General features: G+C 35.8%; 7 protein-coding genes, 1 non-coding gene and 1 pseudogene across 9 annotated transcripts; 3 read left to right on the forward strand and 6 right to left on the reverse strand.

Annotated features, from left to right (window-relative positions):
- The first annotated feature begins 3110 nt into the window (after positions 1 to 3110).
- On the forward strand, positions 3111 to 9571 carry LOC133869085 (isopentenyl phosphate kinase). Its single transcript, XM_062306057.1, has 12 exons — positions 3111 to 3253; positions 3922 to 4155; positions 4556 to 4653; positions 5307 to 5349; positions 6115 to 6176; positions 6312 to 6368; positions 7465 to 7500; positions 7584 to 7661; positions 8185 to 8251; positions 8357 to 8416; positions 9070 to 9173; positions 9253 to 9571. The coding sequence occupies exons 1-12, from the start codon at positions 3193 to 3195 to the stop codon at positions 9346 to 9348; spliced, it is 996 nt and encodes a 331-aa protein (XP_062162041.1). The 5' UTR covers positions 3111 to 3192; the 3' UTR covers positions 9349 to 9571.
- A 510-nt stretch (positions 9572 to 10081) lies between these two features.
- Positions 10082 to 12295, reverse strand: LOC133869100 (eukaryotic translation initiation factor 5A-4). The gene is made up of 5 exons (XM_062306072.1): positions 12042 to 12295; positions 11423 to 11545; positions 11252 to 11308; positions 11064 to 11138; positions 10082 to 10554 (listed from the first exon to the last, which is right to left on the reverse strand). Exons 1-5 carry the CDS (start codon positions 12162 to 12164, stop codon positions 10453 to 10455), a joined length of 480 nt encoding a protein of 159 aa, XP_062162056.1. The 5' UTR covers positions 12165 to 12295; the 3' UTR covers positions 10082 to 10452.
- A 2899-nt stretch (positions 12296 to 15194) lies between these two features.
- Positions 15195 to 23366, reverse strand: LOC133869091 (mitotic checkpoint protein BUB3.3). The gene is made up of 10 exons (XM_062306062.1): positions 22984 to 23366; positions 22741 to 22871; positions 21573 to 21655; positions 19143 to 19394; positions 18783 to 18855; positions 17916 to 17996; positions 17764 to 17845; positions 16891 to 16991; positions 15986 to 16097; positions 15195 to 15665 (listed from the first exon to the last, which is right to left on the reverse strand). Exons 1-9 carry the CDS (start codon positions 23086 to 23088, stop codon positions 16013 to 16015), a joined length of 993 nt encoding a protein of 330 aa, XP_062162046.1. The 5' UTR covers positions 23089 to 23366; the 3' UTR covers positions 15195 to 15665; positions 15986 to 16012.
- A 64-nt stretch (positions 23367 to 23430) lies between these two features.
- Positions 23431 to 23502, forward strand: TRNAW-CCA (transfer RNA tryptophan (anticodon CCA)). The gene has a single exon. It is a non-coding gene; the product is annotated as a tRNA-Trp (tRNA).
- A 5489-nt stretch (positions 23503 to 28991) lies between these two features.
- On the reverse strand, positions 28992 to 31118 carry LOC133869109 (cell division topological specificity factor homolog, chloroplastic). Its single transcript, XM_062306079.1, has 2 exons — positions 30886 to 31118; positions 28992 to 29798 (listed from the first exon to the last, which is right to left on the reverse strand). The coding sequence occupies exons 1-2, from the start codon at positions 30970 to 30972 to the stop codon at positions 29196 to 29198; spliced, it is 690 nt and encodes a 229-aa protein (XP_062162063.1). The 5' UTR covers positions 30973 to 31118; the 3' UTR covers positions 28992 to 29195.
- A 1257-nt stretch (positions 31119 to 32375) lies between these two features.
- On the forward strand, positions 32376 to 38874 carry LOC133869114 (protein RETARDED ROOT GROWTH, mitochondrial). 2 transcript variants are annotated; one of them, XM_062306082.1, is made up of 7 exons: positions 32376 to 32787; positions 35022 to 35133; positions 35971 to 36130; positions 36420 to 36568; positions 37298 to 37449; positions 38277 to 38391; positions 38658 to 38874. In XM_062306082.1, the coding sequence occupies exons 1-7, from the start codon at positions 32495 to 32497 to the stop codon at positions 38793 to 38795; spliced, it is 1119 nt and encodes a 372-aa protein (XP_062162066.1). In that variant the 5' UTR covers positions 32376 to 32494; the 3' UTR covers positions 38796 to 38874. The 2 variants fall into 2 exon arrangements, with proteins under 2 accessions (XP_062162066.1, XP_062162069.1); XM_062306085.1 differs by having other exon boundaries at positions 32648 to 32787; positions 35005 to 35133.
- Positions 38875 to 39472: 598 nt separating this feature from the next.
- Positions 39473 to 42205, reverse strand: LOC133869124 (uncharacterized protein At5g01610). Its single transcript, XM_062306091.1, has 3 exons — positions 41971 to 42205; positions 40890 to 40944; positions 39473 to 40105 (listed from the first exon to the last, which is right to left on the reverse strand). The coding sequence occupies exons 1-3, from the start codon at positions 42070 to 42072 to the stop codon at positions 39726 to 39728; spliced, it is 537 nt and encodes a 178-aa protein (XP_062162075.1). The 5' UTR covers positions 42073 to 42205; the 3' UTR covers positions 39473 to 39725.
- Positions 42206 to 47316: 5111 nt separating this feature from the next.
- LOC133858493 (chorismate mutase 3, chloroplastic) lies at positions 47317 to 50727 on the reverse strand. Its single transcript, XM_062293969.1, has 6 exons — positions 50269 to 50727; positions 49477 to 49699; positions 49291 to 49377; positions 48615 to 48758; positions 47870 to 47962; positions 47317 to 47758 (listed from the first exon to the last, which is right to left on the reverse strand). The coding sequence occupies exons 1-6, from the start codon at positions 50454 to 50456 to the stop codon at positions 47522 to 47524; spliced, it is 972 nt and encodes a 323-aa protein (XP_062149953.1). The 5' UTR covers positions 50457 to 50727; the 3' UTR covers positions 47317 to 47521.
- Positions 50728 to 65849: 15122 nt separating this feature from the next.
- The window catches only part of LOC133863664 (xylan glycosyltransferase MUCI21-like), a 7773-nt pseudogene continuing 3417 nt past the window's right edge, over positions 65850 to 70205 (reverse strand).

Below are 70205 nucleotides of genomic sequence, written 5' to 3' on the forward strand. Positions count from 1 at the left end.
AGTCCTCACCACAAAAGGGTGCAAATGGAGGACTTCATATCTCTCGCGGCACTCCCAACGTACCAGATTGAGTAAGCGTCCGTTGAAATCTCGTTCATCTTTCTCATGATGTTTCCTTGCCATTCTGTAGTCCAAAATATAGATTAGAGGAACCCAAACGAAAATATTGTTAACAGTTAACATATTTCAACTAAAGAAAATCACACATTCACTATAATCAAATAATGAATAATTAACAATTTATAAACCACCAAACATAAAGGCAAATTATTTAAGAACCTGCACGCTTATTGCAAATTATTTCCAAAATTAAGCAAAAGAAATCACATGTATTAAATATCTACATTTTCTAAATTTAATTCAAGAGAACAATTGCATAATATTGTAATGCACAGATTTGTGTAAAACAAAAAGATCCGGATAAAGACAAAAAATAAAAATAAAAAATTATCCATTTTAGTAATTTTTTATCTATCCAACAATACTTAATCCATATAAATTAAAACATGTTAAAATCTTTATTCCCGTAAGAGTAGTTTAAATTGAAAATAAATATAAAGAAAAAAATGGGAAGAAGAAAACCTAGTTAGACTCTGATTATTAACGAACATGAATCTATGATATTGTTGGTGTTATACCTATTACATTAAAAAAACAATTAAAACCCACATATATATAAATATAAAAGAACCTTCGGAAAATGAAAATACAAAGAAAAATAAATACAAAATAAGACAGTCTTTCGATCTGGATTTGCATAAATTGCATTGTGATCAAAGCTTGAAAGGAAGCATCGGATTGAAAATCAATGAATTTAAAAAAAAAAAACAAATTACAAAATCAAGCTTGGATCACAACAATGTGTAATTCTGATTACAATATTGAATTCAACAATAAAAAGTTTAAATGCATAGAGAGCCATAAATAGGAAATGTAAATTTATCTTGAAATTGATATAAAGTTTGTTATTAAGTAGAGACCGGCCACTACAACTTTGCAGAAGAAGAAGCCCAAAGGTCCTTGGAAAAAAAGAAGAAGAAAGAGACGCTTGACATTTGGCACCATGAAATAACGTATGGCATTTGGCATTTGCTTTTACAATTTAAAAAAAAAAAATAAAGACATTTCCAAAAATGAATGCCTAAAAATCTATGTAAATCATACCAATTTGTAAAAATTCCATAAAATATTCAAATGAATTAAAATATAAGACCTTTGATTTTAGTTTAATTTATATAAATTAAAACACGTAAAATCATACTTCCCATAAGAGTAGTTTAACATGAAACGATGTATAGGGGGAAGAAAAACAAAAAAAAAAGCAAGAAGAAAACTTGGAAATCAAGTGCATCACATAAAGGGAAAATAAAAAAAATTATCATAAAACATTCAAATGAATTAAAACATATGACCCTTAATTTCAGTTTAATTAATATAAATTAAAACATGTTAACATTATTGCTCACATAGGTGTAGTTTTAAATTAAATGAATAGAAAGAATAAAACCTAGATTATAATTATCAAATATTAATAGGCAATTAGTTTGAATATTTGATATTGTTACTGTGATACATATTATATTTGAATATAAATAAAACCAATATAATTTCGAACATTTAAAAAATAAAAAGCAAAATAAACAAAGTATTTTTTTTGATTGATACAAAATAAAATAAAATAAAATAAAATAAAATATTTCACTTAACATCTCCTTTTGTGTTTGAAAAGTATTTATGTTCCTTTGCTGCATAATAATGAAATAATTTTTTTTTTCCTTCTTTTGCTTTTAAAAGTATAAAAAGTACTTACAAAAAATGCCTAAAAATTTGACAAATCACACAAATGAAAAAAAGAAGAAGACAACATTTCAAATAAAGAACACCCCAACCAAATATTTTACAAACAAAATGAAAGACATATTCATGTTCATAAGAGGGAATACCTTCTTTGAACATGATTTCACCGGAAAAAGGCCGAAAGTTTTTGGTTCGTTGAATTGTTTTTTGCCATAAGAAGCAAATTTTGACGAGAACTACCCTTCAAATAAATCTGATGCAAATAGTGCAACGGTTGTTTGCAGCATGCCTCTTCAAATCCTTAAATATGTCTTCTCTCAATCAATAGGTTGTTCCTATCCCAAACATTGTATTGCAGCTAGCGGGTTTTTTTTTTTTTTTTTAACTAGAAAACTAACTTCAAAGTTTCACTTAAGGCACATTTCACAAACTTAAAATTACACATGTTAATAGAATATAGTGCCACATGTCATGAATTTAGTTGTTTTTACACATGCCACATGTCAATATTATGCATTCCTATGAATGATTCCTCTCTCTCTCTCTCTCTCTCTCTCTCTCTCTCTATATATATATATATATATATATATATATATATATATATGAATATATGATAGTAAATAGGCAGACACTACAAACAGTTTTTTATTGTTTTCTCTCTATTCATTTCCTTATTTCACACACTCTTGCCCTCTTTTTTTCACTCTCTTCCACACAAAATAATATTTAAAGAAAATAAATAGTAGAATAGAAAATCTGTTGAAGAGAGTATATAAAAAAAGTAGGTAAAATAGAGAGTTATACTTTTTCAATAACTACTTATAGGGGATGATGTGATGATTTGTTTACATCGTGTTTTGTGGTTTGAAAATGCGACATTTAAAAACACAATTAAGTATTTGATTAAATTACGATTTGGCCTTTAAACTCGTAGTTTAACTTTTAAAATTGATGGTTTTTAAAAACACACTTTCTTACTTGAGATTTGAAAAACATAGATTTTTTTATTTTTCACGTTTTCAAATATAAATTCTTTAAAAAAGTACTCCCAAACGACATACTTTCTCTAATTTTGTTTAAAAACATAGTTTTAACCAATTGCTAAGCTAAAGAACTCAAAAGATGCAAAACTTAGGTAATAAAATTGGTTATTTTTAAAAAATATAGATAACTTTTTGACAAGGCTGCAAACATCATGCAGTAAGATTAAAATAATAATAATAATAATAATAATAATAATTATTATTATTATTATTATTATTATTATTTTAAAAAAAAACACCTTTGAGTTAAGGAGAGTTCTATTATTCCCTTCCCGTAGTGGAGTCAATACTGGGTTCATTTAGTACGAAAAGATTTGGGCAAAGCAACAAGGAGGATCTCAGAACCAATTCAATGGAGGAGGAGAAGCAAGAAAAGCACCAAACCAAACCAATCCGTTGCATCGTAAAACTGGGTACGTTATTTAATTTAATTACCTAAGTTTAATTAATTTAATTACTAAGATGATGAAAATTAAATTACCAAACCTCATCACTGTAGTAATTTAATTTTCTTCATAATGTTAACAGAATCTAAATCACTTCTAATATACTTGGATTAATCTTTTAGCCTTTAACTTAATCGTTTATTGGCTTTACCAAGAAACCCAAAAAAACTGGCTCGAGCAAATAATGTTTATACAAGTCCACTGGCATTACTAGATTAGTGGGTGTTCGTTGAAATTTCGTTTCTCCCATGTTTAAATTAATCCCTGCTTGAATACCGAGAAAGTTAGAGCCTTTGATGTACAATGAGCAAATTGATGATATTATGGATTATTCGATTACATTGCTTGGGTTAATATGCTCAAGAAGGTAGATGAACGTTACAACATATTCCCAAGATTCTCGGGGGATTACATTTGCCATTGCTTGCATGTCTGGTGGAGATTCTGATTCATCTTCCTTAACTGGAGTGGTTTCCTATCCTTAACAGAAATCTTATGAAAAATGGTTTTGAGCAATTTATACTTTGTAGTTAATAATGTAGGAGGATAAACAAAAGCAATATGCAAGGAATTCTTATATACCGTTTTTTTTTTGTCGGTGCAAACTAGTAAGAAGTGTGTTTTGTGTTGTGAAGGAGGTGCGGCAATTACATGCAAAAATGAACTTGAGAAGATAAATGAAGAAAACCTTGGCATAGTGTCATCTCAGCTGAGGCAGGCAATGATGTTGGGGCAGTCTCCTTCTACGAAGGTTCTTGGGATGGATTGGAGCAAGAGACATGGGGAATCGGAGGTTTCATGTTGTGTAGATGATTTCGGATATGATGCAGTTATAGATTCTAGTCATTTTATTGTTGTTCATGGAGCAGGTTAGTTGCATAGCTCCATTCATGAATTGGAACTACTTCTTGATCATAAGCATTGAAGACAGACTGAATTTAACTGTGGTTATCACTTGTCAGCATATCGTGCTAATCATGTTGCTTATTTACGCAAATGGATGCTAAAGTTTTGGTTCGATAAAAATTGAGAATAATGCTTTTAAGCATACAGAACACGGCAGATTGGTAAAAAGAAACTTTCAGTTGCTATAATGACGTAACAAATATATCATATCATGGCCTTATTCACTTTATTCTACAGGACAAGGTCCCTGTATTATTTCAGGAGTTGATGCTTTGAAGTAGTTTTTGCCGTTATTGTCTTCTAAAGATATGTGGAAGTTTATTTTTTTTATTTTATTTTTATAATGTACGATGGTTGCTGTAGGTTCTTTTGGGCACTTTCAGGCTAGTAAATCTGGGGTTCATAAAGGAGGATTGGACCAACCTCTTGTCAAGGCTGGTTTTGTTGCTACACGAATATCTGTAAGATAAACTGCTTTTTGTATGTTGTTATTTCTTGATGTTTTCAGCTTTTGATTTCAACAACTGGGTAGAACCTTTTTGCACTTTAAAGTTTAAGCTGGATAAGTTTGTGAAGATGGACTGTAAATATTGTTAGCATGGTAAAAGTAAGTAAAACAGAATTGGGCAATCAAGTATAACATCAAGAAAGTATTATCACTTTCAAAGTTGAATTATTGTACTCATGTACCCTTCCTTGTATAAAACAGAACCGTTTCATCAGATTGAGGTTTTTGTTAACCATGTTTTAGACGCCATACTATCAGGTGTGATGTTATATGTGGAGTTGTCCGAGTCCTTGATTAATTATGCTATTGTAATTGCAGTTCAACATTAGGGAGGAAAGAAGAAAAGAAAAAAAAAATTGATTATCCTTTTGAAGTATGAGGCCATTTTCATGTTCAAGCTGCCAGAGTTTTTTGAGTCCTTTTCGTTTTTATTTTTATTTTATTTTTATCTTGACCTTCTTTTGTTTTGGGAATTACTTCGGAAGGTTTATTTGAGCCAAATCTCAGATACTAAGAAGATATAGGCTGAAAAAAAAAATTCACCTTCTTTGTCAATCTACATTCATTTCGTTTTCTCTGTTTTGTTTCCTGTTTTCTGTTCTTCAGGTCGCGACTCTCAATCTTGAAATTGTTAGAGCACTAGCCAGAGGTACTGATCTAGCTGTTGCAATTGAACTTTTATTCATATTTTCGCTTAACCTTGTATCTTATATTTTGCATATCTTCTCCCCCCGTCAAGTCTAGTCTGCTATGCAAGTCAATCTTGTGTCTCAAAATGTGCACAGAATTCCATATATTTGTTTTTATATGAACACTTTGCTCTCAACACACTAATCATAACCAAGTTTGCCATTTGACGAGTATGTCACTGGTTTCTATATAGTTATTATTACAGCATCATTGAGGTTGAGTATTTGCCAACTTGCCATATTTTGTTTGTCCCATTGTTTGTAAGACTCTCTCTAGCAATCTTTTCTTCTTGCTCAATATTGTATTTTGAATTAATATAATGTAGTAAACTGTATATTGACAGGGAATACAAATTTGTCAAATTCAGCCATTATATTATTTGAAATATGCAATTTCTCTGGAACTCTTTGTGGCATTGTTCGTCATTTTAATACAACAGACTAAAAGTTCCAGAATTTGAGATGAAAATTGCTCTTCCTTCAACAACTTATAACCACGTTTTTTTCTTTTTTCCTTATATGAGCAACAGAGCAAGAAATTAAAATTTGCATTAGATTTCTATCTGACTATTGTGAATTTAGAATTATATGAGCCTTGTGTTACTCTTCACCAAGTGCTTATTTATCTGCTTAGACAGCCCAATTTCTGCTGCATATGCCTCTGAGAAATAGAAATGGGAAGTGGAGAAAATTACCCTTAGCAAAGTTTCATCTTTTCTTTGCAGAGGGTATTCCTTCGGTTGGAATGTCTCCATTTTCTTGTGGATGGTCAACCTGTCAGAGAAATGTTAGAAGCCTCCAGAAAGACTATTTGTTTCATCATATGCACCAATAATGGGAGACTTGTTCTTTATTTATGCATTCTTTCTTTTTTGGAGATGTTGTCTCCTCTTCCTAACTTTGGACTCTTATATATTGACAGATAGCCTCAGCTGATATTTCCATGGTGGCTAAGGCTATTGACTCTGGTTTCATACCTGTAAGTTTGATTTAATAAATTTATAATATAACACTTTGAAGCTTGAAACTACATGAAATCATGTTGTTTTGAGCGTTGTCATGTCTACGTAAAGTGAATGGCCACCTGTATTGTGTAGTTACTAACTAGAGTTATTACCACACATTGAGTGCTTCACCTTGGTTGTCAGGTAAATAACCATCTTAAATGCGAGGTATACTTAAAAGCTTGAAACACTAAATGGGAATTTTCTGATTATAATAAGGTTATGAAAACTTGGTTATTTAGTAAGTGAAAAACTATTCCATTAGTAGCTCTGCATGGAGAAAGATAAATGGACGAGGATTGCTGAAATTGCAAAATCATATAATTTTGAGTTAAAAGGAGGAGGCCCATGTCATACTGAGAGGATTGTCCTTCAGCAACCAGCAGAAAAAGTTTTAGCTACTAAAAATGTTCATGACTTGATAAAGTGCCAAATACTATGTATGAATTCCAGTGCAGAGAGAGTTTTAAGGTTGCCATTGGAAGTTACTGCCTAGAGCGACGGTAAAATTCCTCAGCTGTCAAGCACAAGTGCACAGTTTCTTTTTTTTAGATGGAAACTTCATATAAAAATGCTGAAAATTTATCTGGACCTCCACTTCATAAGCCCTCTTTGGTGAGGTCAACACTGGGCAATGGCCTTTTTTCTGGCTGCTGTTATTAGCGTGTTGGATTTTTGTAGCCTCTTTATGCCCCCTGGTTTGAACATAAAATATTCTATTAGAAGTTCAAAACATACCTATACTCTTATGTAGAACTCCAGGGATGAACTAACTTAGAACTTCAAATCGGTCTATGTATACTCAAGATTTTCTACACATTGATGTTTGAATGACATTAGTTATATCAGTCTCATTGGATTAAAGAAGAATCTTAAACGGTTTAATGTAATTTATGAATCTCAAAATAAAGGGGGTGTTAAATCTTATGATTGTATATCCTACTGTTATGAAAAAGAAATATGAATAATTTGGTCTACGATTTCATATTTTCTTTAGCATTATTATTTGTTGCTTTGTGGATACATTTGTTTGAATTTATCGCTTGGTGCTTATTCTTATTTGCCATCTAGGTACTGCATGGCGATGCAGTGTTCGATGGATTACAGGTTTGGGTCCATGTGAGACATGTTTATCGGCTTTCTTAGTTGGTAATTGGTATTCGCATCATTTATTTACTTTTTAAAATCAGGGTTGCACCATATTGAGTGGAGATGTTATCATACGTCATCTTGCAGAGCAATTAAAGCCTGAATATGTTGTCTTTCTTGTATCCAGCCCACGGAATATATCCTTTTCATTCTAACTTTGCTGTACACATAAGATTCTTTTATACAGTCTATGCATAATCGGATCTAGATGGCTTAGAGATTGGTCTTCAGTCTATAGTTCTTTTTACCTGGTAAATGTTTTTATCTTTTTTTTAATGAATGTTGAAAATAAATGACTCTTGTGGCCTTTTTTTCTATCTTGGCACATCTTGTCTCGTAATCAGTGGAAGCAGCTTCAGCTTCTTGTCACTTAAACATGCTGGGAAACCATTTTGGGTGAAAACATGGTTTTTGAGGATAGAGACTAAATAATTTGGTTCCTTAACAATCCTAATTGTTTGAATTATTTATTACGTACTATTATGCACACAAATGTACTTTCTCATCATGCATCAAGATTGGTATGCAAAGTTAGTTTTGCCCAATTTTTGTATTTGACATATCTTACACTTAGATTACCTGTCTCTGTCTGATATTGTACTAAGTGGCATTCTATACTGTTATCCTAACATGGATTGAAAGACAGATGTTTTGGGGGTATATGACCGTCCACCAGTGGAACCTAATGCTGTACTCTTAAGGGAGATCGGTGAGCACTTGTTATAAACCCTTGAACTTATATGCGGATGATATCTCAACTGGTTCAGTTGGTCTGCTGACTTGATGGGCTTGACAAATTTTTCTATTAAAACAGCTGTGTGCAAAGATGGGAATTGGTCTGTTGTGAAACCAGTGCTTCAGAACATGAACAAAGGTTAGTGAGGGGAAATTGAGATTTTTTTATCAAGCTTACATGGCAATATAAAGAAGTCCATTGTTTCCTGGAGACAATTTGATGGACATTAGCTTTTTTCATAACATTTGTTTTTAGTATGAGCATTCAGGATATTCATGGATATATATTCTTTCATCTAGAGTAGGGCTGCATCAACCATGAAGGCACTGTTCTAAAGAACAGATTTTTTTTTTCCCCTTCAAATGCAACATAAAATTAGATGAATCAAATTGATTTCATTGCAAGACCATACTTCCACAGTGTTTTCAGTTCCTGGCAGTATCTGATTGTACTTGAAAGTGTACCGAATATGAATCTATGGAACAAAAGTTGAACTATAGCTTAAGAAACTAGTTGCTTCTACATGCCTTTTAGTCTGCCTATACATTCAAAAATGGATGTATACAAATTTGGACATTTTTTGAATCTTCCATGTGCCTTTTTGTTGAGACCATGATGGATTTAGATATGCTAGTATTAAGAAAAGCTAAGCATGTTGTAAAGTTGCTCCTTTTTGTTTAACTTACAACCTCAAAACATATGATTCAACTTGATGAGACACAAGAATGTGTATCTGCAATTTTAGACCCTAGTACCAAATTAATAGTGTTTTTTCCATATCCTGTCAACAGTTGAAACAACTGTAGCAGCTCATGATACAACTGGGGGCATGTTGACCAAAATAACAGAAGCTGCAATGATTGCAAGACTTGGAATTGATGTTTACATTGTGAAAGTAGCAACCTTTTCTTACATTCTAGTCTTTCAATTCATTTTCTGAGACCTTGTAGTATTAAAATATAAGCTGGATGCAGGCAGCCACAAGCCACTCGCTGAGGGCCTTAAGTGGGGAACTTAGAAGCAACATTCCTGATGATTGGCTTGGGACAGTCATCCGATTCGTGGGCTAAGTCTGGCAACTACAACTACATTGTAAAATGTTTGTGACAATCTGATCGGCCATTCTTCGAATATCATGTACAATAAAGGAGGGTATTACCTGGTGGAATTATTATCAGAATATCAGGACCCACAAACTGATTGACATCTTGTAACTTTCACTTTTTCTTTGCCCCAATCTAATTCATGGTTCAATGCACCCATTCCAGAATATGCACATACAAATCAAGGTCCTGGGGAGGTGTTTTTTGTTTTTGTTTGTTAATGTTTTTTATTTGAGAATAGAAAACAAAAGAGATATGAAGAAAATTTTAACAAACAGTGCCCAAATGTTCCAAGAAAATGTGACACTACACTACCCTGGCACCTGCCAGTGATTTAGAAAAAAAAAAAATTGATTACTTAACAACAAAACATACCAGACGTCAATGGAGTAAAACCTGAGCTAAATACAGACAATTTCAAAACACAAAACAGGTTGACAAACTGAACATACAGAACTGAGATTTGAAATAATAGCTAAATAAAAAACGTATCATATAGGGATTACACAAATTTGTGCCACTGATTCTTAGGGAAATAAAGGCCACCCGAAAGCTTACGGTACACTATCATTCCACTCTAGCAAATTTCAAATTCGTTAGGAAAATTTCTTGGAATTGGTGAAACTCTTCCATTCATGTACTTCCGCACTCATAAGTAAACACAAGTATAAACCCAAATGCAATCAAGAGAAAACCACAATAATGAGAACCTGAATAACTTTAAATTGAAACAACATGAGGTGCCAAGAAGTGTATATACAGTCTTTGATGGCGGATATAACTTAACATCTCAACACCACGAACCATTTCTAACTTCTCAACACCATGAACCCAGAAATGGTTCAGTACTGATCAAACAGAACAAAAAATATTGCTTATAAAAAGGTAATTAGCAATGGCAAAGTCTAGCAATAAGTGGAAGCCACATTTCAACAAGAATGTTTCAGAACTTAGTGGCCCTAGTTTTCAAACTCACATAAAACCACTTAAGGACATTACTATTATCTGCTAAATAGTAATGTCTCAGTTTAAAGTTCCAGTCTTGAAGTATTCCCCACACATGGAGGAAAACTACTTGGGGCCAATGTCCTTGAGAGCACAGATCTGCTCCTCTCCCATAGCAGACATCACTGACACAACCAGATCTTTTCCCTCAGCAAATCCATCCTTGATCTGCATAATAAATTTCAAATGAATAAGACAACAATTAATAATCCATCAGGAAACAGGGACACCAACAACATGAAACATACTTCAGTGAGAATACTATAAACTGCCTAACAATTGCCTAGTAACAAAAACTTTTTTAATCGGCAGGATTCTAATAAAAGTTTAAGTTGCCCAGATCCTCCTGTTACAGAAGAGCAGATAAGAAACATATTTGGCCAAATATGAAACAATTAAATCTGAAGCAACCCAGCACTAAATCCCCCAACCAAAAACCCATCGATAGTAACCACATATTATATTCGAAGAAAGAAAATTAGCATTGCATCGCCAGATCATAGACATCGGACAGATCATTAAACATAATTCCAGCAAAAACTGATAAATACATTCAGATGTTCAAACAAATAAAGCTGGAAGAGAATATAAAGGTTCAAATTTCAAAGAAATAGCTACAAGAAATGGGAGAAAAAAAAATGCTGTACTCTTTCAGAGAGAAAAACCAAGTCACTAACCTGCGAGAGCATACTTTCATCGGTTGGAAGCCTCAGGTCATCCTTAGTACTACCATTATCAGTCAGCAGACTCACCTGAAGCATTTAACGAAATATTTCATTTTTTTAAGTTCGCTTAAACCCAAGTAAGTATTACAAAAAACAAAGAAAAGAAGAAGAAAGTAATCAAAGTGAAAGCTTGATCATACAAATCCATCCTCAGAAATATCAATCAGCTGATAGTCAGTACGGTTGACATGGGGAACCTGTAATTCAATGATTTACATGTTTATATCTTTGAAACACCACATATCATGCAACCCAACAGCAATACCATAGATCTGATCGAATAAATCAACAAAGAACTAAAGAGCTCTCACATCACAGTTGTGGGACGAGGGAACAATATCCTCAAGCTTCTTGGCAGTGAAAATGTCAATTGCAACAAAGTGACACTTAGCATGTCCATGCTTCCCAGTTTTGGAAGTTGAAACCTCCACAACCTGCAATGAAGACAAAAGATTAGTATAGAATTTATTAGAACAAAGTAATCATTGAAAATAACGTTGAAAAAAGACAGACTTTACAGAACGTTGAATACATGTTAACAGAAAACGAAACAAACTTTTTTTTTCTTTCCTGCTCCGTAGATCAGAAATTCGAGGACTTTCGAACAATTTTCTGAAATTTAAGCTTCCATAGAACCAGCAAGCTCACAAAATCAAACTGATAACAGGTCATTCTCACGATTTCCATGAAATCAGAAACAGACAATTGAAAAAAAGAAAAAAGAAAAACCCGCAGATGATTCAATAACATCGAATCGAGCCAAACTAGGAAGATCAGATATCTATTTTCAGACCCCATCCGGTATTTGCCAAAAAAAAAAAACGTGAACAAAAATCATGTGACACATAATCGAGAACAAATCAAACAGATGAACCAAAAGAGGTGGAAGATGTACAAGAGTTGTAGATCTAAGAAGATAGGTATTGTTACCTTGCAGGGCCTGCCTTTGATGACAATGTAACCGTTCTTACGGATGGTACCGGCCTGCTGAGGATAGGTCTTCGAAGCTCCGGCATCGGCCTTCGACTCGAAGTGGTGCTCCTCGTCCGACATCGTTTCGAATCAGAGATGAGGGAAGAGAGAGGTTTAGCAGAGAAATTAGGGAAAGAGAGAAGAAAAGAAAGAGAATTTAAAATCTATCTCATCGCGGATGAGATGGAATATAATTTAAAGAAAGAGAATTTAGTTTTTTTTTAATTTTTATTTATTTATTTATTTAAAATAAGTTTTGTGTGGGATTGCGTTACGAGGACGCTTGGATACGCACGTGGGCTGTCCGCTGGGCCTACTACTTAATAGAAGAGAGAGGGCCGAAGAGGGTCTGAGGCTCTGAGCACAAGACAGAGAAAAGGACAGAGGCCTTATTTGCAACCCGCCTTATCTGCAAAGGAAAAAAAGAATTTTAATAAAAAATGTGTTCTGATGACACTTTTGCCTGTGTATCAGTTCCTCATTGCCTTTGCATTTGTGGTAGCTATTCATACTGATGATTAAAAATAAGAATTTGGTTTAACATTTTATTGGTTTTCACAACTACGTGAATTTTAATATATTTAACCACTCACAATAGTACGGGACTTTGTAGTATAGTACTAAGGAGGGTATCGTACCACAAGGATTGGAAAGGTTGTTTTAAGTTATGAAATACTTAAGACGTTACTTAATTTAATTAGAAAAAAGATGAATTGTTTTGTTTTATCACTAAGCTAAACAAGTAAAAATAGAGAGTTTAAGAACAAGGAAAATATAGGGCATTGATTTCACTCAATCCTCATACACATGGCATACTATATTCCTCCCGAATTTCCTTCACAAGTGTAATACGAGCGCGTAATGATTGTCAATCACACGACGACCTCAACATGAATTTACTTTAGTTAAAGACAATGATAATCCATCTATTTATACAAAAGTCATTCAACTAATAACTAGGGAGTCTAGGGTTGAATGATTTATGCTTCCTAGTATGGACTATAAGGCCTATTAATAAGCATACACATCTATGGAAAAAGCATAAACCATCTTAGTTTAACACATAATCTCCACATAAACTTATATTAGAATGGAAAAAAAAAAAACATTTAAGCAATAATTAAACTAAAAAGAGTGTGGAGTAATATGTGTTTCCTAGCATGAGTTATCAAATTCACATAAATTGTGTCATAAATACCATTACACACCCATCTTAGGCTATGTAATCATTACACTTGTATGGAAATCCAAGAACAACAGAATCAACCCATGACACTTAGAAAGAGTTTATCAACACCCTACAATTAAATTAGCTACTCATGGAGTTATGGGATTCTCTTATAGAAGAAGAAGAAGAACCCATTCCTCTAAGAGATATAAAAACTATAACCACCACTAACAAGAGGTACAACAACTAACTTTAGTAAATGAATCTAACTTAACACATAAAAATACTCAAAAACAAGCTTTAAAGGAAATAAAATCTAAGAAGAATACTAAAGAACAAGCTATGAGCTCTGGAATCTAAGGATTCTAGAGTTATATTCAACATAAAATAACACAAACAAGAGAAAGAAGAAAGAAAGAAGTGCTGGAAAGTGTAAAGAATATTTGCATTAACTAAATTTCAAGTTTACTTTACTAAAAACGAATTTAGAATAAGTTATAACATTAACATACCTTGAAGCTAAGCTCTCTGGAAAACATGAAGGAAATGGTGCATCACATGAAGCACAAAAAAGACTAAAAGGAAAAATAATAACTAAAACTCTCTACTGCTTTCACTCTCACGTCCATCCTCTATTTATGGAGGATTTGGTACAAAAAACTAAGCTCAAACAATCACTCTCAGCCGCACAAAATGATGGTGACAACTTCTGATTAGAATCGCACAACTTGAGGATGAATTTGAGCCACACAAAAAGCTGCCGACATCTGAAGATCTTTCTGAAATATCCGAAGTCGATCGATCGATTTATTTTGCCTTAAAGATTTCGATCGATCGAATGTAGACGATCGATTTTTCACTCAAGGAAATTTTGATCGATCGAATATACTTGATCGATTTTCCTCTTCTAGGCAGGAGCACTTGAACTTCACATGTCTTCATTAGGCTTAACTTATTGATTTTTTTCTTGTTTTCAATTAAGACCTAAAAAAGAGATGAAACACTAAAACATAAACACATTATTTAATAACACAAACTAGGGTTTAATATATGTAAATTAAGGTGCTTTAAATGTAAACATTCAACGCTTATCGATTTGTTTAAAATCTCACAACAACTTCCTCATTGCCTTTGCATTTGTTGAAGCATTTAATGGCTTTTTTTTTTTATTTATTTAATGTCAATTTTTATGGGAAAATTTGCCTATTATGTTTTCATGGTCCTATTTCAAGTCAAATGAGGACTCATATTTTTGGGAACAGAGTTCATCTAAATTAGGTCGGAAGAGTTTGGTCTATAAAATTGCTGTGCTTTTTTTAATAGCAATAAAAGAAATTTTTTATTTAAAAACCATGTACTTCTTATATTCTATTAAAAAATATGTATTTCTAACATGTTAAGAAATATATGACAATTTTATAAATCCAGATTGAAAAAAACTCAATAGAAAAACTGTTGGTATTTGCACCCTTTGTTCTACTCTAATATTTTATTTTATTTTTCCTGAAAGTCCGATCCAAGGAGCAGAATAATCAACGATCGGCTCCATTTTTACTCCCGTTTATGTTTTGTGATTGGGTTGATTACGATTGCTTCTTCTATATATAATAGCCAAGGAGGCAGCTCTCACTGTCGAAAGCTTAGGATGCTCTACTCAGACATAATTCTAATCAATGCTCTATGGAAGACCTTATGTCTAGGGTCCCAGCTTTCTTTTTGTCTCCTGGGCAATCAAAAGTATTTTTTCACATGTAGGGACCCTGCAAGATTATCAACCTAGTCCTTGGAAAACTCTAACCAGCGAAGAACCGCTTTAAAACGGAAGAAGCAGCAATGTCTACTTCATTTTTCAAAAATTATATTTCTTGTTCATTTGAAGAACCGTAGGACTCCATAGTAATGTAATTTGAGAAATCCTAGACCTCCCAATCAAATGCCAAATGTTTGAGAATATTATATTTCTGACCTTTTATTAATGAACATAGAGTGCGGTTTACAAAAAGAATTGAAATAAAAATAAACATGTTTGTCCTTGAAACTCCTAATAGTATATAACTCTATTCCTAATAACATTCTTAATAATAAATAGTTCTAATTCTAATAAGATAATAGTCCTATGTCCATGCAACTTCTTCCTTCTTATCTCTACATTCCTCAGGTTTGCAGCTTCACACGCGGCTCATGCTTCTTACATCCACGTAGGTCCGTAACACAATTACAATGAGATTAGTGGCAGATACAATATTTCCTCGCCCTCGGTTAAGAGAGTGCCTTGCTGTTTTTCAAGAGGGAGCCATCAACAGACTAAGATATTGTTTCACTTTTTCATGCAAAATAGGGAGCAGTTGGATTGGAGCGCAAAAGGTCTCAAGTACAGTGTCCAAAATATCTGAAGTGCCTCTAGTGTGGCCCATCTGAAATTTCAAACAAATAAAGGGATAATGTAAATGAACTAATGGGTTACAGGACATGTTTTTTCCTTTTCTTTTTTGGAGGAGAGGCTTTGCCCATTCAAAGACTACATAATTTTCTTAAATCATGGTTTTAAAATGCAAAATAATTAAACAGTGAATCAGGCTTCAGTCTAAACAGAGTAACATATGTTGCAGGATCTTGATGTAGGAAATAACGAGACGATTAAATAAGATGGCCAGCAAGCTAAAGAGCATCTTTTACATATGCAAACAAGTAGTTGTAAAGTCGATGATATCAGAATATTTTTATCGGTCATTACCTTCATTGCACAGCATATCATGGACAGTCAATTCCTACTAGAACTTCCAGCAGACACTGATCTTATGTAGCTGTCATCAACTTCGTGTATGAATATTTGAGGAGGCTCTTCTCTGTTACAGGCAAAGTGCACATGGAAAATATTAATCCCTTAAGCCTAGGTCACAAGACAATGTTTTCATGTTGACTACTCTTGCATATTCCTAATATACTTGTCAGTTAGATCATGTAACCATGCAATTGTAGAATATTGTAATAAGGTGTAAATGAAAGAGAGTATAGTGGAAGAGGAGGAAGGAAAGACACAAGAATTTTTGGGTCGTTCAGCGTTAGAGGCCTATGTCTACCACTAGGAAATTTTCCTGGGTGCTAAATTTTGCTCTTATTGTCTTGGATTTCTTTACAATACAGATGACTCCTTTTTATAGGAGAAATGTTGTAGGTGGAGTGAATACAAATAAGGTAATCAAATTATTTGATTACCATCAAACAACTATGGTAAATACATTGATAAGGAAAATATCAAACCGAATATGGCAATCCTATATTCTAACAGCAATCAATATGCCATTACAAGTGGTACATTGCATCAGACACTCCCACACAGTCCTTTACCATCCCCTTCTCTGCATATCCCTATTTTTTCATAACCTTTTTCACTCTTCGTTCACTTCTATACAACTCAAAATTTACAACTTGACATTTTCTTCTGCTAAGTGCTCCAAGATTTGTTAAGAATGACAAGAAATCAACAAACACACAAAACCTAGTATTTCAAGCAACAGAATAAATACCTACCTCAGAAACGACAAAAAAAAGATACCGATACATTGGTATGTGCCAAGTTTTCGGAAAGATAATGTAGAACAAAAATAAAAGGCAGATGTTATCAAAAGAATAACTAACATTTCTTTAGCTTCTTGGTAAGTGTAGCTTGATGCAACAGCCAAAAGTTGTCCCTCGTGGTTGTATGATAAAGATGCTACACTATTTGGGTACCTAGGCAACTGAAAGTGAAAAAGGATTAGAGCAATATAAGATTTTTGACAACAAAATATATATTAAATGATTGCAAGTATATCAAGGTTAAAGGAGGCATATCAAGATTGCTTAGAAACCGGCATCTTTCACATATTCAGGTAAGAGAGGCGGAGAGTACTCATTAAAAATGAGAATATATACCTACCTCCCTATTTGTGACCTAAAGGCATAATGATATTGAACTTGTAAGAAGATTATATTTGAAACTTGTCATCTAGAGTGGGTCTCACGATGGGATTCATCCAATTGTTTTGTTACCATTAACTTATTGGGCATTACCCATCAAAGTATGCGATGAGAATGCATCACTTCATATGCAAATTCTCCAACAATTACATTAACGGTGTTAAAATATCAATTAAATTATTAAATTTACAATTTCCTGTTAGCTTAAGCTTTTGAAATAAATGGTGATTTAACATGATATCAAAGTAGATATATTGAACTCGGACCCTAACTCAACAGTTTATCTCTAATTCCAATTAAAAATTTCACATGTTAGGCCTCACTTATTGAAGAAGGATTTGAGCTCACACATGAATATGATAGTTAAAATATTAATTAAATTATTAAATTCACCACTTCCTGACAGCTTAAGATTTTTAGATAAATGGTAATTTTAGTTTTGGGATAAGCGATGATTTAACAAATACTACTAAAAGATTTAAAAAATATTAACTACATTCACATCAAGTCGCAATATATGGAAAGATCTACTAGAATTGAAGGAAATAATACCTCAAAAAGTCTTCTCCTGCTTCTAGCATCCCATGCGCTAACATAACCCTCGTTATCACCCGTAACAAAGGCACCACGGATGCTAAAACAAAAATATAAAATCAGTGAATTTGTAGACTTAGTTAGTAAGCTACAGATAGGAATACACATACAGAGGATTGAAAACGATGTCGTTCACTGATACTAGATGATATCTTCCATCCTTTGACTTTGGATGACAACGGAACGTGTATCTGTAATAGAATTTGATACATCACTTTGTCAGTAAGTTCGACGCCAAAAATATACTACACGCCCAAAATGCTTTTCTGAAAACAAATCATTTGTATGTTCAGGAGCTTTAAGACATAAATTCTGAGATCTGAAAGCAAGCCCATACAATGACAATTAGATATTAAGTCCGTGGAATCTAAAGCATGTATATAATTCTGAATTTCAACAAGCCAACAAAATTATGCTTCAATAGAAAGCCAACAATACACAAGAAATAAAACATGGAAGTCAGAGACTGTTCATCATATTGGGCCTTGAGTAATTCAGATAGTATAAATATTCTGCATCCTTTCTTTCCAGCAACTTCTAAGCAGTGGAACAGAGTACCAGAAATTTCAGCTTGAATTTAAATCGCAACATCACTTAAAATTCTATGTAGTGATCTGACCATCATGTTTATCAAGTTTTGCATGAGCAACTCAGATGGAAACCTAATGATCATCTTAGTCCCTCACATTTTGCAGAAGTGATACCAACACTTGTTATGGTATGATCTCAAGGCTACAGAATCATAAAATCAAAGAAAGAGAAACTTGAGCAAAAAATTGCACGCTTAAAGGAGACCGTGTTCTAAGTTTCAGACTTCTAGCAAGCTAAGAAAGTTCATCATTTGCTCTCAGGAACAAATAATAAATAAATAAAATAAAAATATAGTTCTTCCCATTATTATTTTTTTTTTTTAAAAAAAAAAAAAGTATATGACTTAAGGAACTTAAGCACTATAATCACTATAATCTAAAACTAACCTAATGTCATTTGGATTGGATGGATGGGAAATCTCCACCGCCACTCGTCCATCTACTGATCCAGCTGCATATCCTGCAAGAAACAAATCTTACTTTAGAGACATCTAATAGGTTTTCAATAATTTAATATGGTTGCAACACGAATCTAGAAGGAAATCCAAAAAACTTTTCTTACACATTGTAAACCCCTAGGCTTTAATTTTAAAAATGGATATAAAAGTGGAAATATTCAGTTAATTGAGATAAATATGCCAATATTTGGTTTTTTTGATACTGACATTGCTTTTCACTGAGGTCGTCTCCAACCACAATAACAACTACATGGATTACAACACACAAAGCTGATTACTGTAATAATACCTTCAGAATAAGGGATTGAGCTGACACATCTAATTCGATTATCCGAGTGTGATTCTCTTGATTGAACTGATTTGTCTAAATTACGCAAGTCATACATATATATTGATGCTCCAATGACTACCATCAAATTAAACCCAAAGAGCGACATGGACTCCACCTCTGCACCAAGATTTTTCCAGTACGCAAGAGCCTTCGCCATGCGCATGTCCCAGAATAGTATCTTCTTGTCCAAACCAGCAGAAATTACTTGACCTACAACAACCCAAAGAAGAATCCACTTTGGTTCAGAAACACAATGGGGGTGCAGAACTAAAAATACTACAGGCTTTTTCATGTCCCACAACCAACCCACCAATTACCTTACACCTGTTGTCCTCCATATTCCAATAAATGGAATTAAGCATGGGCTGAGCTATCCCAAAAACAAAGCACCATTTACAATCACAATTAAGGAAGGTTACAAATTAAGTATTCTAAAGTTCTTAACTAATGCTTTTGGAAGTTTTATCCAAAAAAGCTGGCTATTCAAATCAAGTCAACATGTACATCACTAGACAATACAATCACAGTGCTCAGACTTTCATCAATTGCTGATCAGGAATCATAACTTGATAAGTTCCACCTTGCATTCCCTCTATAGCAGCAAGGGATTCGTTAGAATTTGCTAAAAGTAAAAAATTTAGTCTCTTCCATTGCATGGAAATCAGTCCTAGCGGAGGGGCACTCTGTTAGAATAAAAAATATGGGAGCAAAGGTCTAAGAACATAACCCTTAACTGCTATATAGGTCATTAAGTTTGATAAGTAAAAGAGAGGGGATATGACATAACAGGCCATCATATACTGTTGTCTCACATGTACAACATTCATAGTGGTGGAGAACCTACAACTAAACAGGCCCCACATATATTGTTAAAAACCTGACCTAAGTACTTTGATCAGCTAAACAAATGCTATTCACCATTCCAAATAGTTGTACTGTCATGTTTTAATTAAACCGTCATTGCCAACTTTTTTTAGCCATCATGCTGGGAATAGAGGAAGTTAAAATCTATCATAGTCTGTTAAATTTCCTGATTACCAGCAAAGTAAACAATTTACAGTGCCCTGACCAAGAATATTTCTTTCTTTCATTTGAAAATTCAAATTCTTGATCCACACATATATGTAATCCAATTGCAGCATCAGCCATGCCTCACAAAGATCGATCCAGACACAAAATAAAGTTAACCCCATTGAGCTGGCAGAAGGATTTGATAATTATTAAACATATTGGTATGGTTTGTCCAGATTTGGAGTAAGGGGCAAGCCTCATTTAAAGCAACCATCCTTTCTCACCAGAACTGCATAATTTAAAGCCTAGATGGAAACAAATACTAAAGCCACAAGGCAAATGAATTGGAGTGGGGAACAAGAATATTCAACAACAGCATACACCAAATTGCAGCTTCTTTATAAGCGACGAATTCATAAGATGCTAGCAGCCAAAAATTTAAAGTACAAGTTCATATATTAAAGTGTAACTTTTCAAGTTGGATTTTTATTAAACTTCTAGTTCCAGAAAGCCTTCTGGAAGCAAATGTACAAGAATACATAACCAAAACAAAGAAATTGCTAAGGTAGAAAAAATGTACATAGATTGGAGAATTTGACCTTGATTTGGCCCTAGCATATGGAAGACAAAGCAAACTGAAATGTAACCAAAACTTGAAGCACACTCTAAACCACTCTTCTCAAAGTGTTAGCCATCTCTAAGGATAATACCAACATAGCAAACTGCTTGCCTGCAGCCCATAGGTTGTAACAAAACTAAAAAACTCCTTTTCATGTCAGAAAGACAAGTTAGAATAACAACTGTGACCCAGCACTACATGTGTCTTTCAATTTCTTGCCCATGGACATCATGTAAATAGCAAATGGGAGAAGATGATAATTGAGACTGATACCAATAGAAGAAATCAACTTTACCTAGTAGAATCTATCAAAAAAAAAAAAACTTTACCTAGTAAAAGATAAACAATGTAAGTAAAAGGCTTTAGACCTAACAAACACAAAATTTCCACACCAGATGGATAAAAATTAAATCCATAAAAATATAGCATCACCATGACTTGCTTCCATTTATGGCCTTAGAACCTACCCAGTAACTAAGCATCTGCTATATAGTATAAATTTACTAATCCACTCAATCATGATCTAATGACACCTCATGTCATACGTAAATACGAAGAAAAAGCATGTAAACAAATGTCTTCTAGATACTAGATAAGGAAAATTACATATTCAACAATAGATAATCTCCTCATTAAATGGTGAAAAAATAAAATTCCCAAGATCGTCGGCAAACTAGAACAGCAACTTAAAAATAAGTATAAGTTCAAAAATTGCATATCAGTACAACTTCATAAATGAGGTGCTAATAATAGCTTACATGTTTCATCTGAATATCCAATGCTCGTTGCTATATCATCGTGATTTCCAATTGTATCATTAATTCCCGAATGTAAGTCATACCTAAAAAAAAATTGTACCAAAACAAGTCAACACGTAATGTAAGATTATAGAGAGAGAATATGTTGCATGCACTCTAAACCAACCACATAACTGACAAACATAAACAACAAATGTTGAACAGAATTCCCTTTGGGAAGCCCATCAGTCAACATGAAACAATAAGAAAATATAGAATTCTGCAAATGACTCACAATAATATGTATAGTAAGTAGGAATGTTCAACTAGGCAATACAGATGAGACATGTGCAAGAAAGTCTGTATATAATTTACTTGAACAACAGGGTTACACTAAAATATACTTGGCAGTCACAAGAATAAATTGCATGCTCCCACCACCTCTCTTGTTTCCACTCTCTCCGGTAACATCTGAGGAGTGGAATGCCAATAAACTCACTCATCCCAGGTTAAATCTAACTTAAGGGTCCCGTATGCAATTTCTTAGGGTTAGCTACAAAAAGATTTTCCAATTAGCTCTATCCAGGGTCATGGATTTGAACAGGTAATATGATATCATGTGTTTTCCTCACAGTCACCACCCTAATCCACATTTGTTTGCCCCTGAACTTGTAATGCTTCTACCTTCTTTACCCTGAAATACTCACTTATTTGACATATATATGAAGTTTCCTACGCAAGGAAAGGAACACAACAGACATTAGGACCCTATAAACAGCACCCCCTTTATATTCTATTACGGTATTACCCTACAAAGACTATCAATAATGTATTAATATTTTTCCACATGAGTACAAAAAGTGCGACAAAAATCAAAGCCAGCCCCAAAGGTGAACACTTTCTCTTTATAAAGTTACAAAGCTACACAACCTACTATCCCAATATATGTGCCCTAACTTGTAACATAAACCAAATGTAAATCGTATCAAAAATAAAAAACAAATACTATAAATAAAGTCCCCAAACTAGCTATGGTGTCTATCCCCAAAAGGGCCAGTATTAATAAATGCAGTGTATTTATGATATTGTGCAGATAACATATATGAACATAACCAAACCTAGCGTGCAACAATTACTGACATAAATGCGAAACTAAGGAAAGCGCCGGTTGGGGTTGAGTTCCATTGACCTTGTAACGGAGCCATCAGAGGCAGCGGTGAAAGCAACAGATTCGTTCTGGAGACAACAATCGAGAAGCGCGGCTTCAGACGGAGCTTCGAACCTAAGCGCAGAACCATCCACATCGTACAACCGAAGACTCTGCGCAGAGAGATCGCCAGTTACTTCAGAAGCGAACAACACAGAATTAGAAGCCCCAAAATTTAGCGTAAAAAATGAAATCAAAACAAAAATAAAATAAAATAAAACTCACGGAGTCCCAAGAAGAAATAAGGAGATTGTTAGACTGCGGAGCGAATCGGATTCTGGAAATGGCGTCTCGGATAGGGTTTTCGAGCTCCAAACAAGTTCCATTCATTTTGAGAGCACCAGGGGAACCGAAATGTGGAAGTGGAATCTCAGCCGTTGATCAGGAAGAGTACGAAAATGAAGTAGAGCCGATGTTACTGTCCATAGAAATTTGAGCTTTTCAGAGAGATTTGGTCACAATTCTCAAAGAGCCCTAACTTTGCCCTAGAGAAGGATGGAAGCCGGAAGGTACCTGCGAGGGACTGAGGGAGGATGAATGACCCACCAAAAGTTCCCGCTCACTCTGGAATATCAAAAAAGATCAAACTGAGTTTTAACTTGCGAAATTCGCGCTCCTTTTATGTTAGTGGTATAGTATGAAAATATATGGTTCGGTGTAATTATAACAATTGGATCTGTGGCGCAATGGTAGCGCGTCTGACTCCAGATCAGAAGGTTGCGTGTTCGATTCACGTCAGGTTCACTTTTTCCTTCAAAATTGGAAAAAATGCAAAATCAGTTTATAAATACTTTGATTCATGTTTTTTTTTTTTTTTTTTTTTTTAAAGGTTCTTGTTTAATAAGGTTCTTTTTTTCTTTTCTTTATTTTTTTTTCTCTCTCTCAATTTTTTTTTTTTAAAAAAAAATAGAGAAACTTCACAAAAGGGTATCAAACTATAACGCTTTTTCAATTAAGGGTACCGATATAGCAAAACGTTCAATTGAGTGTATACATTTATCAAAACCATTCAATGTCGAGTATTCTGTCAGCCTCCGTTCTAAATCGATGACGGAATACCCATCATGTGCGACCCACGTGATTTTTTAGGTAAATCTTCCCTTTATGCCCCTCAACTCCCTCTTCTCTCTCAAAACTTCTCATTCGGAACCCGAAACCGACTCGGCCCCCTTCAAGTCCCTAATATCGCATCTGATTTCATCGTCCAACTCGCTGTCCCTAAAGCTCGCCCACCTTCTCCAGTCCTCTTCCCATGCGTCCCTTACGTCAGCCAAAACACAATGAAGATGACTTTTGAGACATTTACTGCGCATGCATGCTCATGATCCTAAGCTACTGCATATCCCATAGCTTCGGTCGTGTCGAGAACTGCCTTCAAGGCGATGACTCCAGATCAGAAGGTTGCGTGTTCGATTCACGTTAGGTTCACTTTTTCCTTAAAAATTGGAAAAAATGCAAAATCAGTTTATAAACACTTTGATTCATGTTTTTTTCTTTTTTTTCTTTTTTTCTTTTTTTTTTTATTTTTTTTTATTTTAAGGTTCTTGTTTAATAAGGTTCTTTTTTTCTTTTCTTTATTTTTTTTCTCTCTCTCAATTTTATTTTTTTTTTTAAAAAATAGAGAAACTTCACAAAAGGGTATCAAACTATAACGCTTTTTCAATTAAGGGTACCGATATAGCAAAACGTTCAATTGAGTGTATACATTTATCAAAACCATTTAATGTCGAGTATTCTGTCAGCCTCCGTTCTAAATCGATGACGGAATACCCATCATGTGCGACCCACGTGATTTTTTAAGTAAATCTTCCCTTTATGCCCCTCAACTCCCTCTTCTCTCTCAAAACTTCTCATTCGGAACCCGAAACCGACTCGGCCCCCTTCGAGTCCCTAATATCGCATCTGATTTCATCGTCCAACTCGCTGTCCCTAAAGCTCGCCCACCTTCTCCTGTCCTCTTCCCATGCGTCCCTTACGTCAGCCAAAACACAATGAAGATGACTTTTGAGACATTTACTGCGCATGCATGCTCATGATCCTAAGCTACTGCATATCCCATAGCTTCGGTCGTGTCGAGAACTGCCTTCAAGGCGATGACTCCAGATCAGAAGGTTGCGTGTTCGATTCACGTTAGGTTCACTTTTTCCTTAAAAATTGGAAAAAATGCAAAATCAGTTTATAAACACTTTGATTCATGATTTTTTCTTTTTTCTTTTTCTTTTTCTTTTTTTAAGGTTCTTGTTTAATAAGGTTCTTTTTTTCTTTTCTTTATTTTTTTTTCTCTCTCAATTTTTTTTTTTTAAAAAAAAAATAGAGAAACTTCACAAAAGGGTATCAAACTATAACGCTTTTTCAATTAAGGGTACCGATATAGCAAAACGTTCAATTGAGTGTATACATTTATCAAAACCATTCAATGTCGAGTATTCTGTCAGCCTCCGTTCTAAATCGATGACGGAATACCCATCATGTGCGACCCACGTGATTTTTTAAGTAAATCTTCCCTTTATGCCCCTCAACTCCCTCTTATCTCTCAAAACTTCTCATTCGGAACCCGAAACCGACTCGGCCCCCTTCGAGTCCCTAATATCGCATCTGATTTCATCGTCCAACTCGCTGTCCCTAAAGCTCGCCCACCTTCTCCAGTCCTCTTCCCATGCGTCCCTTACGTCAGCCAAAACACAATGAAGATGACTTTTGAGACATTTACTGCGCATGCATGCTAATGATCCTAAGCTACTGAATATCCCATAGCTTCGGTCGTGTCGAGAACTGCCTTCAAGGCGATGGAATCAGGGGAATGATTTCCTTGCATCAACTTCCACTACTATTTTTAACTCAAAGTAGTCGACCGTGTAAAGAAGGAGAAACTACTGTTTTGGGAGTCAAGGTTACAGTGAATAAAAGACAGTAAGATACGCAAGTCGACAATTGACAAAACTGATCCTGAACGTATTGAAAGATGCCCAGCAGAGACTAACCTGATTCAAGACTGATCCAAAGAGCTTCAATAGAGGAACTGATGCTAAAACAGAGGTATTGATGCAGACCAAGAAGGACTTTGTACCTTATCTCATCTACCGAAAAAAAAAAAAAAACAACCATCAACCCACATATCATTCTTAAACCTTTTATAAAAAACCTCCATATCATCACTGCCCTCTTTATTTGTATCATCACTATCACTTCTACCAAAAATTTTAAAACTGACAATATTGATTCACGTCCATCACATATTCTTTGTTTTACTCTGTTTTTTAAGGTTAAAACAGAGGAAGCTTATTAATAGTCTTGGACATTGTTGCCGTCATCTCTTAGTGTATCGGGACCATCCATCTCATGAGCTTTTGGACTAGAGAGACCAATGGAGATAGGCTGCTTGTTCTGGCCAACTATGGGGAGAGGCTCCGTCAGTCGCCTCCCGTCTCGAGGTGGTGAAAACACCACTGACAGGTAGTAGTCCATTCCATGTATATATATGGGATCAAAGCTTGTAATAAATTATATTTAAAGTATAATATTGATTAAAGGAATAGCAGGTAGATAGATTACTTGAAATCAATGGGGAGATACACAAAATCATAAGAGGACAAAGGCTGGTCATCGCAATCAGTTGTCCAGCATCTTCGGTGCTATGTACAAAGCCATCCTTCACGTCGTCATCGTTGGGTGGAGTCGAGTCCCACTAGTCGAGTGCCATGATCGAGTACTTCTGCCATGGACGGCCCAAGGGCGTATTCGAATCTCAATAGGTAGAATTGTGCCGGAGATGGTGCACGGTGTTTTATTAATAAGCATGCTATTAATACGGTGTCGTCGAGAGCATTTTATAAGTTTTGTCATTTACGTGTATTTTAGCATTTTCTTAAGAGGCATAACAGAAAAACGCCCTTAAAAATCACGTGGAAGTCACATGACTTCACTTCCGTCATCGATTTAAAACGGAGGCTGACGGAATACCCGACATTGCATGGTTTTGATAAATGTATACACTCAATTGAACGTTTTGCTACATCGATACCCTTAATTGAAAAAACGCTATAGTTTGATACCATTTTATGAAGTTTTCCCCAAAAAAATTATTGTTCAATAAGGTTCTTTTTTTCTTTTTCTTTTTTTATTTATTTTTTATTTTTTCTCTCTCTCAAATGGGTATTCTGTTCCATTATCGACACATGCAAAGAGCTTTCACATAGAGAGAGAGCGCGCTTAAGAATACAGTGTTTTAAACTCAAGCAAAAATGCTAAAATGGGGCAATGTGTTTAAATCTAAACTCTTAGACCTCGTTTGATTCACAAAATAGACACCTAAAATAGAATGACTATTCCATATATTTTTTGGTGTTTGGTGTCTGACGATGACCTGGTGCTGACTTGATGGTAGTCTAGTGGTAGCTCAGGGTGACTCGACAGAGGTCTAAAGTGGCTCAGAAGTGGTCCAACGGTGGTTTGGGGTGGTTCGATGGTAGTTCAGTGCTAGCTTGGTGGTGATCAAGTGGTTTGAGAAAAAACTAAAACTCGAAAAATAATTTACGAAATTTAAAAGTATAAATCATTTTCTGAAACTAAAAAAGCTTTTTTCATCAAACCAAAAATATTTTTAGTTTGACTACTATTTTTTATCACACCAAATTCCAAAAAAATACTTTCTAAAAAATATTTTATGCCGAAATAAACAAAACTTGCCTTTTGAGAACACCGAAATCCAAACCTTCGAAGGACTGAAAAGTAAAATACCCGAAAACGTGCATACAAAAAATCTGATGGAAGAGCATTCCTAGTAGCCTCATCAAAATAACTTGGGAAAAGTACACATAACCCTCTCAAATTACCATTCAATTGTCAATCTACCCCCTAAACTACTAATTGTATCAATGTCCCCCCTAAACTACCAAAAAATGTCAATGTCCTCCCTAAGACCAACAAAAAGACAAAAAGGACCCTAATTTTTTTTGAATAAGACAAAAATGTCCTAATAAATTCAAAAAATTAAAACTAAAACTAAAAAACTTAAAAAAAATAAAAAACTAAAAAAAAAAATTTTTAAAAAATTAAATCGAAATGATTTTTTTTTTCAAAAAAAAAAAACAAATTTTTTATTTTTGTTTTAAAAAAAAGCCAAAAACAAACTGAAATTTATTTATTTATTTAAAAAAAAGAATGAAAAAAAGAACCATTTTTTAGTAAATTAAAAAACGAAAAAAGAACAATTTTTTTAAAACAAAAAAAAAACTGAAATTTATTATTATTATTTTTTTAAAATAAAACAAATGAAAAAAAAAACCAGTTTTTATTAAATTAAAAAACGAAAATTTTTAAAGAAAAAAAAACGAAAAAAACTAAAATTAACTGAAATTTATTTATTTTTTTTTTTAAAAAATAAAACAAATGAAAATAAAACCTGTTTTTATTAAATTAAAAAAAAAACGAAAAAGAACAATTTTTTTAAAAAGAAAGAAAAAAGCTGAAAATTATTATTTTTTTTAAAAAAAAATTATTATCATTATTTTTTTGGAATAAATTTTTGTTATTTTATATTTTTTTAATATTTTTTGTTATTTTTATTTTATTTTAATAATTTTATGAAGGACATTTTTGTCATTAGGGGGATATTGACATTTTTTGATAGTTTAAGGGGAAAAATTGACACAATTGGTAGTTTGGGGGGTACATTGACAATGGTATGATAGTTTGAGAGGGTTATGTGTACTTTTCCCAAATAACTTTTTAGCTATTTTGGTGAGCCAATTTGCTGAAAATACTAAAAAATTACTCCCAGCAGCCTCACCATTTTAACAAAAAAGTTTTGATGAGTGAAATTACTCATCAATTTTGATAAGTAATATTCACTCACCAACTCACTCACCAAATTTTGTTTCACATTTCTCTCTCACATGATCAGCACATTTTTGTTATTTTTTCTCTCATTTTCTTCTCCCATCTCCCATCTCTCTCACACGATAATTCCTTATTTCATGGATATGAAGGATTCTTTGTAAAAATATTAAGTAGAGAAATAATAAAAAAATCTGAAAAATTATTATTTAAATGGAATAGTAAATATTGACTAGTTAAAATGGTGAGGTTGTTGGGAGAATTTAAATAAAGTGGCTCACCAAAATAGAAAAAAGTAATTTTTAACTATTTTGGTGAGTAAAATTTAGTGAGGCTACTAGGAATGCTCTAATTGAGACAAGCAAATACACGCATGCACATGCACCCATAAAAGAAAATGAAAATCTAACATGAATATGCCATAACAGATCCACACGAAATAGAGTCATCGAGTCAAACATCAAATTAAGCTACAAACTGAAAAGCAGCAAAACTTTCAAATCTCAGCTAAAGGAAGTCGCCATATATATACAGAAGACCGAAGTAGGCTCACTAGCTATGGATCCACAGATGAACTTATTTATTTTTGCGCCCGGAAATCATCAGGACCTTTCATCTGGAATGAAGAAATCAAACCTGACATCAACAGAACCTGACCTCTCTCCGGTGTCTTTGTACTCGATATTTGTTATTGCCCCAACCTCGTCCAGTTCTTGATATTCTGGTTTCACCCGTCGTACAGGCACTGTGACAGAATAAATGGTTCCAAGGTCTGAATCAGTAGAGACACTAAGCTGAACTTTATCCTGTGATTCTATCTCCACGAAATCTGATAGAGCCTGCACAATATTGTTGACAATCTTCCGTTTGGCCTCATCATTCACTGCACATCGATCAGAGAAGAGAATCATCTTCAAGCGCTGCTTGGCAACCCTAGCATTAGAGCTCTTTCTAGATGTTTGTGATGGGAACATTATCTTCCAAGCCAAGTTTAAACGCTCGAAGAAGCTCATGTTAATGGCATCAAGGAGGAAGCTCTCCGATTCTTCGCTGATGGACCTTGGCAACGGCTTATAATCTCCAGTGATACCAGCAACGTGCTTGGCATTACTACGCGTACTGCGGTTATCAAGTACCACACTGGACCATTTGGGTGTGATTTCAGATATGTTGGATCCTCCGTTCAGGAAACCAGAGAACTCTACCTATAAAACAGCAAAAATTTGAAGGTTTAAAAGCAGGTGGGCAAGTCAAGGTCTTTGCATATATTTATAAACCCTCTAAAAGCATGCATAATATCTTAACATGCCCATGTTGCAACACAAAACGTCCTGTATACTTTCAACCCCTCACCCCATCATTTGTTCGTCGAATGATGACTGCTCGTAAATTGCAAAATGAGGATGCTTCAAACAGAAGGAATAAACACTAATGCATTTTGATGACTATTAGATGGGAAACCAAACCTCAATCTTCAGGATAAACAGGACAGCACACCCCTTCCCTTGTTACAATGGGATCAACTCATGAGAAGAAAGCATGTATCACTGCAGACTCCAGGCATCTAGACAACTAACACAGTTGTTCCCAATACTATTGAATGAACACAAACAAGATCAAACTGATAATTCTGATAAAAATCCTAATCAAATACTATTGTTCTCACCATGACAATCACAATATTCACCAAGTCGAAAATTCCCCATAGTGTATTCTCAATATAAGACCGCAATTAGCAAAAGTCTGATAGAATACTATCTGAGCAAACTCTTAGTCATTTTGAATACTTTTCACAGGTGGGTATGCAATTATTCGGCAACTACAGTGAGCAAGCAACCAATTCCATGGTAAATATTCAATTTGAATTGGTGTATAACACATGACAAGATAAAAGACCCTGACTTTACCACCAACTAAACTATACCACATTCCTTTCAGTTACCAGTAGAAACCAGACCCCTATGCTTTCGACATGCGAATTATCATATGAAACCAAAAAAAAAAAAAAAAAGAAGAAAAAAAGAACCCATTAAATCCCTACTTGATTGCTATGTTTGGTAGCTGAGAAATCCCGGGAAAATAAAAGAAAACGCGGAATCTCACAATTACCACTCCAACCTCACCCAGTTACCAGATTCCACGTTTCCCTCTCTTCCTTCGGGATTTGAGGGCAATTAAACAAATAATAACAAAATATGAAACGAATAGCGTGAAAGTCAGATGGAATCGGAGACAAGCGGAGTAAAATGCAAGAGAATTAGCACTGAGGAACAAAAGGGCGAGAGCTCAGACCTTGGAAGGGCGCAGAGAGCTTCGAAGAGGGTGCAAGTGGTAGGAACCCAGCGTTGCAGAGACCCTCAGATCCCCAGAAATCGCCATTTCCTGAGGCTTACGATTTCTCTCCTCTCTCGGATTTGTGGCGCTCGCTCTCACTTCACTTTAGAGTCTTTTCTGGGGGCCGGCTTTCAGGCGATAGGCACAGTTAGGACGTAGCTGACATTTGCCAACCTGGGAAACGACGCCGTCCCGTACCTGCCCTTTGACGGAATATTTTGCTTATTTATGTCCAACAAAAACGACGATTAGAGTTTTCTTACGAGTTTTTAGTTTGAATAATAATAGGAATCGATTTTATTGATGCGATATAATGGCGAAATAAAATTTTAATTTTTTGTGAAATAAAATTAAGAAAGTTGTTTGGTAATAACTAATAATTTTGAAAAGTGGTTGATTTTTATTATTATTATTTTTTAAGAAAAATAAAAATAAGGGAGAGATGACATTTATCCTCATCTATCTTATTTTTAAATCTATAATTAAATTTATAAGACTCAATATAGGTCTTACAAATGTAATTGCGTATTTAAAACTTAGTTGTATGGAGATGAATAATAATTTAAGAAGATGGATTTATATCATTTTCTTTTATTCATTTGGTGGATCGGGGTTCCATGCAACTTTTATAAAACATGTGTTTGCAAAACCTTCAAATATAAGCATTGAAAACAAAAGAAATGTAACAACCTTTTTTCTTTTTCTTTTTTCTTTTTTTTGGAAGTAGTATAACAAAAGTTAAGGTTCTAACTTGTTGGCCTATTTAAAATTGACAAGACTGATTGGACTCTTTTTAAAAGTGATTGGACTCTTTTTAAAATAGGGTTTGAAGTGATCTAACCACCCTAAATAACTGGTTAAGGTGGTCTAACCACCTCAATAATAGGTTTAGAGGCAATCGAACTATCCTCAACTTGTTATGAGCATGGTTGGACCATCCCAAACTATCTTTGAAGTGGTGGACATGTTCGACCACCCAAACAAATTATTTTTTTGAAAAAATAAAATAAAATAAATAAGGAATCAACAGACTACCATAAGCTTTTTATAGGATGGTGACTATCCCAATCAAGCCCTTTTGAGGTTGGCCAATTACCCACTCAAAAGGTAGAGGGGGTAAACAAACCAATCCAATCGCTTACTTAGATCACTTGTAAAGCATGTTTTAGGTGTGATCGGACTATTCCTTAATTTCTTTAATTTTTTTTTTCCTTTTATGATATATATATATATATCATATATAATCAAAGTCGTTCATTGTAAATAAGCACCAAATTATTGAACGGCCCAGATTTAAATAATTTTTTTTGTTTGAAAGATAAATGTTTGTTTAATTCAACTTTTTAGAGGGTACTTTAATGTGAAACTAATAAATAAAATATTAATAAATAAATAAAGGAGGTAAGCATAGAAGAAAATGAGATAAAAACACACAAAAAAGAAAAAAGAAAAAAGAAAAAAGAAATGCAGCACAGTAACACAAAAGGTTTCCCCTGAACCCGGGAGATTCAGAAACACACAGTAATCAGCAATCAAACTACCGAAAACGGTTTCAAACTTTCAGTGAATGGGGAGATGGAGAGCTGGTTCCCTTCTCCTCAATCACGTAGCCACTGCTTCCAAGTCTCTTAACCCTAACTTTTCTCGTCCTCTCAGACCTCTCCATACTTCGCTTCCCTCATGCCCCACCATTCATCTCCTCAGTTTAAGACCCTTCTCTGCAATCCCATCCCGGGTCTCGGTCGATTTCAACGAATTAGATTCTGGTCCTCTGAGTTTCGATAACAGGAATGAATTCCTGGCCAAGGAAGACGAAGAAACTGGAAAGATTCCCGTCAAAGCCTACTTTCTCTGCACCAGGTTGGCCAGTAGGATTCCTTTTTCTTCTTTTTTTACGGGGTTTATCTATGTGGGTCTTTCTCCATTTGTGTTCTGATAGGAACCCACGATAATTAGAACAGAATTAAAGATATTTGATAGATAATGAACTCCTTTCGGGTAGGAGAGACCACAAATGAATCCACTTAGGGCTGGATACAAACCACAAATGACAAAATGCCAATACAATAATCAATAATCTATTCTCCACATTCTAGAACTCATCTTATACTAGAGCTACGTAACTGAGAATAAAACTACCCACTAACATGTTAAACTACCCACTAACATATTAAACTACCCATGCACTAAATAACTACCCATGAATAACTGCAGTACACCACTACCCATGTCTAGATAGTCCTTCACGTGGCCATGAACTGCAGTTGTCCAACACCCACGTCTAGAGTCCTCCACGTTTCCATCAATTGCCCCGCCTGGAAGAAGAACCTTGTCCTCAAGGTTCATGTGGAGAAATTGATGAGAGGTTCAAGCTCCGCGCTTACCACCCACAATTTTTGTGTCCCCATTTTCGAACTCAAACCTTTCCTCCATTGCAGAAACCTCAATAGAGAGTGCTTGAGGTGTTTGGCAACGATGTCCCGGTGTGAATTTTTCATTGCAACCGAAACACAGGCCCTTCTCCCTTCTTTTCTGCATCTCTTCCCATGACAGTTTCTTGGCAGCACCCGATGAATATGGGCGTGTAGTATGTGTTGAGTACCCGGCTGAATTTGTCGACATAGTTGGCCCTTCACTGCTTGCAATCTTCCGGTCTCTAGAGAGATTATCATCTCTCATGCGTGCTAGCTCAATGGCATCACGGAGGGTCTTCGGTTTGAACATTTGCACAGCAGATACAATATCCTGTTGCAGCCCTCCAAGGAATGTTCCCACGAGTGCCTTTTGTGGCCACCCATCCACCCGGTTTGCCAAACGCTCAAATTCTTGTTGATAATCCCGCAATGTCCCTTCTTGTTGGATTCTTGAAAGTGCCTCGTCATAATCTTCGACTTCGGTAGGACCGAATCGAATCAGCAACTCCCGTTCGAAGGCGTCCCATGTGATGGGTACTTGTTCTTCCTTGTACAACTTTTGAACCCATTGCCACCATTGATTGGCTTCACTTTCGAGATGAAAGGCTGCCAGGGATACCTTTTGCTCCTCCGGTATTTGCTTATAATTGAAGTACTGAACTACCCGGTTCAGCCACACGTTGGGGTTGTCTCCCGAGTACCGAGGAAACTCCAACTTAGTGAAATTACTCGATCCTTTAGAACTATTCGAGTGCCCGGAAGAATGATTTCCGTTTCCTTTGTCTGCAGATGATTCACCATGTTCAAAACCCTTGAAGAAGAGTTCCTTAAGCTCCGCAAAGCTGGACTGTGATTCTGCATTCATCTTCTGCATTACTTCTTTCAAATCCTGAATTTCTAATTCCAATTTCTCAATGCGATCCTTGTTGGTAGCCATGCTTTGAATTTTGAACCTGGCTCTGATACCAAGTTGATAGGAACCCACGATAATTAGAACAGAATTAAAGATATTTGATAGATAATGAACTCCTTTCGGGTAGGAGAGACCACAAATGAATCCACTTAGGGCTGGATACAAACCACAAATGACAAAATGCCAATACAATAATCAATAATCTATTCTCCACATTCTAGAACTCATCTTATACTAGAGCTACGTAACTGAGAATAAAACTACCCACTAACATGTTAAACTACCCACTAACATATTAAACTACCCATGCACTAAATAACTACCCATGAATAACTGCAGTACACCACTACCCATGTCTAGATAGTCCTTCACGTGGCCATGAACTGCAGTTGTCCAACACCCACGTCTAGAGTCCTCCACGTTTCCATCATGTTCCTCTGCAGCTAAGATGTTGCTGAATGGCTTGTGTTTGGGAGTTCGGATGTTGGGTTTTACAAAATCATAGCACCTGGGGTTGTGTGTTTTGATTTTATTTTGCTTAGGTTTGGCTTAATTTTCTGCTGGAATTGGTGCATGCTGTATTCTAGCATTGGTAGTAAAGAATGTGAGAAATGTGAATTTCCTGTATCTAAAGGTCATAGTTGTTGACCCCCCCCCCCCCCCCCCCCCACCCCCCCCCCCCCCCCCCCCCCCCTTTTTTTTTTTTGAAATTGTGTTCTTGTTTTGTATGATATGATTTGGTTTTCTCAGATTCATGGTTTTGGCAGTATCAATTTGAAGAGCATGCAGGCCGAGAATTTAAGCAACGTAGTTCCTCCTTCCTCTCGCTCATCAAATTATATTGCCCTCAGATATTGTGATTTCCCTTCAGAAAATACTGTAAGATGATCAAGGAACGATTGGATCCTTTTACTTGTTTCAAGTTCTTACTATTTTTTTTTAGAAACTAGAATCCACGTACTTCCCATCATTCTGCCACATGATACCTGCATAATTTTGTTTGGATCATTCAGATTGGGTTTACGTAGGCAATGCATCCACTTTTCTTCTTTTAGGCATTCATACGAGGTTATGATTATTTAATTACAACAATCTTAAAACAAAATATTTGAGGTTGTTCTCCCACCAGTATTTCTGGCCACGCTACCCAATCTTATTTTGCATCTAGCAATTTTGAATATTTTATCTTAAAGAAGTACAAAGTTGATGTTGCATGATGTATTAGGGGATTGGATGTTTAACTTAGCAGTATTTGTTCTTTTGAATGGTTCATCCGATGGTAAAATGAAACAAGTGCAAACCATTCCTCAGGCTAACCTATGAAGCTGTGTTTGCAATTGTTATGTATGGTGTTAAGTGTTTATATTGAAATTTGATAACTCAGATTGAGTTATTCCCATGAGTTAAATTTGTTGGGCTAGGAGGCTGGCTCTTGGCTTAGGTTGTGAAGAGGTGGGGTAGGTTTTAGGTTCATTTCAATCACAGAAGAAAAGAGAATCTCCTTGTGTGTGTGTGGGGGGGGGGGGGGGGGGGGGGGGGGGGTGTTGATGCATCAAATATGAGGTATGTGTGGTGGTGCCCAGTAAGGATATTTCAACTTGACTTGTACATGCGGTCTTACATGGACTTTAATAAGAGAATCTTCCAAAAATCTAACTACAATTGGTAATACGATTGGTTAACATATCTTTGGATAACACGAGACTTTTTATGTAGGGCCTTGGAGTCAAGGGGAACCTGAGCAGCTGTCGTTACATGGTTGTGTTCCAGTATGGATCTGCTGTTCTATTTAATATCGAGGATCATGAAGTTGAAACTTACCTGGACACAGTTAGAAGACATGCTTCCGGGTTGCTTCAAGAGATGAGGAAAGACGGTAAATTTCCTTAAGAATGGTTTAAGTTTTTAACCTATGAAACTTTTATGTAAAAGGGTGCTGTATTTGTTTTCATGTATTTGGTTCTCAATGCCTGTGCTGCATGATAAGAAGTATGGATAGTTTTGTAGCTATATAATCATATTAGTTGCTTTCCTGTAGTTTGTGTTTTCCATTAGCCTCATTGCAACGATTTCCCCTGAATATTTCCTCCATAGATTTGACAAATACATTTCTGATTATTATGTGAATAACTTTCTGTTTGGCTGTCTCTGTGTCTTTGTACTAGATTATGCTGTAAAGGAGAAGCCACTGTTGGTTGAGGATATGCAGGGAGGGCCGGACTACATTGTTCTCAAGACGCTGGACACTGATGGCATCCGCATTATTGGAAGTGTGCTTGGCCAAAGCATTGCTTTAGATTATTTTGTTTCACAGGTAATTTTGGTGCAGCATTTCACAGCTATATTTCTTTATATATGGGTAAATTACATTTTTCCTCTGCTATCATTTACTCTCACAAACTTTAACTCATTTTGGGCCAAAGTTTCAGTTTTAATTTGTTCCTGCTGTCCAAGTCAATCGTTAAGTCAGACGGAAAAAAGCATGTGAATTAAAGTTGCCCCCGGTTTGTTTAAAGCCAAGTTTTCATATCATGGGTAATTTTGATATTTCACATGGTTTTCTGTCTAGCTCAACATTTGATTTGGACAAAAGGGGCAAAGTGAAACTAAAATTGCAAAATGGGGGCCGAGTTGTAATGAGTTAAAATTTGTGGAGGTAAGTGGTATTGGAGTGATAATTTGTGGGGGCAAAGGTGTAATTTAATCTTTATATATTCTGAAAGGTTTTTTTTGGAGAACTTATCAAAAAAGAAAAAAAAAAAGGTCTTTTTTGGAGAAGAAAGCACCGGCTTGCTTGTTTTCTAGCTTTTTGGCCACTTTTGGTGCATTCCAGATTCTCTAGGCTCGAACTATTCTTACATAAGCATTCAAGATGCTTATTGATTTTCATTATGTTATGGAAACATGGCTACTGTTGCTTGAAACAGCATACCAATTGGCAAGAAAGTCTTGATCGAAATTAATTTTAAATTACGGCAAAACATTTGGCATGGAAGTTTGATGGAAACTGATTTTAAATTTCAATGACCTCTCTCTCTCTCAGATTGATGGTATGCTTCAAGAATTTGCAGACATAAATCGTGGAATGGAGAAAACTGGAACTTTTACAATGGATAAGAAGAAGCTCCTTCAACTTGTCGGGAAGGCTAATTCAAATCTAGCTGATGTAATTCTCAAAGTTGGTCTTTTTGAGAGGTAACTATATTGTGATTGCTTTTATTGTTTCATATAATGCTTCAGACATATGGCTGGTTATCTCTGTGCATACAATTAGTGGTAGAAATTCCTTTTGCGTACTGCTGGATGATGTCACTTTTTACTATTTTAGGGATTGACTGCATTGATAGGTAATGGCTCTAGTTTGCTCTGTCACTCTTGCACTTTAAGCTCACATTTTGAATTTACTTTAAGCAAACAGAATTTACATGTCAATGAAACCCATTGCTTGCATCAAATTTTGTGCGTAAATGTATCTGTGAATTATTCCAAAATTAAAATCAAAGGTTGGATAAATTTGGAGTATAATATATCAATATCACAAGTGCTTTTCAGATGAATTTATACTAGAATGCAAGTTCTTTGCTCAAGTTGAGCCTGGTCTAGCCAGTCTTATTGCACTAAACATGCTTGCCTTAAGCCTTGAGTTTGGCTCATCAAGCTTGAATAAAGCTCTTTATGCTCATTCATGTTGCCTTCGGGCTTGGGTTGGTTTTATCAAGCTTGAACAAAGCTGTTTTTGCTCATTATGGTTCTTGACTCTGAAAGTTGTTAGAACTTCTTCCCTGGCTTCCAAAGCTAGGCACGAAATAAAGTGAAATTCTGTAAATCATATGTGACTTGGCTTTACAAAGATCAGATAACATGAAAGACCGTTCCATAAAGTTGTTTACTTTTGAATAGAATCAAGTATGCTCAAAGTTTTACTAATCTTTCTTTTCTAAAGCACTTTTGAGTAAATGATTTTTGTTCATTAGTTTTCATCTTGCAGCTCCTCATATTTGTTTAATTCTCTCATTTTTCAGATCAGAAATCGCTTGGAGGGATGCAAAATATGCTCAAATATATGAATATCTCCGGGAGGAGTATGAGGTGACTCAACGCTTTGGAAATTTGGATTTCAAATTAAAATTTGTCGAGGTAAATCTACCCTTATGTTTCTTGCTGATGCATATGCTTAATTAGGCTGTTGAATTCTAGGGTTAATTTCTTCATGAAAAAAGAAAAAAAATAAAAAAAGGAAAGGATATAATCTACAGTGATTTTCATGTGGCAAAAGTAATTTAATTTTGTTATATGTTTGAGGGTGATGACTGCTGAGTCTGCTGGTGTATATCATCTATTACGTCGCTGATTATTGATGGAGAAAGTGATCATGTTATAACTAACCCCCTCCCACCTTGCAGCATAACATTCATTTCCTCCAAGAAGTCCTCCAAAACAGGAAATCCGACCTCTTGGAATGGTGCATCATTGGCTTGTTGACTATTGAGAATGTCATATCAATATACGAGATTGTTCGTGATTCAAATGCAGTTCCGTAATAATCTTGCAAGCAGATTAGGAAACTTGTAACAGCTAACTGAAGTTATTCTAGCACAATTCAATTAATTTGTTGAGCAATCAATCCCATTCATCATTATGTGCATGCAACCATTGGAAATTGTCTGAATTCCATTTTGTAATACTTATATTATGAATAGAGAGAAAAAAAATATATAAAATAAAAGTTTTGAAATTATTGGAGCAGCAACAAAGGAACCATCGTTGGTTGATGTGTTAAATTCAGGTTTCAACATAGAAAGCAAATCATTTTCTAATTCGGGCAGGGGTCCTCATGGTCGACTCGTGGCCTGTTTCAATTGATTTGGAATCCATGACAAATAATTCTGAATATTTTGTTCTGTGCCTACTAAAAATGAAAGCAAATGAGACTTGCCTAAAATGGTTGAGGCACAAGATCTTGCAGGTTCACTAGCCACCATCAATACCACAACAGTTTTAGGTTATTACCAGTTCAATAACATCGTCTAGAGTAATATTAGGAATCTTCTTTTTATCTTTCTTAAAGTTGATAGGACTTTTAAAATCACCATTAGATCAAAATTCAATAGTAATTCATTACAAATTTAATGGTGATTTTAAAAGCAACATCAACTTTAAAAAGACAAAAAGATGGTCAGTAGCATTACTCATATCATCCATCCTCCAAGTCTTGGTATTCATAGAATGGTGAACAATTGCTGGGAATTAACCCAAAATTTCTGAGTTATCATGAACTTTCATATTGCATTGACAATCATCAAAATCTGCATAACATATAAACTACCCCTAGAGCTGAAAAGTGAAAACCATAAAAGCAGTGCATCCAATGTTGTCAAAAGAGACAAGAGGTTGCTAATATCTATTCTATAAGAACACCACCAATGACTACCTGGTCATCTACCCCGATGACAATAATGTTGAGTCTAAATTCAGAATTCTTGTACTCTGACAGCAGCACGGGGCATTTCATAAGCATCCTTAGGCCTAGACTTCTTCACACCAGCAGTAAACCAAACCTTATCAGACTTGTAGCCCTCCACAGCCACGTTGGTAAGTTTCACCCACACAAGAACCTTTGTCTTCATTCCCTCTACACCCGTGAGCTTTCCCCTCAGCAAAGTTGCTTTAACCCGAGTAGCATACCTTATTACAGAGGAGTCCTTAAAACTGACCTCACATACAGAAGGTAAGTACACAATCAGCTTGGCCTTCGCTTCATCAAATTCATAGCAGGTTATATTCTGGGGAAATAGGCCTCGCGGTAAGTTGTACTCTTGAAGGAGATCTGGTAAACTTTTCAGTGGCTTTCCTGTTGGTATGCATTTTCTGGTTAGTGACACCTGTTTCTGTTATGATAAATGTAACTTGACCTTCAAAAGAAGGAAAATAGAAGGAAAGAAAAATATAGTCAATATTGGGGGAGAACATGATATTGTGGTGTTCTTAAATTTGCAAATTTGTTACGCCAGCTGAATGACATTAAAATTATATCTATTTCCCACAAAAAAGGTCCACCTCACTTAAGGAAAGAGGCCAATGACAAATCATTTCAAAAATCAAACTCAAATGGAATTTGAGGAACATAAATTTTTTTAAATGGATTAAAGATTTCAAAAGCAAACATGCTACTAAGAGGGTTTATAAAATGAAAGATCATAGAGTTTTAAATGTGATAAAGGCAGAGGGAAATTAGAAGTGGATGCAACTGGAAAGGAATGTGAAAGAGAGGCCTACAATTCATTCCATCATGAAGATCTGTCGCAATTAACTAGTTTGTGGGTTGATGACCTGAATCTATCAGTAAGCTAGAGAACAGTCTCACAAACGTTCAATGTGGCCTCCATCAAACGATTGCATGCAATTCCTCCCTCCCGGAGTGTATTTTTATGCTACATTAGGTTGATGATGTGCACCGCCATCTATCCAACAAGTACCAACTCTGGTGGTAAGGGGTACGAAAAGAGGTCTCTAAAACTTTGAAAGGGAGATTAATGTGAAGGAAAATTATAACAAGTAGCATGTCAAGCATTTCCAAAGCAGGAATAAGGATTCATGCATAATGGAGCACACCAAGGTCAAATATAGTTCCTCACCTTTCAGTTTGTTGAAAATCCACTTTGCCTTTTCTTCAACTGTGTTTGAGAATGTCTGCAATGAAAAGCAACCTTTTAGGAAAAAGAGAAGGCATTCTAAGCAGCATGAATAATAAATCACCATACAGATGCATTGAAGTTCTTAGGATTATACGGTTAGCTATTATTAACCTCACTATATCAATATGCTCATAAATGGTCACATCCTTTACTGACACATACAACTGCTGGTTTACACAGTCAAGAGGTTTACACTCTTAAGCAATGCAATGTAAAAATATGTTCTCAATCAAACCTAGTATCTTAAAAATCTTATGTTATATAAATCTGAAGAGACGATGCTTGACTGGGTTTTCAGAAGAAGAGAGCTTTTCTAGGACTAAGTGCCTCTTTTCTGTCATCACCCTGTCTTTGTAGAGGTAACTGGCAAATGTGGCCTACGATCATCACCACACAAACACAATCAATTACTTTTAGCTATATATAACATGCTAATCGTCATAGTCTCATACCTAGTAATTCAAAGCCATTCTGAACACATCAAGACACACTCTTCATCCAAATAATGTTACCCTTTTTTGGTGTGACCAAATTCCGTCCCTGACTCCCTCCATTTGAGAAACTCACCCATTAAAAAGCAATCTAAACATGCTGTAGCATGTCAAAATTTCACTTGCAATTCACGCAGGAGTACTATGGTTTTTACACAATCCAATCCCCATCATAGCACAAACACCCCTACCAACATACAATTGAAGCAAGCGTCCACATTAACAAATCCCTTTCAACTATTTTCTTTTTCATCAGAAAACCCATCTCCCAGTTTATTTCCTTTCTTGGAAAAACCTACAGATCTCACATCCTACAGCTAGTTTCTGACAATCAATCCATGATTAGCAGAATCTCAACAAATGGGTAAAGTTCAATCAAGCCACATTACACGCATAATCACCAAAATTACCTCCAAAACCACATACGAGACAGGGACAAAGTCACAATGATAACAAAGAAAAGGTAAAGCAAAGGGTACAAAGCTAGCAAAAAAAAAAAAAAAACTCAGAACAATACACAGAGTCCATACAGAGATGTCTTCACTAATGTTAGAGAACTCCTCCTTTGCTTTCTTTGAAATCCATAAGCTCCCAACCTTTAAGCTACCCACTTTTGTCAGAGCTTTCTCCATTCTCAATCTCTCTCTCTCACTTGGGTAGAGTACACTATGGAAGTAGTATATAGTAGTGCCGGAGTGAACAAAAATCCCAAGCTGTCATAGAGACAAAAACATGCTTCTTTAATGGGAATAGCGGCTGAGGCTTCTCGATGAAAAAGGGAATAGTTTAATAAAGTGGAGGGTGTTGTCGTAATTGAGCAGAGCGGCCGTGGGGTGAGTTTTACCTGCGATACGGCGAATCTTTTGCAGTTTGTACTCTTTTGCGACCAAATCCTCATTCTTCTACTTCTTTCTCTGTTATTTGTTGCGAGGATTACGATTTGTTTTTCAAGTTTTTCTAAAAAGATTTACCCAATCAACGCTTTAATTTTTAAAATAAATAAATCCCGGGAATTCTGCTCTCTTATTATAGATTTATCCTTCTACCATTTCTCTTTATCAAATCCATGCTCGTAATTTACCGTAAATTTAGACCACTCGTTGTCTATGACTCTATGTCACTCACCACTTACCAAATAGCTTTCTTTTTTCTTTTTGTTGTTTTATTTGATATCTACCATGAAACAGCTCGGGCAATGCATTTTCCACGTGAATCAACAGCAAAGTTTTTTTTTTTTTTTTTTTTAAAGAATAATAGCTATTTTTATAAATTTTTATTTCTTATAATTGCTTCTTAATTTTAAGGAATGCGCATATTCCAGGCTAACTACAGTTGTGATGATTAAACTCAAAAGATTCTGCTGCACGTGGTGGGGTAAAGTTCGCGTATTTTCCAGCTCAAAAGTTGTTAATGACGACCACTTGCGCTTGAAAAAGTGTTTTGGGTAGGGTTTACGGTGCTTGTGCGTGATCTTCAAATGCCGGCGCCGACGACTTCTAGCCCCGGCCAGCTCGTCTTCTTTATGATATTGTGTTGTTTTTGTTTTACCACTTTTGTAATTTTAGACGTTTGGGTCTATGTATGTTCTCAATATCCCTCGTAATTATTACTAAACAGGAGTTTGAGTAGGGTTCTTCAGAACTCTAAGCACACATTTAAAAGTATTTACTAGTAACACGGGTTCTTGGCATCCATGTCAAGAATCATTAGGCTCGCGTCATTCATTTGATGTATTGTTTCCGTATAATTGTTTTCTTAGGTGTTTATTGTTGGGTTGTTCAACCTTAATTTGTTGTAATTTCTTTTTTTTTTTAAGCCTAAAACTTAGCTTTGACTTTAGTTTATAATTCCTTTCCAAGTATCTAAAAAAAAAAAAAAAAAAAAAAAAAAAAAAAAAAAAAAAAAAAACAAACAAACAATCAATCATACAAATTTTCTTAAGATGTCTTGCCAAAGTGACAATCAATCCAAGAATTTTGAAACTTTTTCAATAATTTCTTAAAAATAAAATTGTTTTTGGGGTAGCCAATCCAAGAAACCGTTCTACTATAGAATATAAGATTACAAGCAGTTTATACTCACAAAAAATTTAAATCAGACATTGACGTTCCCAACAAATGACCTGTTTGTCTTCTACTGCAAAAATTCCGATCCAAAACTCGAGTAATTTTACATATAAATTAAGTGTCCACAAAAAAAAAAATGAGGCTTTTAAAATTATCATTTGATGATGATTTTAAAAACTACCTCATTTTTTTATAGACACTTAATGTACGTGTAGAATTACTCGAGTTTTCATGATGATTAAATTTGAAAATGTGACATTTCATAAAATTATATAATTAATTAAGTAATCCTATATACATCACTATTTTCGCAATTAGTTCGAATTCCATGGATGGCACCATTTTAAGAAAATTATGATGCTTTTATAAGTAATCCTATTTAGTAGACTACTATATAATTTGATGATTTGGTAGTAAAAATAAGTCATTATATAAAATCGTACTTGTTAAAATAAAATAAAAATAAAAAAAAGATTGATTTTCATTACCAAATTATACCCTACCCAATTTTTTTTTATCCACTAGGTCATTTAGGTATCTCTCATTATCCACTAGATCATCTATAAAATTATAAGACTGTTTTTCAATTATATAATAGTCTGTTAAATAACATTTCTTTGCTCTTATAGGCTTAAACATATTGTAATACAAAGAAAAACATTGCCGGAAGGGTGGAGTCTCACCACACAAAGAATGCAAACTTTTGTAAAACTATTATTCTCTTATTTCTAAACGGAATACAAAGCTTGTATAGTTTATGACCAGAGAGTTGGTCATGAAACTATGAAGAATTAGCAAGAATTCAATAAGACACACAAAGAGCAAGTAACCTGTTACGATATGGATGATCATGGTGTCTATCACTTTGCACCAGATTAGTTTAAGTTCATGTTATCACTTTAGTTGAGTCCATGTTATTGTTAGTTTGCTTGTTATCGTTAATTTGAATTGTTTGAGTCCTTGTTATCTTTAATTTGAAAGATTAGTATGAGTCATCATTGTAGTTTGAGTTCAGGTTATCAAGTTAGTTGTTAGCCGATTAGTAGGAGTCTATTATTTCTTATTTAGTTTGAAGGGATGCTTATCACCACTTGGTTGAGATGAAGTAGGAATTGTTCTAGGAAAATGTTAGATTTACAACACCAATACAACAACTGCACAACAACTCCTCACATGAGGGTGGATCCCACACACTGGGGCCCACCCTCATGTGAGGGATTGTTGTGTAGTTGTTGTATTAGTGTTGTGCAAGAATCAAATCCCATTGTTCTAGGCTGTATATGTGGATCAATCCAACAATGCTGTGTCATCTATTTAAAGAACCGAACAAATTATTCTGTTACGTGTTCAATAAATCATTCACGTAACATAACCATTGTATATATCCCGCTGCCCGCCATGGAATGGTGGCATTCCTTGGTTCCAGAAACCAAATGCTTTGCATCCTTCCTCACACTTTTTTTTTTTTTTTTTTTGGGTCTCTTCCAGGGATGGAGGAAGGGGGTGGTATAGGCCATGGCCCCCTCGATTATTAAGAATAAAAAAAATGATAAGGTTTTTTGCCCACCGGCCATAGCAACAAATTTTTTTGGCCCATTTCTTTTTATCATCTTTTCAATTGGTTTCATCTCATTTGGGATGATAACTTCATTGTCAAAACTTTTTCCTTCTAATATTTCACGAGTAACAACAGACATGTTTAAGAAGGTAATAGAAGAAGCTTTACAAAGTTGTAGAATTTTTATTCAAAGTAAATGAAAATGGTTTAGTAAAGCAGTGCATTGAAAAAAGACAAGTGTGGACTCGATGAGTCACACGCCTAGAAAAGCTCAGTTTTCTAAGGATGCAGGGTAAAGGTAGCGTAAAATGAGGTTTCATTGCAGTACAGCTAGATGGAATTAAAAAAGTCTTAAAGATATGAGTTTCTTATGTTTTGTGTTGCGTTTAGCTGAATGCGTTTTATATGTGTAGTATAATATGTTTTGTATAATAGTTAGAGAGCTACTGTGTTAGTTAGATGGGGTTGTTCTAACAAAATGAGCAAAAGAATGTTAGCTTCAAGAACCATATTCTCCAGATAAAGCCTTGCGAGAAGTACACAATTTCATTTAATTGAAAATTTTCAATTTCAATACAGAAATTGAGACATTTATTTTTTTATTTTTTTTTTAAAAAAAATCGTTTATGAATCTTTGGACAATAGTTTTCTTTACTTCTTTTTCAAAAACAAATTATTTTCAATTTTGCTTATTAATTTTTAATTTCAAAGGAATAATAAAAAACTGATGTAGGACAAGAATTCCATCTTGTTCCCAAGATGCTCTTATTATCGAGTGGACTGGTCTTGACATCGGGATTATTAACAAACAAGCTTATTCAAGAACAATCTTATTGTCGGACAAAGAGCTTTACCAAAGGCTTATTAGCAAGCCGGGACGAAAATATTTTATTGTCAGAACCAAACATTAGGTTCCGACAAGTAAACTACTTTAAGCAATACATTTTGTATCATCGGCACCAAGTGGACATGAGGATAAATAATATTCGGCAGTGGAAGTACGAAAGGAAAAGGCTACCAGCCAGGTCGATGAAGAGTGGGAAACGACTGACGGGAATGAGTGAAAATTACCGGCGAAACTTTTAGTACCACCGAGAATTAATTAATTGGTATATGATGTGGCGAAGATATTGATTCTTTTACATATATAACATATATCATATTAATATGCCAAATTAAGAATATTTAAGCAAGAAAGGAAATAGTCAACTACTAAATGTCGTCCAAGAAAGAAAGAACATACTATAGACAGATTGTGATTTGAAAGATATTCTACGTAATAACTTTTCCTTACTTTTCTGATTCCTCTTCTAGAAGATTCCCATATTTAGATTGACGAGTCGTCAAGAATTACCTTAGTTATTATATTTTCCCTTATTTGTTTATTTCATTTCTTAGAATATTTTACTCTTTAGTAACTTTAGGATATTTCCATAGTTCGTCTTATATAATCACCAAGTATTTCCATTGTTTATTTCTTTTGTTTTATTTCAATTCCTAAAATATTTTATCCTTATGTAGTTTTAGGGTTTCATTATAAATTATGAGCAATTGTAATGAAATAGCTAGTTCAGTTTTTGCTATCAATAATATTATTAATTTTCTCTATAAACGTGTTGATTTTGTGCATTGAGAACACAGTTTCTCTTTCACGTTTATCGCTTCTCAAAATATAAAAACTGGGTTATGTTTAATTTACTTCAAATTTGCTTTTTTTTTTTCTTTTTTTTTTTTATTTTTTATTTTATTTTTAATATGAAGTAATATATACTACATAGATGACCATTTAGATAAGAGGACGTGGACTTATATTTTTTAATTTTACATATATATATATATATATATATATATATATATATATATATATATATATATATATATATATATATATATATATACTTTAACCCTACTTAAAAAAAAATAAAAAAAATAAAAAATAAAAAAAATAAAAAAAAAATATTTGCCCCCTCCTATTAAATTGTCTGCTCAGTCCCTGCCTTTTACACCCATAGTTAAAACTAATTTCTCTTTTCTTTTTTCTTTTTCATGGAAGTTGAATATAAGACTTCATTTATAGGGCAAAACATGTACAATCATGAGTTGTTGGACAATTTTAAAATAAAAAATATAGAAGCTTGAAAATTGATTTATTGCTGCTACCATCAATGTTCGAATAAACAACTTTTTATTTAAACAAAAAGACATTTAAGAATAGGAGTATATATTGCAGAAATATCTCTTGACCTGTATCATGAGCTTTTCTAAAAGTAATCATTCAATTATTTATGTGTCTTCTCTATGGAAAGTTGATTTACTTCTGTCATCAAAATATATTTTTATTAAACCAAGAGTTATTTAAAAATAATCTCAGAGCTGTTTTATATTGGATTCTATAAGATTATCTACATTCATACAACCTATGAAGAAATAACAAGCACGTCCACCTTGTTCTTTTGTTTAATCCAATCTTCGCAACAAGTATTCAACCTGAACTTGCTTTGTTAGAGGCATGATCCACTCGCCAAACAGATTGGCAACTAAACATGGCCTGATTTTGTATGCAGGACCAGCCTCATCTTCCTCTTGGTTCATCCTCACATCTTGCCCGAATATTTTAGCCTTCGTCTCCACTCTCTTCTTGACAGCTGCTTCCACTGTTTCATATGTCAGCAATTCCATGAGTCCAGCCCTGTCCTGCAAGACCAACATTTCCCCAGCAAAAGAAAAAAAGACCATAATTTGAGAAAAAAAAGCACTAACAATCCAAACAAAAAGGAAACAAAACACATCTATGTAGGAACTTACTTGTACCCTAATGGCAGCCTCATACGAAACAGGGGATGAGAGAAATTTTGCCTCTGCTACAAATTTACCATAGTGGATTCTCTTGGAGAGTGCCTATATAGGCGCCCAAAATCATAAAGTCAAGTTTTCTCAGACCAAATATGGAATGTAACCAATAAGCCAAAGTCTCACACATGTGATATCTCATTAAATCAGCAATTGAGAGTCTGACCCAATATAGCATGACAGCAGCGACACGCCGACACAGATACTTATCAGTTGAAAAAACGGATAAAAGCAGTATCTAACATGACTTGTCATTCTTGCTTCTTTTTACCTTGAATAATATTAGGAGAAAAGAGAAACATGTAAAAGCAAAGAAAACACTTCACTTAAAACTATGGAGTAGTCATACAGAATCTTTTGCTTTATAACATCAAGTTGAGAATTAAATAAAGAAACGGTCAAAATCTTCCTGACTATAGATAATTTTGAACTCCTCATAGACAATAACAACAACAAAAGGCAATGCTTGACAATTTTTCATCAAATTTGTCAGCATTGAAAGCATGATCAGACATTCTCCTAAATGCTGAAATTTCCATGCTTCCATTAAGCAGTCAAGCAATTCGCTTGAGCATTCTTTATTGACAAGGTTGCTTATTAGCTATTATCAAAGCCACAGGAAGAGACCAGTTCATATCATCATACTTCCAAAAAAAAAATTAGTTATGGTTGATAATATACCAGAAGTTCAATGCCATACCTGTAGACAAAGTGTGTCACAAACAGCGGCTGATCCATAGTTACCATCATCTCCTGTTTTGACCAATCGTGGAAGAAGATCTCTAAAATACATATTCCACACCTTATTGTTCATATTAATTGAATCAGCACAGGGATGCAAAACCTAGTTGCATATCAGAAAAAGAGACCAAATCAGTGGAAGAATATCTCAGCAACATTTAATAAAAATGTTATCTAAAGAGCTCTGAAAGAGAATGATAGCTCATCATCTTCAATTAATTACAAAGCATGCGCTAGTTCACATGATCATATGAAGTCCCGCAGAAACCCATTTTAACCACCTCATGGACATTTCTTGCTGTGGAAACCTCTATTGTCCCTGTCCAACTATATGGAACAGTCAAACAACTCCAAACCATCCAAGGAAAGATTCAGTTCCGGGGTTTACTCAGCTTGCCAACACCAACTCCTTGTAGTACAGGTACTTCAGGTATGGATTCCCCGAGAGTAAGCATAAGCATTGAGGATAGTTAATACTTGGGAGTGATCAATTATTCTTTTTTTCTATATATATTAAAATCGACAAAGATACATTGAAAAAGTACTGTCTCATCAACTTTCGGAATATCTGAGTTTTTTGTTCCCCAAGTGATGTGAGATCTTATATGAACTTAGAAAAGAATGGTATTACATACCTGTGGGTACTGCAAAGGTGGAAGCATCGGCTCAGGTAAGCCTGCTGGGAAGAAAGGATGCTCATCCGGGCTCTTATATCTATCTACCTAGTTTTCAAAGGAAAGTGAATTATAAAACTTGTGACATCAAAACTCGTAGGTTTTTTTTTTTTTTTAATCTACCTCATAATTCATAAATGCAATTACCTGAGCATGGAGCTTTTCAGTTTCCCTGACCATGAATTCAACCAAAGAACCATGGAACCCGTCCATGGAGAATGCATCATGGTCATATGTGTCTGCATTATAACAATACTGAGCCCTCTCCAAAAGGCTAAATATTATGCTATCCTCTTGTCGAATTAAAGAGTGTCTTATACAATCTAGAGTTAAGGTTTCACTCTCATCCACCCTCTTCTTCGTTGCATATCTGTATCAAAAGAAGATGCATGTGAGAATTTGGGTAACTAACATTTGAAAGTCACCATCTTTTTTTCTTTTTCTTTTTTTTGGTGGGGGGAGATTCTTTTGTTTGATATCCCCTAACAAGTAACAAGTTAGTTTTACAAAATTCTTCCACACGATTAACAAATCTTAAACTATGCCCCACATGGCCACATCCAGTAATTCTTACATCAAGACATATCACAGCAAATAACAAGCAAATGGACATGGTTGTTCCTTCTGTTGCCTGCTCATAAACATGTGTCTCTGTCTATGCGTTATTGTCACATTGAGATTGTTTCATCCGGGGGGGAAAAAGGAAAGAAAATGGACCCCGGCCTTCTTCTATTTTTAACGGCAGATCCCCCTCAAGTGAAAGGTGGGGCGCTTCAAAGTGATATGGGAACAGGGCGGTCACAGATACGCTTCTGACCCATTTACCGTATGTGTTCAGTTATTCACAGTGTCATGGGCAATGGTACAGAGAAAAATAAGATTAACAAGCAAGAATAATTGAATAAATATATAGCCGAAAAGGACCTTTTTTTTCTGTACCTGAAGGGCGAGGAGGAAGTAGAAGAAGCAGAAGACGCTAGAAGAGGGCGAAGCCCATTCCTACCAGAATGTGACTGGAGAAATTTAAGGGTCGTCTGGGAGGCGAAATGCAAAGTGGGTCTTGAAGATTTGAAGGTAATGAGGGCTGGAGTGCCTGGTTTACCAGATTCTAATAGCTTGGCTTCCATTGCTGGTGGTAGATTCTAGAGAAATGAGAAAGACAGGGACTGGGGCTCTCAGGCAGAGTGAGAAACAGACAAAAGGGCGGAGCAAACGAGAACGATCGCATGCGAGGAAAGCTCCCAATGCTTGGAAACTGGAAAGAAAATGTTAAGTATGAATAAGATCTTTACATACTATGAATTAATGCTTAAACCCCTTCAGTAAAAACGTGGGTCATAATATTTGAGAAATTATTTTTTAGATGGAAACAAATTTCAAGTTTCCATCTAAAAACACTTTTTCCTAAACCTATAATAAAAGCAAAAATCTCTATCTCTTAATCTCCCAAATTTTGTAAATAAATATTCAAGTAATGTGGTTACGTTTACATTTATCAGGAAAAGAAAAAACTTCCTAATTCTTATCCATTTAATAACTCTTTGCTGACTGGTATTTTTCCAGCCTTATCTCTGATATTACTTTTCATTTGCTCTATTTTTTATTATTTTTATAGTTGAAAAGCTTTCAAAGTGCTTAGGACTTAGGAGTGTTTTTTTTAATTCTATTCTATTTAATATGGGGAGGGGGAAAGGAGAGAATTACAGCAAGCAAGTGTTTAGGAGTGTTAACTTTAAAGCACATATCTTATGCCATTACTTATTTTGTGTTTGGACGCATTTTCAATTCATCATTTTTTTTTTTTCCATTCGATCAGGATCAAGATTATGAACACCTATTTTAAAAGTTTAAAGTGGAGGTCTCTCTCTCCCTGAAAGGTTCTAGAGACAGGGAGAAAAAACTTTGAGCTGCTTCACTGTGGGGGGGTCACATCTCCCCCTCCTGGTGCTGGTCTTCCCCTAGCCCGTGAGGGCTAGGGTGGCTTTTGTCATCCCACTGGTCTCCAGTGGTGGATGTTTTGTTCTCCCATCCTTATGGTTGTGGAGCTGTGGTCCCTCCCGGAGTTAGATCTGATGAGGTTGGTGTTTTCTTATGTTGTTTTGTTTTTGGTTTTGTTGTTGTTGGTGCAAACAGAAGGTTTCCCAGACTCTGGTCTGTGGTAATGGTGGATGTCGGTGGGTCTCCGGTGGAGTTGTGCTTTATTGCTAGATCTATAAGCCTCGGCTGGGTGTTCGTCGACAAGAGCTTTTCTTTAGTGGTCGCCGGCCTCCTCTGGTTTCGGTACTCACTCGACGGAGCTGTGCGGTTCTTTCTTGAGCGGCGCGTGGCCAGCACGCGCCGAGGAGTGTCCTCCCTGGGTTAGCGCGTGAGGGTCACTATTTGCATATCCGACTTCGTTTAGTGTCGATCTGGGCTGTTGGAGGCCGTTCGATGCTGGAAGGGTTCTCGAAGTAGGCGCATTTTCTACACGCCCTGAGCTTCAGCGGCGATTCACCTGGTGCTGGTTTTTTGGTTCTTTCTGTTTGTATTTGTACATTCTTGTATCTTTGTTCACAGTCTACTTTTTGGTAGCTGCTTTAAGCCGGGATTTGTCCTGACTTAGTGGATGGAGTTTTTTTAGCTTTATTCACTACAATGACCTACGAGCACTGATGTAGCCTTCGGGCAGTGATCTCAGCTTCTTTGCTCCTGTATTTGTTCTGTGGTTTTGGCTTTGATGTAATCCCCTTTGGAGTTTCATTTCAGCAATGAAGGTTCGGGAGTTTGTTCAACAAAAAAAAAAGATTAGGAAAGACCATTCATTGTAGCCTTTTCCTTCATCAATTAGAGAGATAGGGGAAGAAAAAAAAAAGGGGTACATCCAAATGATATGCAATTTATTTGATTTGATATGAAAAAAAATAAAAATAAAGGGTCTAAACTCTTAGAACATCTTCAGCAGTAATGGCTAGTTTAGCTACTCAAAACATCATATTCTTTTTAAAAAAATTATTTTAGTTACTAGTTTTTCATTACAAACTCAGAACTATCTATTTCACTTTCTACTTTATTTAAATATTGTTTTTCGATTTTTTTTTTCCACTTCTTTCTCTCTCACTCTCCCTCACCATGCACATGCCCCTCTCCTGATTTATTTTCCAGCCCAACTCCCCTTTCCCTTCTCTCACTCTTGCTCAACACCATAGAACCAGAAATTGCAGAGAAGAATTGACTTTGGCGAGTGTTGGTGTTGAAGAGCTGGAAGTTGGAGATAGAGAGGCGCTGAGGGACGATTTGGTGTGATGGGTTTCGATTTTGGGTGCAATTTTTGTATGGGTGTTGATTTTGGGGGTGATTTTCATATGGGTATCGATTTTGGGGTGTGATTTTCAGATTTAATGGAAGAAGAGATTTTAGTTTTTTGGTTTGTTGTTGAGAAAGATGAGCGAACCAAAGGAGAAGAAGAAGAAGAGAGATAAAATAATTAAAAAAAATCCTACAAGTATTCACAATTTTTTAAAAACAAATCAAATTTTATCTAATTTTTTTTTTTTTAAAAAAAAAAAATTGTCTTGGGAAGTCAAACTATCTAAAGTCCAAACATATTTTTCAACTTTATTTTGCTTTGAAATTCGCACTTTAACTTATAGTTGGATTTATATTTCAAAAAATCGAACATTCAAACATCCAACTTTCATATAGCAAATTTTACCAAAATTTTTCTTTTGAAGTGTCTGTTGAAAATACTCTTAGGACATCTAATTACTACACCATTTAAAATTTTAGGGAAAAATATATATTAGCCCCCCAAACTACCAACCTCTCATTTTTTGGCCCCCTCCGTTAGTTTAAATCGTCAAATTGGATGGAAACAAGTCACGTGCCGTGCACGTGATATTTTTAGCCCGAAATTGCCCCTCTGTACAAACCCGAATTTATGAAAATGTCCCGCTTGCCTTAAACACACGTATGAGGTGAAAAGTGGCAAAATATTACAATTTTTCCACTTTTCACCTTATTGAACATTGACTTGTCTTATTTTAGGGTTAGTAAAAAATTTTCCAGCACATTCTACAGGTTTGCAATCAGGCGGAGGTAGAACCACTGTTGACCGAGTTCATAGGGGTGTCGATTAGTCGGGCTTCGGTTTTGGGGTAGGGCCGAAATCAAAGATAGTACTTGGAACTAAAGCTCGCGGACGTCCGGGGTGGGGGGAGTTGCGGTTCTCAGACCTTGGCACTACGTCATCGGACGTGGGTTGCCGGAGGTGCGTCGCCTTGCCAGAGGTGTGCTGATCTGCGTGTTGCTATGCATTTTGGAGTTGGGTTTTTCGGACACTAGAGGTAATATAGACAATGTAGCCATTTTTTATCTCTACGTGATTCTTGTGTTGGGTATTTTTATATAAGGTACTGAATCTTCATGATTGTTACAGAAATTTAGAAACAGGGAAAGTCATAGGGCATTTTTACTGGTTGGGATGTTGATTGTTTAGTGTTTGATTTAGTGGTAGGGCCATTTGCTGAGTGAATTGTCTGGCTTTTGAGGAATGTTTGGGAAAAAAGTTAGTAAATTAATGTCTGCCTTTACAGGATGTTGATTGTTTAGTCTGGCTAGTTTTGTTGTGTAGTGGCCAAGTGGGTCTAAATGGTACGTGGTCCCCTATTAAATAATGCAGCTTCTATTGTGTTATTCTGACTTTTTGAAGTTGGTCTGGTCCCCTATTGATGAATATTCTATTATGTGAGGGCCATAGTGGGAGTTGGTCATTGTGCACTATATTCTATTATGGTTAGTGGGTCATTGTGCATGCATGCATGACACTAATAATGCACAACATGCACTTGTTTTTTAGAGGTTTGCTTATTTATTTATTTGAATTTATTTCTTGCATTAGATTATTTACTTATTTTTTGCACTTTCTGTTTTTTTGTGAAGATGGCTAGACAAGAGTTTGTTTTTTAGGTGCATTATGAAGGTCACATAGACAGACGGTTCATGAATACCTATGTCGGGGGTGATATAGATGTATACACGGAGGCCATTGAGCATGATAAGTTGTCATTTTTAGTGGTTCAGGGTATAGCCAAAAATTATGGATATCAATCTGGTGACCTAATTTATTACTTATTGCCGGATTGTACACTACGTAACGGATTGAAATTAATTACATCCAACTTTGATGTACGTGAAACGGTTGAAGCACACGCAGATCAACCAATTGTTGAGTTGTACATAAATTCATTTAGTGAGTCCATTCCTGACAATGATGAGGAGAATTATGATGATGATTATGGGGATGACGAAGGGGGATGAGGTGAACAAACCTGATCTTTTTGTTGAGAATAATGATGTGTCTGGGCCATCTATTGGAGGGGGGATGAGAGAGGTTGAATCCTATGGTGGGAGGGGGGGGGGGGGGTTGAGAAAGGGTAGTGAAGATAGAGATGGTGGTAGGGAGGGTGAAGATAGTGAAGAGGGTGATGAGAGTGAAGAGGGTGATAAGAGTGAAGAGGAAGGTGTTGACAGTGGGTCTGATGATGATGATGATGCCAACTCAGACATGGCACACAGTGACATTCTTACATCTCCTCCCAAGAGTGATGAGGAGTACGAGGTAGCCTCCCAGAGTCGGAGAAAACATGTGACAAAGCGGTCTGAGTTCCATCTGACTGATATGGGTAATCCAGAGTTTGTGGTGGGTAAAAAATTCCCGTCGATACAAGTTTTTAGAGAGGCAGTTAGAGAGTGTAATGCAAAAATGGGGAAGGATGTTAAGTTCAAGAGGAATTACATTGCCAAGTGTGTAGTGGTATGCATGGATGAATGTTGTAAATATAGGATTTATGGGCGCAAGTGCAAGGATGAGGAATCCTTTGAAGTAAGATCATTTCAGCCAAAACATAGTTGTAGGAGGAGACATGAGAATTCGATTCTAAAATCAAATTGGATTACAGACCAAGTTAATAGACAAGTTCAGAGCACAACCAAACATGCCTGTAAAAGCAATTGTAGAGGAGGTGAAGGATAGATGGGGTGTGGATGCCAAAGAGCATAGGTTGTACAGGGCTAGAAGACTTGCAAAAGAAAAGATCCGTGGAAAAGTGAATGAACAGTACAACAAGTCGTGGGATTATTTAGAGATGATAAGAAGAACAAACGCTGGCAGTTGCGTAATGATGAAGATAGAGAGGCCGTTACCTGATATTCCAGGAAAATTTCAGAGGTTGTACTTATCTTTAGCCGCCATGAAAGAGTAGACCAATCATTAACCTTGATGGATGCTTATTAAAAGGCCCGCATAAGGGCCAACTATTGGCCGCGATTTCGAGGGATGCAAACAACTAGATGTATCCAGTTGCATTTGCAGTTGTGGAAACCGAAATTAAAGATAGTTAGACCTGGTTTTTAGAAGCTTTGCTATCGGACCTTGGCACTCCTCCCACAGAGGGATTGACATTTATTTCTGATCGCCACAAGGTAAAGTACCAATTAAAATTCATTCCAAAAATATTCCTTCATATTATTAATGATGTATATGTGAATGTTTGACATATTAATTTTTACTTTGTACAGGGTTTGGTACTGAGTTTAGATTCGGTTGCTCCCAATGTTGAGTACCGGATTTGTTGTAGACATTTATACGCAAATTACAGAGATGCATGTCATAAAGGTGTGGCGTTGAAGGATAAGCTGTGGAGTGCGGCTACAGCATACACAGAGGCTGAATGGAGAAGGGAAATGGAGGAACTAAATGAGATAAGCCCCGATGCATACGATTACTTGTCCAAGATTGACCCAAGTACATGGGCGAGGTCTTGGTTCAGTACCTTCCCCAAGTGTGACTTAATTGTGAACAACCTGTCGGAGTGTTTCAATGCTTGGATTTTGAAACAACGTGACTTGCCGATTATATCGCTGCTTGAAATGTTGAGAACGAAATTGATGAAGAGATACCAAAAGAAGCGGGAAGGCATCAGTAACATGGAAGGAAGGATTTGTCCCAAAATTATGGCGCGATTAGATGAACTCTCACATGATGCTGGTCATTGCTACGGCGTGTATGCTGGGGATGGGTTATTTGAAATCACAGACAAGCAGAAACAATATGTGGTGAACCTAGTGAGAAGAACTTGCGGATGTAGACAATGGAATATGACAGGTATCCCATGTGCACATGCAATATGTGCAATATGGGTTGATGGTGTTGAACCCATAGATTATGTTTTCGATTGGTACACTGTGGATATGCTTAAAAAGGCGTATGAACCTGTTGTGTATCCCATGCCTGGAGAATAACAATGGACAAAAAGAAACGGCGAGCATGCAGGCCCACAGCTGAGTAAAATACAACCTGGGAGGCTAAGAACAGTAAGGACTAGAGGACCAAACGAGCCTAAGAATCCATACAGGATAAGGAAGGGTGGGGTTGTCATGAGATGTTCCAGATGCAGGGTAATTGGACACAATGCAAGAGCATGTCCTTGTATAATAATAGAAGCAGTGAATTACAGAGGACAATCTAGGAGTGAGGTAAATACCTTCCACATTTTTTGGACTTTTTAATTGTGTGTTGCTTAATTTGTTACTTGACAATTGTTTCTTTAATGTGCTAGGTACAATCTGCAGTTAATAGTGAACCGAATCCCCAATCTGCAGTTGATACTGAACTGGTAACTTTCAATACTCTCACTACTTTTTTGAAATTTTTCACTACACTCAAACTCTCAACTACATTTTGCAGCCCTCAATTCCCCCTAATATTCTCCCTAACACCCCACAAGCCACTGTTGCATCTTCTAAAGGTAGAGGTAGAGGTAGGGGGATGGGTATGAGTAGGGGTAGGGGTATTGGTAGCAGGGTTGTTGGTAGGGGTAGGGGTATGGGTCCACCAACCCCACCAGGGCTTACAACTTCAAGGGTTTCAGGTAGAGGTAAAAGTCAGGCTCAGCCTCAGACTCAGCATCAGCCTCGAACCAATGCTTGGGTTAGCACTGAAAACACCCATAATTTATGTGTTGTTTATTTACCTGTAAACAAACTAATGTGTCTTAACAGTCCCAAGGTACCGTCAATATCGTAAGGTGGTATGGACCGCAAGCAGTAGGTCAGTCTACTCAGTCGCAGCCTTGGACCCAAACCAATGTCATTGTGAGCACCCAAAATATTTATCTTTTATATTTCATTGCTTTTTTAACTTAGCTTGTTTATGGATAAATTATGTTCAGTTGCTAATTAATGTGTCTTGATAGTCCCAAGGTACTGTCAACACCGTAAGGTGGTATGGGCCGCAAGTAGGACTACAAGCAGTAGGTCAGTCTACTGAGTCACAGTCTTGGACAGTAGAGCATCCTCAGTCACAGCCTCAGCATCATCAGTCAAATGCTTTTGTAAGAACTCACAACATTTGTTATTTATGTGTTTAATTTTATTCTTATTTTTTACTCACAACATTGCTTTACACTATAATTACAGATTCAAGGTACTGTGAATACTGTATGACTGTATGCACCTCCACAATGATCAGAGTCTTCACAGCCAGGACAATCTACTCAACCTATAGGGCCTATTCAGCCAACAGGGTCCTCTCAGGAAGTATGTTTTTCTCAGCCAGTAGGGTCTTCATCAAAGCCTGCAACAAGAGCCCGTAATATTGTTCCAACAGTTGAGAATGCAATTGAAGTTCTTAAAGCTAACCAAAGAAAGAGGAAGAAGCCCGAGTGGAAAAAAAATATTAAGTCATTCCCGTAGTTTTTTTGTTTATTATTGGTTAAACATTTTATTGGGTTGCGTTGTTATTAACTTATTGTTATGTAATTTGATGACAAACAGTGTTGGATTGTAATGTTGTTGTTGCTTTTGTTGTTTAATGACTTAATTGATGCTCTTTGTTGGGTTTTAAGTAAGTGATAGATATGTTATTTGAGGACTTTTAATTAAGTGATAGATATGATATTTGAGGTTGTGTTTATTTGATTGCACATAGGTGGGGTTGTTGTGTTTATTTCACAATGTTGATTGGCCACAAGTGGGGTTGTGTTTGTTGACCACTTTTGACAATTTTGAATGCACAGATCGAGGTTGGGTTGTGCATAACATTTCAACAACCCATTTGATAAATAACACCACAACAACTAGAGATACATAACATTTCAACAAAATATTAGATGTTGTTGTAGTTACAAGTGAACTGTCTCCATTTGGTAAATAACACCACAACAACGAGAGATACAAAACATTTCAACAAATATTACATGTTGTTGTAGCTACAAGTGAACTGTTTCCATAATTTCAGTTTAACATCAAGTTAGCACCTCTAGGTCCACTATAACTAGGGGTGGACAGAACCCACCCGAACCCGTGAAACCGACCCGGTCCGCCCCGCCCCGCCCCGTGAAAACCGGGTATAAGGCATCTGTTTAAAATCGTGGATCCTAAGCCATTCAAACTGTGGTTTTTGGGGCGGGTTGCGGAATTTATATTTCTCCCACCCGCAGACCCGCCCCGCCCCACGTACATCTTCAATCTATACCGCTTATTTTGAGATTTCCCTTTTCCCCCAAATTTCCCGTCTTCAGCGACTCACAAGTAGAAAGAAGAAGCCCTAATCTGCAGATTCTGCACGATTCAAACTAGAACGGCGCTCCGAAGATCAAGGAATCACTGATTCTTTCCAATTTTTGCCAACAATTTGATTTTTATACGATTTAGGGTTTGGAATAAAATGGGTTTTCTGTTCTTCATCTTCACTCTTTAAAACCGTGTTCGTCGGCCATCACTCATCTTCCTCACGATCTGTGCATCAACTCCTCTGTGCTGATTCTGCTGAAGAAATCTCCACTCTTCAACTTCCACCGCCGACCATTGGTATAGGTAGTTCAATCTCTCTCTCTCTTTCTCTGTCAAAAACGACACCTACCGAGCTCAATTTGTTGAAAAAAAGAGCTTGTATTTTGCATGCTAATGAATAACTAACCAATAGCATGCTGATCTATAGAAAAAGTGTGGTTCAAGGCAGATACCAAATCCTGTTTTTAGTTCTGATGTACTAACCAAAAAATAATTTTTAAGTTTTTGATACAAGTTAGTTCTATGATATTTAGATGCTTCATGCTTGATGTATATTTGGAGAAATACTAAAGCAGGCTGGAGGATTATTGATGATTTTGATTTCTGACAATAATTTTTATTTTTTATTATTATTATTTTTTTTTCAGTTGATTTCGCCCCAATTCAACCTCGACTTTCAATCTCAGAGTCTCAACAGGTAACAGAATCTGATCTTGATGTGGTTTTTTTATTTTAATCCGTGTATATTTTTTTTCAATTAAGTTTCAAATTGTCTTCAATAGCAATAAGTTCATCACCTAGACTATTTGAGTGTGAAAACCATGGTTATCAAAGGATTTTAAGCTATGAAAAGTCCTGGTAGAAACTAGTTTAAAGATGCCAGTTTAAGCACCAGAATCTGAAAGATTATCATTTAAAGATGCCAGTTTAAAATGGTATTTTTTTTTCTTCATTTTCAATCATCTGCATCAGTTTGGGAAAATTTTGGTTTTGTTTGGAGGGTTATTGGAAAAGTTTTGATTTTGATATTGGGTTTGTTGGTAATTTTTGTTCTTTCTTCTTGTTCTTATTTGTTAGTGAAGTTGAATCAATTGGGATTTTCAATTCTGAATTGGGTTAGCAGGTTTGTGATTTGTTTTTGTGACTAATTAAACGCACATTGTCCCCCTACTTTGCAAACTTGGTTAACCGTTATTAACTAATTATGGACATATCGCCTTCGATACTTTATTGCGCACAAGCATGTAAATGTTTTTGTTCTTAGGGAAAGAGTTCTTTGTTTGTGAATTATATGGATTGTATATGTGTTTGCTATGAATTTTTTATATATATGAAATTCAATATTTGATAAATTGTTGATGATTTTTTTTTTTTTAAAAAGAAAAACCTAATTGTAGATTCATAGCTGGTAACGCAAATAGTGGTGCTAAGAATATTGGTTCTATTGCTGGTGCTTCAGCTTCTCCTAGTCCTACTTCTAGTCTTTTAGATAGCACTATACCTCCCATTAATACTGAGAATGTTGAGAGTGTTGGTGATGTTAGTACTCAGAATCCTAATTCAGTTGAAGCTCTCCCACCAAAACCTAAACCAAATGTGCAAAAATCAATTGTATGGGAACATTTTACCAAGATAGAGGGGGGTGATCCAGAAGATCCTAAATCAAAATGCAACTATTGTAGCAAATTGTTTAGTTGTCACCCTAGAAGGCTAGGTGCTTCATCCATGTTATCACATATCAGAAATAGTTGCAAGAAATATCCTGGTAGGTTTGGCAAATTAGATAAGTCACAATCAACCCTGAGTTTTGATGCTAAGAAGGAAGGACAAGTGGGAGAAGGATCTGTTGGCAATCTTGTCATTGCGAAATATAATGTTCAAAAAATAAGGGAGGCATTAGCTAAGATGGTAATTGTGGATGAGTTGCCTTTTAAATTTGTGGAGGGTGAAGGGTTTCACGATTTTATGAAGACGGTTGAGTCTAGGTTTAAAATTCCTTCCCGTTACACTGTGATGAAGGATTGTATGAAGATCTTTATATCTGAGAAGGAAAAGCTTAGGGCAATATTCTTGACAACTGGTGCTCGGGTTTGTCTTACCACTGATACGTGGACTTCAGTTCAAAACCTTAATTATATGTGTGTCACTTGCCATTTTATTGATAGTGATTGGAATTTATATAAAAGAATTATAAATTTTTCTTTAATTCCTAATCACAAAGGAGAGACTATTGGGAAGAAGATAGAGTCTTGTATGCTTGAGTGGGGTATTAGTAGCATATTTATCGTCATGGTTGACAATGGTAGTGCCAATGATACTGCTATTGAGTACTTAAAGAGGAAAAACAAAGATAAGGTGGGTGCCATATTGGATAATGAGTTTATGCATATAAGGTGTTGTGCACACATACTTAATCTAATTGTGACTGATGGTTTAAAAGAGGTTAGTGACTCTATTGTGAAGGTTCGAAATGCGGTGAAATATGTGAAGTCTTCACCTTCAAGATTTGAGAAATTTAAGGCTTGTATGGAGACAGAAAAAATTCAGTTTAAGGGTTTGTTGTGTCTTGATGTTCCAACTAGATGGAACTCCACATATAAAATGTTAGAAGCCGCTGAAAAATGTCGAAATGCTTTACATCTAATGGAAGAAGAAGATGGATACTTTGTTTCTACGTTGTTTGAGGGAGGGCAAGGGAGAAGGGGTTTGGGACCTCCTGGTTTTGAGGATTGGAAAAATGTTAGGGTCTTTCTCAAGTTTTTAAAACTTTTTTATGATGTGACCATGCGACTTTCGGGTTCTTTATATGTGACATCTAATATGTACATCCAAGAGATTTGTAGCATCCAAGCACATTTACAGGCTTTTAGTGAGAGTGGGGATTATGTATTAAGTGCCATGGCGGAGAAAATGAAGATGAAGTACAATAAGTATTGGGGAGATCTTGATAGGGTTAACTTGATGTTGTTTGTTGCAGTTGTTCTTGATCCACGCACTAAATTGGATTCATTAGATTATTGGTTCAAAGAAGTTCTTAGTGTTGAGCAAATGAAGATGAAGTACAATAAGTATTGGGGAGATCTTGATAGGGTTAACTTGATGTTGTTTGTTGCAGTTGTTCTTGATCCACGCACTAAATTGGATTCATTAGATTATTGGTTCAAAGAAGTTCTTAGTGTTGAGCAAGCAACTCGAATGATTACAAAATTGAGGTACCACTTGGACAAATTATATGATCACTATGACAACAATGGTGGGAGTTCCTCTCGGGTTCATAAGGGCAGTGATTCGTCAACCACAATAGATGAAAGTGAGAGTATTGACAATTCATTTCATTTCATTTCATGAGTAAGTTTCAAAAGTACCGGGCTTCTAAAAGTGATGTAGAAAGCAAATCGGAACTAGATCGGTATTTGATGGAGGATGTAGAGAAAATGAATGTTAATTTTGATATTTTGAATTGGTGAAAGGTGAACTCAACCAAATTCCCAGTAATTGCCCAAATAGCACGGGATGTTTTAGCGATTCCCATTACAACGGTTGCTTCAGAGTCGGCTTTTAGCACTGGAGGGCGTGTTTTGGACCCTTTTTGGAGTTCGTTGGCTCCAACAACAGTTGAAGCCTTGCTATGTTCACAGAATTGGTTAAGGTCGAAACCCATAAGCGATGGCAATGGTTATGATTCAGAGATAATTGATGATGCTGAAAGTTATAGGCTCGAATCAGGTAAGCTTTGAGCTTTCTATTATTTATATATTCATTTACTCTATTTATCAAATTTGAATTATGATTGTAAATCTTTTTTTCTTTTTTCTTTTTATTCTCCTTTGTAGAAATAACTTTGAAGAACGTCAGCATTTTGCTTGAAGATGATTAGTTGAAGATGCTGCCATGCGGGGTTTCTTGTTTTTTGTTGCTGGTTTAGAGCATTCAGTTGTTGATGGAATTATTGATTTTTTTTGTGTTCATTGATTCTACTAAATTACGGATTCTATTCTTTTGTTGGGACTTTTAATTTTTGTTGTACTAAGTTTCTATTTTTATTTTGGTTGGAACTTTAAATTTGTTGGACAGTTGGACTAAGTTTCTAATTCTTTTGTTGGAACTTTTAATTTCTATTGGACCAAGTTTATGTGTTTTTTTTTTTGGTTGGAACTTTTAATTTTTTTTGTGTTCATGCTTAAGCAACTTAGCTATTGATTTAAAATTTGTTTTGATTATTGATGCTATGATGCATCATGTAGTGAACAATATATATTACAGTAATACTAAATTACTTGTGTGATTGCTAGGTAAGGACATAAGGTAACCTTGTGTGAAGGCTTGCATCAGTAGCAGACTAGCAGTGGACTAGTGTGACACTGATTGCTAGCCTGTTAGGTTTGTTCACATTGATGAATGTTGGGGAATTGAGGACAGACGTGGACCACATACATACCATTCTTGAATCTTGCATAATGGTTTAGGCCTTTAGGGCCCATAATATATTTGTAAAAATAATAAGAAGAAAAACAAATAGAATACCCGAACCTGCAAAACCCGCCCCCAATCCGTGGTACCCGTGGCCCATCGGATTGACCATTAAATACTAGGGTTGCGGATCTTGATTTTTAAATCCGTTCACTGCGGGGCGGGTTGTAGAAAACATGTAAATCCGGCCCAATCCGGCCCGCGCCCACCCTTAACTATAACTACAAAAGTAAAAGACTAAGAGCAAAATGATTACTAACGACGTAGCCCGAAACATTCTCCCATTATTTTGACCCAACCCTAATTCTCGACGTAGTTTAGCATAATGTTCATTGCATTTTCTTTCAATCATTTTCTCAACTTTGTCATTATCATCATGTCTCATTTCCTCCATTTATTGTAGATATTCCATTAAACCTTTTTTCGTAAGCGGACATCTCCTTATCAGCCCATTTAAAAAAGTCACAGTCACCGGCTCTCTGCGTGAAAAAAAGAAAAAAAAAGAGAGGCAAATATGTCAAACTACTAACAACGACATATAACACAAAGCTAATTTCAAGATTTACCTTGTAGTTAATACATCCATACCACTTTCTAGCGGGATTAGTCTCAGTCCAAGAGTTCCTAACACGTGCAGGAACACCACAGTAACATAACGGGGGACCACTTGACAAATCACTGGTTGTAGACATTTGGTAATGCCTACACAAAATATTGCATGCAACAGAACCAATGAGACATTTAACTGATTGCAAATAAGGTGCAAGTTTAAACTACACTACAAGCAATATGGAGGGCCCATATTTTGTTCCCTGGATTGCATTGGCCGAAACAGGTTAAGCTAGGTCAAAACAAATCATCAAAGTAATCCTAGTTGAACTCCCTATGGGAAACAAATGTTTAGGCTAATAATATGATGGACCGAAACAAACATCAGTGCAAATCAGCTCAATTTTTCTCCAACAATAAATACAGTTCATTAGGTATGACTTACAACATTGGTTTTGTAATTGAAATCAAGCAATAAACTACACCTACAGGTGCTCAGCTACTTAGCAATATTAGTTGAAAGTTAAAGTTAGCAAGATGCCCAGTAATTGTTGCTCTAGCTTTGACAAACAAAGGATTGCAGCTATAGAATTGAATTTCATCAAACATAACTCATGCATTCAAACATTTCATCAAACACCTACCCATTTACGCATTTCATCAAACACCCACTGTGCATCACAAAAATCTCAACAAAGATAAACCCCATCAAACACCCATTTGTCCACAAACTCAAACTTAAATAGAACCCTAAGAATTGTTCCAAATTAATTAAATAAAACCCTAAAATTGAAACAAAATAAAACCTAAAAACCTGACCTTGTTTCGAGTTGTCAAGGGTGGCGAGCTCGTCGGCCTCTGTCAACAGAGACGAAAACAGCGATGACCTTTGGGGGCTACCGGAATGCGTCGACCGGTGTCCTCCTTCGAGCTGCTGCTTTGGAATGCGTCGCCGGCGTGTGGAGAGGCGACCTTCAGGGGCTGCCAACACGACAAGGTTAATCGGTTCCACTTGAAGACGAGATCAAGCGTGGGGCATGGGGAGTGAGGTACTCGCGAGTGACTTAAACCATTAGAACCATTTGAAGTGCAGCATATATTTCAGGTTTGTACAGAGGGGCAATTTCGGGCTTTTGGGGCTAAAAATATCACGTGCACGACACGTGACTTGTTTCCATCAATTTGATGACTTAAACTGACGGAGGGGGCCAAAAATGAGAGGTTAGTAGTTTGGGGGGTCGGAGTGCAAGTGTTGGTAGTTCGGGGTGCCATCCGGAGAAAGGGTAGTAGTTTGAAGGGCTAATATATATTTTTCCCAAAATTTTAAATTTTAACTAACGTGGCATTACATTCACAATGTTATATCATGTAAACCCTTAACTGTGTAAAATAAAAATCTTAACCATTAAAAAAAAAAAAAAAACTCAATTTTAAGTGAAATGATTGAGCGAGGATACTATTCCATTCCCCAATTCTAAACTCTTTTGAGTCAACTCTAACCTGGCCAAGAAACTTATAAAGCATACTCTAAATCCGTTTGGACCTGACGGATTAATACAGGCATGATGAGACGTGTTGGTAGACATATATATTAGTATGAAACAGTTGGAATTAATCTAATTCTGATGTATTTTTTTTGGATCTACAGTTATGGAGTAACAATATTTACCAAAAAATGTTATACGTTAACGATCAATTTGTGTAACAATAGAGTTAATCCCTTTTTTCATTCATATCTTGGATTGGCAACACATTAGTCGTTTAAACAAATTCGTAATACTTCACTCATCAGAGCTTCAAATTCTAATTCTCTTGTGAATTCTACAAATAAATGTGAACAAGAAAAAAAATAAAAAAAAATCCAATCAGAGCCCTTTTTTTAATTTTCTTCAACAATTACAAAACTAATATCAACATTATTTATGTCCTTTCAATATTGAGGACCCTCGTTACTATCCCTCTTTGTCCATGAATTTTTTGGCCTTCTTGTACGCTTCCTTCAAGTACTCTCTAAATCTTACAATGTCCAACTTAACATTTTGATCCACCAAGTATATTTTCATAGTCTCAAGATTGGAAAAGTTGGATCCTCGAAAAGCAACCGGGTCTTTTATAATCATTTCATCATTGCTATACTTGTCTATGAAGCTGCTCTCCTCCGCCTTTATCCTGTACTCCATGTACTCTAACCCCATTGCTCTTGCCGACCTTTCAAAGCACACCTCTGCCACCCATTCCGCCCCAAGCAGCACCACCTGAATAAACACTGAGCCAGGCCAGAGAAACAACGAATGTGTAAGCGTTGTGCCGTGTATCCCGGTCATTGCATGACTCAAATTTATAAACGCATCGGATTCCCTTAGAGGGGTCCCACGTGTTGGCTCGAAAACAGTCACATCAAAACCAACATTTTCTGCTTCAAGTTTCACTTCATTTTGGTTCAAGAGCAAGCGGCCAGCGCTGCCAGTGCGACCGGCTAACAGAAGAAGTGGTCGGGATCTTGGAAGGTTTTTGACCTTATGACTTTGGTTGTAGGCTATACCGAGGAAGGCGCGGAAATGCTTGAAGGTTTTTGAGTTTGGTGTCAATGCAGGGTTTATGTTCATACCATAATGTGTTATCATACCGACACTGGTAGAAGGAAATCAGTGGGTGGCAGTATCATTGTTAAGGTTTATGATAGGGTTATTGTTGAAAGTGCGTAACAATTCTCTATACTTGATGATCCACCAATCACGAGCATGCGATATCACAAGCACAACATCTTGATCGGGGAAGATTGTATTGATGGTGATGTAAAGGGGGATGAAGCCATCATTGAACTCGTGGAAGAAGCCAGTGTACCCACCAACGCTAAATACCAGGGTCGGAGCCTTGTGTTGGATTTCACATTTTGGGCTTGGAGGGCCTGCCATGAGGGTTACCTATGTGATTAAGGAAATCGTCAAATTTTCCATCTTGCGAGTAAAGGTGGGCAAATTATCCGATTACCGATTATCCGCCGACCATCACCGAACCGACTTCGACCGCCTACCGATAAAATATTTAATCAGAATTCGGAATAAAATTAAAATTTCGATTTCTTGTCGGTCGGTAATCGGAATAACCGATTGTGTAGTCGATAACCGACCCGACCCGACCAGTCTAAACGGCGTTGTCCAGCGCTTTAGTTAAACGACGTCGTTTTTCGCTTGTCAAAACGACGTCATTTGCGTATAAATTAAAACGGCGTCATTTTGATTTAGATCAAAAACGAAGCCGTTTTGAAAGACATATATATTCATACTTTGTGGAAACCCTCGAATTAGAAATTTCGAATCACTCAACTCACTCTCACTCGACTAGTCGACCCACAGCGTCGTCTCCCCCTCTCCCCAAACGGCCAAACCTAGAAACCCTAGGCCCTAGCCCGTTCGCCAATCGCCCCTCCGGCCGAGTCCCAGTCGAGTCCGACGAGTCAGTCTCTGAGTCTCTCTCACATAGTCACAATCCCACTCAGCCACTCTCGTGTAAACTGTGTAGTCGTGTTCGGTGAATCGATGTTCCGTGTTCCGGTGGACCCCAGCCCAAATAGGCCAAACCCATAAATGAGAAACCCTAGTCCCTAGCCCGTTCGCCAATCGTCCCTTTTCTCAAGGCCCCAAGGTTAGTTTTTTTTTTTGTTAGTTTTTTTCAGTAGTTGTTAATGTTTAGTTGCATTTGTGATTTGGAAATGTTTGGTTTAACAAATCCATTTTTTTTTCACAGTCAGAGACTTTTTTCGGTGGTTGTTTGGATCTGGTGGTGCACTGCTCGACTCTGCTAGACTGCTGCTAAGTGGTAATTTACTATTATACATTTAGATATATATTCTTGAGTTAAAAGTTCACTGCTTTACTTCTCATATAATTTGGTTGTGTGAAATGTAGGAATATGGTATGCATAGATTGTGTTAATTTGCTATTGAATTTGTAAGCAACAGTGGGTATTTAGTGATTTTTTAATAGTAATATAGTATAAACAGACTATTGATTCTAAATATTTATTTAGAAAAATTGTGGGTATTTAGTGATTTTTTAATCAATTTAGTTCTCTCTGGTTCTCAACATTATGCATTGGCCGGGCTCAGCACATGCTTGGTTCTATTATACTATATTACTATTATACATGAATGATAGAATATAGAATATTAGTGAACTTTTAACTCAAGAATATATATCTAAATGTATAATAGTAAATTACCACTTAGTTTTCATGTTAATGATGTTTCTGGTCGAAGTTTTTTTTTTTTTTTTTTGGGTCTTTTCAGTGTTTTCACTAAATATAACATGTGCTGCATCTTATGATTCTTATTGCAGTGAATAAAAATAAAGCAAAAAAATCTTGAAAAAATAATCTTGATTCTTGTTGTAGATTTTATATAAGTTTGGGAAACTTTCTTTCTAACATGAATCCACCACTAGCATTATAAATTTATACTAGTTTATGATGCTTATTGTTATTGATCATGCTTTTTTTTCTTTTTTCTTTTTTCTTTCTACTTTGATTCTTAAAATCCCAAATCAGTTTAATATTTTGCCATTTTGTAACTTTTGTTGATGTCAAGTGCGGCATTTTGTTGTCATTTTTTCAGATGGATGGATCTACACATACTAGTGGTTCTAAAGGTAGTAGTGGTACACCTAGAGCTAAAGGTGGTATTACACCTACTGGTCCTACACCTACACCACCACCTCCACAAGTATGTACACCTACTCATGGACCTCCTGGTCCGATAAGCACACCTACACCATCACCACCAGTAGGTACACCTACATCTTCTGCATCAACCACTGCTTCTTGTTATCATTATCCACCATCTCCTATTGATAATTTGATGGGTGGGGTAGATATAGATGAGGATAATGATTCTGATGAGATGGAAACTGATAGGTCTACTGGTTCTATGAGAGGGCGTGGTGGTCGTCCACCACTTCCTAAGAAGAGAAAAACTAGAAAAGTGGCGAAACCATCTATAGTTTGGGAGCATTTCACTAAAGATTTAAATAGTCCTGAAGATAATCTTGTGGCACACTGTAACTATTTTGAGGCTCCGTATATATGTGTCATATAATATCCTGAAGATAATCCTCTAACATGTTGTATCATGTCAAGACTTGCCAAAAGTACAGGAGTTTAAAAGCTGACCAAGATACCTCTCAAACTAAGTTTACTTTTTCATCTAGGCAGACTCGGGGTAGTAAGAACCTAATGATTGCAAAGTATTCTAAAAAACTCATTAGGGATACACTCTGTGAGATGATCATTGTTGATGAGATGCCTTTTTCGACTGTGGAGAGGATGGGGTTTAGGAAATTGTTTAGCGTTCTTGAGCCTAGATTTAAGCTTCCTTCCCGGTATATAGTGATGAAAGATTGTGTCAAGATGTTTATGAATCTTAAGAATACAATGAAGGCTGAGTTTTTGATGAGTGGCTAAAGGGTTTGTTTGACCACTGACACATGGACTTCAATTCAGAATATGACTTACATGTGCATTACTGGCCATTTCATTGACCAATCTTGGAAGTATCACAAAAAGATATTGTCATTTCGCCAAGTGTCAAATCACAAGGGGCCAACAATTGCAAGGGAAGTAGAGCAATGTTTGGTAAATTGGGGAATTTGAAGGTTGTTGACAATATCTGTTGACAATGCAAGCGCAATTGATTTTTTTTTTTAAAAGAAATTTGGGTAATAATGATGTTCTTTGTCGCCACGAGTTTATTCATGTAAGGTGTTGTGCCCATATTCTCAATCTTATTGTGCATGAGGGTTTGAAGGATAAGATGATTCAATAGTAAAGGTTCGAAATATGGTGAAGTATGTGAAGGGATCCCCTCATAGATTGGCCCAATTCAAGTCTTGTGCGGAAAGAAAAACAATTGCATGTAATGCTTCCTTGAACCTTGATGTTCCCACTAGATGGAACTCCACTTATACCATGTTAGAGGTGGCGGTGAAATATGAAAGGGCCTTTGATTTAATGATAGACGAAGATTCAAATTTTGTAATGTATTTGTGTGATGATGGGCTAGGGAAAAAGGGGTTGGGGCTTCCAAATGATGATGATTGGGCTAATGTCCGACACTTTATAAAATTTTTTAAAGTGTTTTATGATGTGACTGTGCAGATATCGGTGTCCTTGTACTCAACTACCAACATATATTTCTCTAAACTGCAGAAAGTTTATAATTGTTTGATGGCGTATTGTGGTAGTGATGATGATAAGTTGAGTGCCATGGCTTTCAGAATGAAATTGAAATATGATAAGTATTGAGGAGACTTTGA

The sequence above is a fragment of the Alnus glutinosa genome, chromosome 1, assembly GCF_958979055.1.
Source record: "Alnus glutinosa chromosome 1, dhAlnGlut1.1, whole genome shotgun sequence".
Classification (NCBI taxonomy): domain Eukaryota; kingdom Viridiplantae; phylum Streptophyta; class Magnoliopsida; order Fagales; family Betulaceae; genus Alnus; species Alnus glutinosa.

Excerpts from the sequence above, each read along its gene's own strand:
- LOC133869124 (XM_062306091.1), bottom strand. The coding sequence starts at position 42,072 with ATGGAGAAAGCTCTGACAAAAGTGGGTAGCTTAAAGGTTGGGAGCTTA. Across the intron at positions 40,945-41,970 it reads ACATTAGTGAAGACATCTCT|ACATTCTCAAACACAGTTGA; the intron begins GTATGGACTCTG and ends TTTTCATTGCAG. Across the intron at positions 40,106-40,889 it reads GATTTTCAACAAACTGAAAG|GAAAGCCACTGAAAAGTTTA; the intron begins GTGAGGAACTAT and ends GCATACCAACAG.
- LOC133869100 (XM_062306072.1), bottom strand. The coding sequence starts at position 12,164 with ATGTCGGACGAGGAGCACCACTTCGAGTCGAAGGCCGATGCCGGAGCT. Across the intron at positions 11,546-12,041 it reads TCAAAGGCAGGCCCTGCAAG|GTTGTGGAGGTTTCAACTTC; the intron begins GTAACAATACCT and ends TCTTCATTGCAG. Across the intron at positions 11,309-11,422 it reads CCTCGTCCCACAACTGTGAT|GTTCCCCATGTCAACCGTAC; the intron begins GTGAGAGCTCTT and ends ATTGAATTACAG.
- LOC133869109 (XM_062306079.1), bottom strand. The coding sequence starts at position 30,972 with ATGGCGATTTCTGGGGATCTGAGGGTCTCTGCAACGCTGGGTTCCTAC. Across the intron at positions 29,799-30,885 it reads GCTCTCTGCGCCCTTCCAAG|GTAGAGTTCTCTGGTTTCCT; the intron begins GTCTGAGCTCTC and ends GCTGTTTTATAG.
- LOC133858493 (XM_062293969.1), bottom strand. The coding sequence starts at position 50,456 with ATGGAAGCCAAGCTATTAGAATCTGGTAAACCAGGCACTCCAGCCCTC. Across the intron at positions 49,378-49,476 it reads CTGAAAAGCTCCATGCTCAG|GTAGATAGATATAAGAGCCC; the intron begins GTAATTGCATTT and ends TTTGAAAACTAG. Across the intron at positions 48,759-49,290 it reads CACCTTTGCAGTACCCACAG|GTTTTGCATCCCTGTGCTGA; the intron begins GTATGTAATACC and ends ATATGCAACTAG.
- LOC133869091 (XM_062306062.1), bottom strand. The coding sequence starts at position 23,088 with ATGAATGGAACTTGTTTGGAGCTCGAAAACCCTATCCGAGACGCCATT. Across the intron at positions 22,872-22,983 it reads TTATTTCTTCTTGGGACTCC|AGTCTTCGGTTGTACGATGT; the intron begins GTGAGTTTTATT and ends CTCTCTGCGCAG. Across the intron at positions 17,997-18,782 it reads TCCAATCCAAATGACATTAG|ATACACGTTCCGTTGTCATC; the intron begins GTTAGTTTTAGA and ends ATTCTATTACAG.
- LOC133869085 (XM_062306057.1), top strand. The coding sequence starts at position 3,193 with ATGGAGGAGGAGAAGCAAGAAAAGCACCAAACCAAACCAATCCGTTGC. Across the intron at positions 5,350-6,114 it reads TGTTAGAGCACTAGCCAGAG|AGGGTATTCCTTCGGTTGGA; the intron begins GTACTGATCTAG and ends TTTTCTTTGCAG. Across the intron at positions 7,662-8,184 it reads CTGAATATGTTGTCTTTCTT|ACAGATGTTTTGGGGGTATA; the intron begins GTATCCAGCCCA and ends ATGGATTGAAAG.
- LOC133869114 (XM_062306082.1), top strand. The coding sequence starts at position 32,495 with ATGGGGAGATGGAGAGCTGGTTCCCTTCTCCTCAATCACGTAGCCACT. Across the intron at positions 32,788-35,021 it reads GCCTACTTTCTCTGCACCAG|TATCAATTTGAAGAGCATGC; the intron begins GTTGGCCAGTAG and ends TGGTTTTGGCAG. Across the intron at positions 37,450-38,276 it reads AAAGTTGGTCTTTTTGAGAG|ATCAGAAATCGCTTGGAGGG; the intron begins GTAACTATATTG and ends CTCATTTTTCAG.